Source organism: Amblyraja radiata, chromosome 25 (assembly GCF_010909765.2).
Source record: "Amblyraja radiata isolate CabotCenter1 chromosome 25, sAmbRad1.1.pri, whole genome shotgun sequence".
NCBI classification, from domain to species: Eukaryota; Metazoa; Chordata; class Chondrichthyes; order Rajiformes; family Rajidae; genus Amblyraja; species Amblyraja radiata.
In genome coordinates, this window is record NC_045980.1 from 20,102,998 (window position 1) to 20,173,431 (window position 70,434).

At 46.1% G+C, this 70,434-nt stretch overlaps 1 long non-coding RNA gene across 1 annotated transcript; it reads right to left on the reverse strand.

Annotated features, from left to right (window-relative positions):
- Positions 1 to 38,941: 38,941 nt before the first annotated feature.
- On the reverse strand, positions 38,942 to 57,033 carry LOC116987202. The gene is made up of 3 exons (XR_004415665.1): positions 57,023 to 57,033; positions 49,548 to 49,552; positions 38,942 to 38,976 (listed from the first exon to the last, which is right to left on the reverse strand). It is a non-coding gene; the product is annotated as an uncharacterized LOC116987202 (long non-coding RNA).
- Positions 57,034 to 70,434: the final 13,401 nt, after the last annotated feature.

Here is a 70,434-nt window from a genome sequence, read left to right on the forward strand (position 1 = left end):
TTTTACTTCGGAGTCACGTGAGTGACTACGTGAAGAACCCCGCCACGACGCATGCGTGTCATATCGCTTTCAGCCGGGCGGAAAGGCTAGACACAAAAACAAACAAGGTCGTGGACACAGAGGAGTCCGACTTTGAACAACCGCGGGCGGCCAGCGACCGAGAGCGCTGGAGCCGGATGGAGCGGTGTGTGGAGCATTTGCTCCAATGTGACAGACTCCGGGAGATGGAGTCGGGTCACTGTGGGCCCTATGATAAACCCACAGCAGTACCTCTTGAAGGGCTGCACAGTGCTTCTACCTCATCAGAGGGGAGCACTGCGGGTCAGTTCTGGGCTGACCTGGAAGAGGGGTCCGCAGAAGGAAAGACAAGTGTGCAAGGGGTGCAGGAACAAGAGAACCTACTGAACTAATAAAATGGACTCCAACAAACACTACAGCCAAAGACAGCACCCCTACGCACCCAGCAGAACTGGTGAAAGGTCGAAGGCCCGGTATTCAAAACATGAGTCTTTTTAGGCCATGGCCCAGGCCGGCCTTCTTGGAAGATGTGGGGACCTCCAATGCCAGCCAAACCGAAAATCCAGACACCAGCGCAACAACAGCAGCGAAGAACCTACAAAAAGAAGTAAACCTGCCACTGGTAACTATGGAGGTAGGTGGGTCTGATTCCCTACAAAATACAGGGAGCATGGAGGTTGGGGGGAGACTACACTCTTTTCTGAATGCATGGAGCATGTTAACAACCGATACTTACATCTTAAGCAGTATCCAGGGATATACAATAGAGTTTATACACAAGTACAGCCCTCCAGTTCAACATATACCGAACCGAATGTTCGTGTCTTCTGATAAAGAAAAATCAAAAGCGCAAGCTGAACTGGAGCGGCTTTACATAAAAGGTGTAATTGAGAAAACTCAACACGAACCATTAGAATTCGTGTCCAATATATTTATCAAAAACAAAAAAGATGGTGGTTATCGCATCACCATAGATCTGACAAAATGGATACCTTTGTTACTGCTAAACAATTAATTTCCAAAGGTTACTTCATGGCCAGCATCGAGTTAAAAGATGCTTACTATTCAGTGCCTATACGAGGTGACCACAGATGTTACTTAAAATTCAACTGGATGGGCAACTCTGGCAGTATAATGCACTGCCAAATGGGTCATCAGCCCCAGGCTGTTCACAAAAATTTTGAAACCAGCCCTAGCGCTTCTACGGAAACATAAACACATGGTCATGGCATATTTAGATGACATACTCATTGTGGGCAAAACTTTGGAATTGGTCAAACAAACTGTAACAGCCACAAAACAGTTATTTGAAAAACTGGGATTTATTATCCATCCAGTTAAATCTAAACTAACGCCTTCCACTACTATGGACTATTTGGGGGTTTCACCATTGACTCAGTTCACATATCGGTGACTCTGCCTAAGGGAAAGGTTAGAGAATTAATAGAGGCTTGCATAACCTCATTGACATCAGCAAACCATTCATCAGATTGGTAGCAAAAGTAATTGGCAAATGGTGGCTGCCTTTCCAGCCACACAATTTAGACCTCTACATTACCAAAACTTACAGAGAGCAAAAATACAAGCACTCTAAATTAATGCAGGTCACTATGACAGACCTATGAAACTACCAATCAAGCTAAAATGGAATAAAATGGTGGATAGATAACATCTGGCTTTGTTCCAATCCAATCATTGTCAGTAACCCTTCCATGGCACTACAAACTGATGCCAGTGCACTTGGGTGGGGAGCCACCAATACCATCACCAGCTGTGGAGGTAGATGGACTGCTCAGGAGGCATCATTATTACTCACACTGGGCATAAACTACCTGGAAATGTTGGGTGCATTCCATGGCCTAAAGTCATATTGTACTGGATCATATCACCAGCATGTTAGACTACAGATAGACAATACCACTGTGGTAGCATACATTAACCACATGGGTGAAAACAAATCGACATCATGTGACAATCTGGCTAATACAATTTGGCAATGGTGTATCCAGAGAGATATTTGGATATCAGCCACTTACCTACCAGGAAGACTAAATTTAGTGGTAGACACCAGGTCACGCAAATTTAATGAAAACACCGAATGGATGTTGAATAAAAAAGTATTTGCTGATATTACAGCAAAATATGGAACACCAGATATCGATCTATTCGCATCCAGACTTAACCACCAGTTATCAAATTATGTTTCATGGGACCCAGACCCTGGGGCAGCGGCGACAGATGCATTTTCGCTGCATTGGGGGGGGGGGGAATTGTTTATTTACGCATTCCCTCCTTCCTGCCTCATCAGTCGGGTATTAAGGAAAATACAACAAGACTCTGCGTCTGGTATTGGTAGTACCCGATTGGTCTACTCAACCATGGTTCCCAGTGGTATTAAACATGATATTAGAACCATGTATCACCATCCCACATAGACCAGATTTATTGCTACATCCCGTAACAAGGGATAGCCACCCATGCCATTAACATTTGAACTTATTAATTTGTAGAGTTTTAAAAACACCTCTACTACAACTGGGACTGACGGACCGAACAGTGAACATGATCTCGGCGGCCCAAAGACAGTCAACCAAAAAACAGTATCTGGTCTATATCAGGAAGTGGGCGATGCACTGCCATAAAAACAACATCATCTACAGAGACATGAACATCCCGTCTGTTCTGGAATATCTGGCAGGCCTCCACTATGATGAGGGGCTCAGTTACAGTGCCATCAACTGCGCCAGAAGTGCCCTATCGACTTACATATGGCAGGGGACAGAGCGTTACTCTGTTGGGACTCACCCACTGGTAACAAAACTTATGAGGGAAACACAATTCCTCCTACAGTCATCAAGGCAGACGTGATGCATGGACTCGTTTCCACGGCATGAAATCACAGAGCTTTAAAATCTTCATGTAGTCACTCACGTGACTCCGAAGTAAAATAGTAAGATTAAACGAGAACTTACCAGTTTGAAGTTTGATCTGTATTTTATGAGGAGTTACGATGAGGGATTACGTGCCCTGCGCTCCCACCCTTGATCATATACTTAACTGGTATCTCTTCTCTAATCTTACTATGTTTAGTCATTACAGTTATCTGTGATTTCACACCGCTACTTTGAAGAATGACACGCATGCGTCGTGGTGGGGTTCTTCACGTAATCCCTCATCGTAACTCCTCATAAAATACAGATCAAACTTCAAACTGGTAAGTTCTCGTTTAATCTTACTATTTATGAGTGCAGGGGCATGGTTCCTTGAAGGTGGAGTCGCAGAGTGGTCAAAAAGGTATTTGGCACATTGGCCTCCGTCAGTCAGTATTGAGTATAGAAGTTGGGAAGGTCATGTTGCAGTTGTATGTGACGTTGGTGAGGCCACATTTCGAATATTATGTTCAGTTCTGGGCACCATGCTTTAGGAAACTTGTTGTCAAGCTGAAAAGGGTACAAAGAAGATTTATGAGGATGTTGCCAGGACTAGAGAGACTGAGCAGCAGGGAGAAGTTGAGCAGGCTGGGTCTCTGAAGAAGGGTTTCGGCCCGAAACATTGCCTATTTCCTTCGCTCCATAGATGCTGCTGCACCCGCTGAGTTTCTCCAGCACTTTTGTCTACCTTCGATTTTCCAGCATCTGCAGTTCCTTCTTAAACACTGGGTCTCTATTCCTTGGAGCATAGGAGGATGAGGGGCGATCTTACAGAGATGTATAAAATATTGAGAGGAATAGATCGGGTCTATGCACAGAGTCTCTTTCCCAGAGTAGGTGAATCAAGGACCAAAGAACATAGGCTTACGGTGAAGGGTAAAACATTTAATAGGAATCTGAGGGGCCACATTTTCACACTAAGGGGGTGGGTGTATGGAATAAGCTGCCAGAGGAGGCAATTGAGGCAGGAACTATCCCAACATTTAAGAAACAGTTAGGCAGGGACATTTATAGGACAGGTTTGGAGAGATATGGACCAAACGCGGGCAGGTGGGACTAGTGTAGCTGGGACATATTGGACGGTGGGGGTAAGTTTGGCTGAAGGGCCTGTTTCCACTCTGTATCACTCTATGACTCTATCCATGACTCTATATCACGCAACAAAAAGCTTTTCACTGTACCTCGGTACACGTGGCAGTAAACTAAACTAATATACCCTGACACACTCCATGAGTCACCGTCCAGTGCACACCTGGCTTATATTTTTGCAGAGATATTGTACCGAGGTAGGGATAATCACCTTGTTATTTTAATCTTTCCTTTTATCCCAGGATTGTGTAAACAAACAGAAATATAGAACGGCTCTGGCCAGCCCTGTTTAGCTGGTCTCAGAGAGAATGGAGAGAGAGAGAGAGAGAGAGGAAAAACAGAGACCAGAAGGAGCAGTAATTAGCTATGTAAATAGTGTGACATTCCAGGTCGTAATTAGACGAGGGAAAGAGAAATTCACGCATGTCGCGGTACTAATTTTCGTATGCAAATTACCAATCAGGATTATAAATGGTAATAATGTGGGTTTGGTAGAGTGAGCGTTTGTGACTCATTAACTGAGGTGTGAGCTGAGATGCATTTTTGCCTGACATTTGCGGAGAGAACGCCGCGATAGAAACGGAGAGGCATTCAAAGGACGAGGTGTGCTAGAGGAGAGAGGGAGAGAAAGAGAGAAAGAGAGCGGGCCTGTCACCTGTCTCAATCCCATTTCACAGAAAAAAAGGCATACGAAAAAAAAATCCCACTGATCTAAAACCCACGGGAGCAAATTAGAGAGAAGAGGTGAGCGCAGGAGTGCTGTGCTCCTTCAGAATTATTGTTAAGGAGTGCCAATTATTTCAGTAACACAGCCTTGATATCATTTAGCTTTAAACAAATTCTCATCATCACAAGCCGGGTGCGCACTAAGAATAACTCTTCCAAGAAGGATTTGCATTTATATAGTGCCTACGACCAGTTCAGAATGGGACCATAATGACAAAGAAGTTCTTTAATTCATGGACACTGAGTTTAGTTTATTGTCACGTGTACCGAGGTACAGTGAAAAGCTTTTGTTGTGTGCTAACCAGTTAGTTAGCTGCTGATTGAAATTCAAAGGTGACTGTAACTTAGATTCTTAAAATATATGACATTTGATGGTGAGAAGTCTCTCTGCGATAAAACATGTTTTATTTTCAACATGTTAACAAAGTCTGCAGAGTTAGGGTGGAAAAAAGCTTTTGCCAGATGAGGCTGAATTTGGAGTATTGTGTTCAGTTTTGGTCACCCAGCTATAGGGAGGATGTCCATGGAGAAACAGGGAAATTGCAGGTGCTGATTCACAAAAATAAGACACAAAGTGCTCAGCATGTCAGGCAGCATCCCTGGTGAACATGGATAGCTGACGTTTTGGGTTGGGACTGAAATGTCACCTACCCATGTTCTCCAGACATGCTGCCTGACCCGCTGAGTTACTCCAGCACGTGGTGTCTTTTAAGAAGGAGATCATGAAGCTGGAAAGGGTGCAGAGAAGATATACGAGAATGTTGCCAGGACTCGAGGAGATGAGCTATAGGGAAAGGTTGGCTGATCTATTTTTCCCTCTTGGCCCCTTTCTCCTGCCTTATTCACTGTTACCTTTGAAGCCCCTCGCTGAAAGACGGCAGCCAAGGTCAGGTTTAAACCTGGCTATCCGGTGCTGTGAAGCAGCAGCTCTTACCAGCTGCACCACTCTGCCACTTGTGTAGGAAGGAATTGCAGATGCTGGATTTAACCAAAGATAGACACAAAATGCTGGAGTAACTCAGTGGTACAGGCAGTACCTCTGGATGGAAGGGATGGGTGACATTTCGGGCCGAGAGTCTGAAGAAGGGTCTCAACCCGAAAGGTCACCCATTCCTTCTCTCCAGAAGTGCTGAGTTACTCCAGCATTTTGTGTCGACCCACTCTGCCACTTGTTGTGCCATGGCACATCTGGGTCCCGCAAATGCCTTCGTCTGCCCTAGCAGCACGAGCCTATGGCTGGGCCCCCGTCGATAAAGATTCACCTTGTGCAACAATCATGGGAAAGTATAAGGTCAGAATTCCCCGCCAGTCCCAAGGTCCCATTCACTTCCTCGTGACAGCTGAACCAATAAAGATGTCCTGCTATCTTTATAACAGCACCTGTTTATCTCATTTTATTTTGACAATGAAACGTGATATTGAGCTCCTTGTTTAAAGGATGATGAAAATCACAGCAGTTCTCTGAGATGCTTGGAGCTTTATGTCAGAGGGTGGGCATTGTTATGCCCTGAAAATATGTATCCCACACGAAAGATTTATTTTGTTCTAAACGTTTGGATTAAGTCCGAAAAAAATTGTAAAAGTCCCATTTTAACTGGGATCCCTCTTTCTGCAACTTGTTGTAAACAGTGAAATGACAGGTTTGTAGGTTTGTAGTATACAACGTGGAAACAGGCCCTTCGGCCAAACTAGCCCACACCGACCAATATCTCATCTACACTAGTCGACCCTACTGAGGAAGGGTCTCGACCCGAAACGTCGCTCATTCCTTCTATCCAGAGATGCTGCCTGTTCTGCTGAGTTACTCCAGCATTTTGTGTCTTTCTCCCTTCTATACTAGACCCACCAGCGTGCGTTTGACCCATATCCCGCTAGACCTATCCTATCCATGTACATGTCTTTTTGTTTCTTAAACATTGCAATAATCCCTGCCTGAGCTACCTCGTCTGGCAGCTCACTCCATACACGCACCACCCTTTGTGTGAAAAAGTTCCTCAGATTCCTATTACATATTTCCCCCTTCATCTTAAACCTAAGGTCTTCAATTCCCCTACTCTGGGCAAGAGACTCTGTGCATCTACCTTCTTAAACAAACTGTGCATCTACCTGATCTAATCCTCTCATGATTTTATACACCTCCATTAGATCACCCCTCATCCTCCTGCATTCCAAGGAATAGAGACCCAGCCTGCTCAACCTCTCCCAATAGCGCAGACCCTTGGGTCCTGGCAACATCCTCGTAAATCTTTTCTGTACCCTTTCCAACTTGACGGCATCTTTCCTGTAACATGGTGCCCAGAACTGAACACAATGCTTGAAATGCGACCCCACCAACATCTTATATAACTGCAACATGACATCCCAGTACATCAGTAATTTCCTATAACTTTTATAACCTCTGTAAATTTGCACTGGTGTGTAGAGAGTTGATGCGAAAGTGGGATAACATAGAACTAGTGTGAATGGATGACCGATGGCCAGCGTGGACTCAATGGGCCGAAGGGCCTGTTTCCATGCTGAATCTTTCAATCCATCAAAACGCAAACTTAACTTTTTGATGAAGCACTGAGCAAACTCCACACTACGTCTCGTCAGGTCTGGCTGGTACTTTAAAAAGCCTTAACAGATTTATGTGCTTCTATTAAAGTTTGATTACTTTGCATTACATTAATAATAATGCACAAGGGAGACATTCCCTTCATATGTTGTGTGTAAGAAAGTCATCAACTTATTCTTTATGAACAAAAAAAAAGTTTCTAGTTTGATATCCAGAACACACACACCAGTTGTAACTCCGTCCCAGCCAGCCCACCGCCCCTGTGGTCACACGGTGGGATATCCCCCTGTGTATATTTCGCACAACATACGTTGCTTTAGTGTTCGTAATATTCCCGCACATCTACATAATAAATTTACCTTTCTTGAACTGCAGTGTGCTCCTGTTGTTGCACCTATTTCCTGTATCGTGACTTTATCATTATTTGTATCATTCTTTTCCCTGTAACGGTAGCTGCAATTCAGAACTACTGAGTTGGATCTGAATGGCTTTGGGACATCCTGAAGATACTACTGGTGCGATAGCAATGTATTATTGGACGTAACGCCCAAATTGTACTACTTTGAGTGAGAACATCTGTTGAAATTACTAGCAACCATAATTTTAACCAACACCGAACGTACTAACTGCGACACTATCGGTGGCCATTTGGCCCATCCGATCCATGCTGGTTTCCAGCAGAGCAATTCCACAAGTTCCACTGGGTTCAAGATCAGCTTCCTAAACCTGGTGGAACTTGGTTGTAACCCAATGTAACAGTGGTACATCTTCGTTACCGAACGTCCAACTCTGAAAGCATCCAATAAATCTTCCCTCAGCTCTTTTTAATCCAATGAGTTTTACCCTAATCATTTATAAAATTGTTTCCTTTGCTGGCATCAGCCCGGTGAATCCCCAAATTAAATTTTTTTTAATGGAAAAAAGTATGTATACCAACTTCAGAAACTTCTGTACTTCCTAAATCTCTACAATTTTGCTTGTACTTAAAATAATAAGATAATTTCAAAATATACTGTTATACAGAGTGACGATAGTGAGGTGAATCACATCTAAATCTCCTGCTGTACCTGAATACAATGTTGGACCAAAACCTCTCATGTACAACACGATAGAACATTGAACACATTTATTTCACGTCAAGTCGAGTTCATGTCAATACCGAATACAGACACAAAATGCTGGGCCTGTCCCACTTGGACGACCTAATCCACGAGTTTAGAAGACCCTAGACAAGTTGAAAAAAATGTCAAGGTCGTGTTGACTCGCCAAAGTAAAAGACCTCCTACGACTATGTCTACGACCTCCTACGACCCTCCTTGACCTCAGTCTTCCACACCTAAGACCAACTACAACTAGTTACGAGTGGAAAATGATCACATGATAAAATTATGTCATGTTGCATTTTTTTCTTGGGCCAATTGCCGACCTACGCCTACCATCACGACCTACTACGACCTACCTACGATTAAAAAGTATCAATTTTTTCCATGCCAACCTTTTTTTTATTCGTGGACATTTTTTATCAGGCTGGAAATGTACCTACTTGAGGCCACGGGTACGCGGAGGCCACGGGTACACGGAGACCACTCACGAGCATGAGGATGAGTTACGAAGACCTCCTACGACCTTGTGGCAACCATGGTGCGAGTATGAGTCAAGGGCAAACTCGGCAGTGGTCGCCAATTAGGTTGTGAAAGTGGGACAGGGGCTTTATTGCGTCCGGCAGCATCTCTAGAGAAAAAGAATAGGTGACCTTTCGGGTCGGAACCCTTCTTCAGACTAAATCTTTGAGATGGGGAAGAAAACTGAAGCCCCCAGTCTTCGGTCTGAAGAAGGGTTCTGACCCGAAATATTACTTATTCTTTTTCTTGACCCGTTGCGTTACCCCAGCATTTTGTGTCTATCTTTGGTATAAACCAGCATCTGCAGTTCCTTCCGACACATAGGAGTTTATTGTCCCATATTCACAAGTCTGGTGAGGTACAGATACAACGACAATCTTGTTTGCATCAGCATCACAAACATATAGACTGGCCAATTACACATAAACATAAATTCTACACAAATTATATATATGTTGTACAAACATTAAACACACATTACCCAAATGACACATGTATTACATGTGGGTTTCCTTCAGATGCTCCAGTTTCCTCCCACATCCCAAAGTCAAGCAGGTTTATAGGCTAAATTGCCTCTGCAAATTGTCTCTTGTTTGCAGAGCATTGTTGAGAAAGTGGGATAGCATAGAACTAATCATCAACGGTTGCCGTGGACTTGGTGGGCCAAAGGGCCTGTATCCAATCTGTATCTCTAAAATAATCTAAGTAAACTAAAACCATTGGATATCACTGAATTCACAGAGTTCTTGATTAGAACGGGTGTGAAGGGTTACGAAGAGAAGGCAGGAAAATGGGATTAGGTGGTAGAGGTCAGCCATGATTGAATGGCAGAGTAGACTCGATGGGCCAAATGGCCTAATTCTACTCCTATAACGTGTGAACACATTTGCCATGACTACAATCATCTCCAATTGAAACTGATGCCACGACCAAAATTCTCTGTAATTCGGGAGCTGAAATTAGCTTCACAGGGAAGAAGACTTGTACGATTTGTCTAAGCCAGGCACCTACCAAAAGAGTGATCTGTTTCCAGAACAATGAAGTATCCAGTTCCCTCAGATAGCAGAGGGGAAATAAAAGCGTGCTCGGAACAGGCCAGCATTTTGCCCCCATCTCATCAATAACAAGCCTTTCTTCTGAAGCAGAAAGACAAATAATACACACCAACACCGACATATCTCTCTCCCTGCACTCCCAGCCATGATGTGCCAAGTCTTTTTTTTTAGTCTGTTTTAAGAGGCTGGCATGGTGCCAGTGGGTGGCACTGAAACCTTAAGATAAAGAATCGCAGCAATAAACCTTATTGTCATTCAGGGCTCCGCCAACAATTTGCTTGTCAAAGCCCCCCTTGTAGCTGCTAATAGCTTCCTGTTGTGGCCCATTGTCCTGCCTTATCGGGGCCACCTGCTCCTCTCCGAAGTACAGGGGACAACATGGAAAAAAATAAACGGACCGGGTGTAAACACGGAACATCTATGGAAGCGGCAGCGATTTTTCTCGTCAAGCTCCTCCCGGCTCCAACAGGACAAAAACAAATATTACCAATCTCAGCCAAGGCAGATGATCACATGCAGGCACAGCATCCTGCGTTGCCATTCCAATCTGCCATTTTACCTCAACAGTTTAGTTTAGTTTAGTTTACAAAAGCTAAAATAAACTAGTACAGAAACAAGAAACTGCAGATGCTTCTTGGCACACAAAAGGACACAAAGTGCTGGAGTAACTCAGCAAGTCAGGCAGCATCTCTGGAGAACATGGATAGGTGATGTTTCGGGCCGAGACCCTTCTTCAGGCTGATAGTTCAACTGACCTAGTCTGAAGAAGGGTCCTGACCCGAAACATCACCTATCCATGTTCTTCAGAGATGCTGCCTGATCCGCTGAGTTACTCCAGCACTTTGTATTCGAATTTACCTCTCCCTTCAAATAAAACCACCCAATGGCTTTCCCCACCACGTTTGAGTTTGAGTTTATTTTATTGTCACTTGCACCTTTAGTTGCGATCTTACCTGTGGAAAGGCAACAGATGGTTATAATCGAGTCATCCACAATGTACAGACACATGATAAAGGGTATAACGTGATTAACATGTAGTGCAAGATAAAGACCAGTAAAGATCGATAGTCCGAGGGTCTCCAATGACATAGATAGGTAGCTCAGGACTGCTCTCTAGTTGTTGGTAGGATGGTTCAGTTGCCTGATAACCGCTGGGAAAATACTGTCCCTGAATCTGGAGGTGTGCGTTTTCACAATTCTGTACCTCTTGCCTTATGGGAGAGGGGGGAAGAGGGAGAGACCTGGGTGCAACATCCTTAATTATGCTGGTGGACTTGGCAAGGCAGTGAGGTGTGGATGGAGTCAATGGAGGGGAGGTTGGTTTTGTGTGATGGTCTGGGCAGCACCTACATCTCTACAATTTTTTGCGGTCTTGGATGGAGCTGTTCCCAAACCATTCTGTGATGCATCCTGATAAAATGCTTTCTACGACGCATCTGTAGAGGTTGGCGAGAGCTGTTGAGGATATGCCCGAACTTCCCAAGCCATCGAGGGAAGTAATCTGCCTCTGAGGTGCTCCCTGGGCCAACGCAATCTCCTGGTGAGATCGGTCAGCATGCCAAGATGTCCATCAGGGAATGTTGCCGACTGACCCGCTCCAGACTGCAGGTGTACGTGCTGAAGGACGCACTGAAGCTCGGTGCAGCCAACGGCAAGGCTCTGTGGGGGAGCACCACAGTCTAGGGAACTTCCGCTGCTGGTCATTGAGGGTCAGAATCCTGTGGGGGGGGGGAAGCCTCAAACCAGGGAAGTGTCCACCCCAGGAGTTGCAAGGGTGTTTTCCTTAAAAATAGGTGCAAAACCCTCTGAGTATGACACTATTGAATCAAGAATGTGTAGACAGTGAGAATGTTTAGTTTGGGTAACATTTCAATTTAGTTTAGATGTACAACGAGGAAACAGGGCCTTCAGCCCACCGAGTCCACGCCGACCAGTGACCCCCACAAACTAACGCTATCCTACACACACTAGAAATTTACAATTACAATTGTACCAAGCCAATTATCCTACAAACCCGTACGTCTTTGGAGTGTGGGAGGAAACCGGAGCACCCGGAGAAAACCGATGCAGGTTACCGGGAGAATGTACGAACTCCGTACAGCCAGCACCCGTACTCAGGGTTGAACCCAGGCCTCTTGGCACTGTGAGGCAGCAACTCTACCGCTGCGCCACTGTGCTGTCCCATCCACGTGTGAAGAGTTTTTTTGGCATGGCTTTTTGTTTTGCATAATTATTTATTATGAATAATATTTATTTTTGGAATAATTAAGCAATCCCATGCAGACCAACAGAACTCCACTGCTGTGCCACATCAGAATGCCGGCTCTCAGCTTCCTGACTGGGATGCAACTGGGCGTTGGAGGAGATGGATGGAGGTGTGGAGTAGGCGGCCAGATGCCAGGTAATATAAGTTGGTGATGAATTCTTTTACTGCAGTCTATACAGAGAACAAGGGACACAGTAGTGCAACTGGTAGAACCGCTGCCTCACAGCACACAGAGACCCTGATATGATCCTGACCTCACATGCTGTCTGCGAGGAGTTTGCACGTTCTCCCTGTGACCGCATGGGTATCCTCCGGTTGCTCCGATTTCCTCCCACATCCCACAGACGTGCGGGTTTGTAAGTTAATTGGCCCTCTGTAAATTGTCCCCAATATGTAGGGAGTGGATGAGGAAGTGAGATAACGGGGAATTAGTGGGAGCGGGTGATCGATGGTCGGCGTGGACTTGGTGGGCTGAAGGGCCTGTTTCCTTGCTGTGTCTTTCAAGCAAAACAGTACACCTTTGGACAACAATGATGGGTAGGAAAGGTTTAGAGACATATGGGCCAAATGCGGGCAAATGGGACTAGCTTAGATAGGGCATCTTGATCGTCACGGAGGGCTTTTTACGATGCTGTATGACTCTATGACTCTATGTTCATGCTGAACATGATGCCAAGGTTAACTAACATCCTCTGCCTGCACATGAACCTTATCCCTCCATACTCTGCATATCTATATGCCTTTCCACAAGTCTCTTAAATTTCACTATTGTACCTGCGTGCATAGCCACATCTTCAATGCCCGGAGTTTATAGGTTAGGAGTATAGAAGTTACATAAAACTGTATAGAAGTTCAGAAGTTATTTAAGACATTGGTGAAGCCACATTTAGTGTGTTGTGTTCAGTTTTGGTCACCATGTAGATAGATAGATAAATACTTTATTGTGATAGGGAAGCTGATGTCAAGCTTGAAAGGGGTTCGGAGAAGCTTTACGAGCATGTTGCCAGAACTCGAGGGCCTGAGCTATAGGAAGAGGTTGAGCAGACCAGGGCCTTAAACCTTGGAGTGCAGGAGGATGAGGGGTGATCATATAGAGGTGCATAAGATCATGAGAGCAATAGGTAAACACAGTATTTTGCTAAGAGTAGGGGAATCGAGAACCAGAAGTCATAGGTTTAAGGTGAAGGGGGAAAGATTTCATGGAAACCTGAGGGGTTATTTTTTTACATAAGAGGCGGTGGGTGTATGGAACGAGCTTCCGGAGGAGGTAGTCGAGGCAGGTACTATCACAACGTTTAAGAAACACATAGACTGGTACATGGACAGGAGAGGTTTGGAGGGACATGGGCCAAAAGTATGTGGGTGGGTCTAACATAGAAGGGGCATGTTGGTCGGTGTGGGCAAGTTGGGCTGAAGGGCCTGTTTCCAAACTGTGTGACTCTATGAATCGCAAACTGCAGAACATTGCAGCAACTTTCTGCACTAATTATACCACCAGCAAAATGTGCCTTTGTTTTTCTTCTTCTTCTGACTCCTGCCCTCGAAGGGGGCGAGTGCAGACTTTCACTCCCCCGTCTTCTCATCTGATTTTCCCGTACTGCCGTGCCTCCACAGAACCCGCTTAGATGTGAGCAGAGCCTTTGCAAATGAAGGGGAAAGGAAAATGAACGCTTTGAATTTCTATCGGAACGCACTAAGGCGAAGGAAGAAGGGGAAGGTTGGGGGGGGGGTTGTTGCTGAATTAGAAATGAGAAATCGTCAATTAGGCAGCCGAGGCTTTCAAACCTGGCCTCGCTGATACAGAACCTGAGGAGATAATGAAAGTCCACCCACATTACAAGGGACTGACTTTAGACAACATGCATAATGGAGTGAAGGAATCTGAGCAATCCTTGCCCTGAGAGCCCACCGTGGATGGGAAAGGTTTACTTGTCTGCCTCATTACTGACTGTTCAGCCACTTGATTTGAGACGCGGTGAATACTACAGCCATGCTTTCTTCCACTGCTCCGACACAGTTAGGAAGGGATACGTCTCGACAGATTCACAAGGAATATCCTGCGAAGGAGAGTTTAACGCACTGACCCTTCCCGATAAATATTAATAGCTTTGCTTCCGCTATTTAATACAATACTTTTATTTTTCTAATTAGGCCCATTTCATTCGCTTGGCAAACCAGGAATGCCCTCGACAATCAGCCTCACAGTGAGCCATCCGGACAATTAGCAAGAACAAGAAATGGGCTATTTTTCTTCGATATAACAATGGGTCAAATTGGTGATACAGCATCCTGAATTTTCGAGTTTCTTTTTTTATTAAACAGCCAGGGACAATCTGTTTTTTTTCCCTCTGCCTGTTCAATTATTTATTTGTTTTCCGCGTCTGCCTTAAACAAATCTCCGACAACTTTATGCTGACTGCAATTAGCGCACAGTATTTCATTTTTAATTGCTTTCTCTAAAAAAAAAAAAAAATCATACCTTTATTCAGTGAGCACCAGATGCATTCAGGAAACAGACAGCCTGCTTTACCATATTAAAGAGGGGGAGTTTTCTTTTTAATAAAGCACAAAAAAAGTGTTGCTCCTGACTCTGCTTCCCCAGCCAAGTCTTGAGTTTGTGTTCTCTTACTCCTCTGAGACTCTTCTCACCTTTAGGGGTTAGTTCACGGATCTACTCCTGAGGAAATTAATCTTTTTTGCAGCAACAATATGCGCAGAGGGATTATTAAGTATTTATTGCATAAAGTGCCCACACTTAATGATGCAACGTCGTTGTAATACAACCCAAGGCTCAGATATTGTGGCTTGCATTCTCCGCATTCAAAAGTGGAGTGTTGTTTCCTATTTGGAGACTGTCTGAGAAATATTTTTCCTTTGGTTTGCTCTTTGGGAAAAATACGTTTTATACTGAGGGCAAGTACTATTATTTTTTGCTTGCGGACATTCAAGCACATGAATTAAAAATAGGAGTGGGAGGAATCTCGCCGTGATAACCTTTATCCCACACACCCCCTTGCTTAGCAAGAGCCTTAAAAATATTCATCCCTTCATGAAAAGAGAATTCAACTGTGAGACCACACTTGTAGCATTGTGTGGAGTTTTAGATTTTTACTTTCGAGATATAGTGCGGAAACAAGTCTTTCGGCCCACCGTACACAAGCACTATCCCACACACTAGGGTTAATTTACAATTTTTTACTGAAGCCAATTGACTTACAAATCTGCTCGTCTTTGACGTGTGGGAGGAAACCGGGGCACCTGGAGAAAACCCACGCGATCACAGGGAGAACGTACAAACTCCTTGCAGACAACACCCTTAGCCAGGATCGAACCCGGGCCTTTGGCGCTGTAAGGCGGCAACACTGTGCAGATATAGGAAGGATGTTATTAAGTTAGAAAGGGTGCAGAAGAGATTCACCAGGCTGTTACCTGGGCTTGCAGGCTCGAGCTATAGGGAGAGGTTGGAGAGGCTGGAATTTTTTTCTCTGGAGTGTAGGAGGCTGAGGGGTGAATTTATTGAGTAGGAAGGAACTGCAGATGCTGGTTTATACCAAAGATGGACACAAAGTCCAGCATTTCTGGAGCTAAGGAATAGGTGATGTTTTGGGTCGAGACACTTCATCAGACTCATTGAAGAAGGGTTCTGACCCAAAAAGTCACCTATTTCTTTTCTCCGGAGATGCTGCCTGGCCCGCTGAGTTGCTCCTTTTGTGTCTATCTTTGGTGTAAACCAGCATCTTACACGAAAGGATAGGTGACTGAAGAAGCATTCCGACCCTAAATATCAGCTATCCATGCTCTCCAGAGGTGCTGCCTGGCCCGTAATTTGTGTCTACCTTGGGATCAGAGGGCCAAACACAGGTGAATGGGGCTGTCCCAATATGCTACCTTGGTTGGCATGGATGAGGTGGGCCGAAGGGCCAGTTTCCATGCTGTCCACCTCTATCTCCAAAGAGGCATTGTCAAAATAGCCAAACCACATCACACAGCAAGTGCTATTGGAGAGGGAATCTTGCAACGCTAGTGTTTACAGGGTCTCGGAGTGCCCATGATGGTCGGTACAACATCTCGCCACAAGCATACACTCCATAAATTACTGCTGCTGAGCCGTGAGAACATTAGAAGTGGATCCAAGATCAACAAATATAAAAGTGATTAAAGACTTGCTGATTTGAAGTGTAGCGTGGAACGCACCAGGTTCAACTCTTGAGATTTCCGCATTTGTTTTCATTTACTTGGGATGAGTGGAAATCTGACACAGGGATTGTTTTACTTTACTAACAAAGCTTATACTGGTAATGGCTGCAATTAATTACAGAAGGCACCGTCTACAAATCCCTGTTAAATAGTGATAATGTTTTTTTTGTTATTCAACTGGCAAACTCCCTTGCGCCTGGTTCTGGGTGCTGTTATTTTCTACTCCAAAGGAAACTGGTGGAAAACTAAATACACAAATTGAAGCGATGTCATTGAATTTAAAATCATGGTGAAATTAGTAGAAAATCATAGTAACAAATGGAGCAGTTGATTAGGGGTAAATTCTGTCTCTGAAACGTACCTTTTATAAGTTCACAGGAGCGGATGTAGGCCATTCAGCCCATCGAGTCGACTCCACCATTCAGTCATGGCTGATCTATTCTTTCCCTCTCAACCGCATTCTCCTGCCTTCTCCCCGTAACCCGTGACACCCTTACTAATCAAGAACCTATCAATCTACGCCTTAAAAATACCCAACGACCTTGCCTCCACAGCTGTCTGTGGCAATGAATTCCACAGATTCACCACCCTCTGGCCAAAGAAATTCTTTGTCATTTCCTTTCAAAAGGTACGTTCTTTTAATCTGTTTAAGAAGGTGGAAAATCAACAGTAGACAAAAATGCTGGAGAAACTCAGCGGGTGAGGCAGCATCTATGGATCGAAGGAAATAGGCGAAGAAGGGTCTCGACCAGAAACGTTGCCTATTTCCTTCGCTCCATAGATGCTGCCTCACCCGCTGAGTTTCTCCAACATTTTTGTCTACCTCCTTTTATTCTGAGTGTGTATCGTTCGAAGGGTGCATGTGTTACCTTGAAAACCTGGAGAAAATTGCCGAATTATTATTAATCAGACACAAGAAATTGCAGATCTTGGAATCTGGAGCAAACTCTCTAGAAGCCACACTTGGAGTATTGTGCTCAGTTTTGGTCATCCTGCTATAGAAAGGATGTTAAGCTGGAAAGGGTGCAGAGAAGATTTACGAGGACTGTTCCAGGACCTGAGGGCCTGAGCTGTAGGGAGAGGTTGGAAAGGCTGGGCCTCTATTCATTGAAGCGCAGGAAGTTGGTGGGTGATATTTTAGAGGTGTTTAAGGCCATGAGGGGAATAGATAGGGTACAGGCACAATAATCCTTTACCCAAGGTAGAGGAATCGAGAACCAGGGGACATAGGTTTAAGGTGAGAGGGAAAAGTTTTAATAGGAACCTGAAGGGCAACTTTTTCACGAGCTGCCACAGGAGGCAGTTAAGGCAAGTACGATAACAACATTTAAATGACATTTAGGCAGGTACATGGATAGGAAAGGTTTGAAGGGATATGGGCCAAACGCGGGCACTAGTGTAGATGGGACATCTTGGTTGGCATGGACAAGTTGGGCCGAAGGGCTCTATGACTCTGTAACTCTCACTGAATGGGTCACACAGCATCAGTGGACTGCAAACTGTGTCTGCACACCTGTTGTGTTGCTGCAAGTCAGAATGTCAGTGTTCTGTTTTTCAGTATATAGGACAATTAAACACTTTTCACTCCTTACTGTTGACTTGAAATGGACAGGCGACGTGTCAGGTCGGGACCCTTCTCCTGAAGGACAGCCTAGAGAAGGGTCCTGACGCAAAATGACGTTTGTTATTTCCTCCTGTTCCTCCAGCACTTTGTTTTTTATTGTTAATCAGACATTGATGGCACAATCGATAAAAGGCATTAAGGGCGCAGCTATTGTGATGCAGTGGCTGGCCAACAGGGGGTGCTTGGTGCTGTCACCTTCTGGCCTATTTATTGGCCTAAATTGACACACAAGGCATTTCTCAAGACAATGAAACATAGTTAGTGCTGCTTCTGCCCCAGTGCTGTGAATGCCCCAGGGCTTGAAGTAAACTGGAGAGATTTAGAATCATGTCCTTTCTTGTGAGACTTGTCCTTTTCCAGCTAACATGCTCAATGCAGTTCCATCCCCCTGTTACTGCACCGCTGGAAAATAAAACTGTTGGTACATAACAGCGGCAAGATACAATATAGATCAACAAGCCTGCCATTAGCCAGGCTTCTTGTCAGTGGGAGCTCCCCTGTTGTGACAAGATGCCGATTTCACGGAGCCCTGAGGCACTCGGTCACAATTCTCAATCGAGGGGCAGCTCCCATAGACCCCAAACCTCAGGCTCCCAGACCTCTGTCTAATGTAAAATAAACGGAGTAAATTATCCTGGCAGATAGGTAATTAAATAATTATCAAGCACTTAATAACAGGAGTGAGCGAGCTGAATTACCATGTTCCACAGCCGCTCCGAGGTCTAATTGTTGCATTACACCAGAATTACTCATTCATTACTCTTGTCATTTTTGGTGATAATGTGCGCATTATCGCCAAAATGAGACAGCGACTATTTCAGTGAGTAATTAGGAGGGCGTCAGGTCTTTCACTGAACACCACCGCCACTGTGATGACTCCTTGGTTTAACATCGCTGCGCACGACGGGCGACTCGTCTACATGTGGGTTTTGGGATCCCAACAACGACTCGTGACAGGCGGTAGATGCACCTTATATGCGAGAGACCAGCGTCTCTTCCAGGTGTTGACGCTGGTTTAAAAAAGAGGACACAAAGTGGTGGACTAACTCAGCGGGTCTGGAGAACATGGATAGGTGACTTTTCGGGTCTGGACCTTTCTTCGGACTGAAGCACTGCTCATGTACTGCTCATTGTTGGATGACGATGAAAGAGTCCTCCAAAGTCTCTTCCAAGCCCATCTACACAAGTCAAGAATCCGCTGCTCATTGACACCTTAAAACAGGCTCGTTTCCAAGCATCATCTGCTCATCTCCAGGCAAAGGAACTCAATTAGAATTGGTATTGGTTTATTAATATCCCATCCAAGCTTATCTCCAAACTCGTGGAACTTGGAGCCAGCACTCATCTCTGCAACTGGATCCTCGATTTCCCGACCCTCAGACCCCAATCAGCGAGGACAGGTGATGACATCATCAACGGTAATCCTCAACACTGATGTTCCGCAAGGATGCATTCTTGGCCCCAGTGCCGGCTTTACGTATAAGATAAACAAGCTATAGCTTAGGGTCCCCACTTTCTAGGGGGCCCCCCGAAAAAATTGATGGGCCTCGAGGTCTAGGGGGGCCTCCGGCCAAGGCAGAACACCTACCGTTCAACTCTGGGCGCCCCCCCCCTCTATCTCTCTCTCTCCATCTCCCCCTGCTATCCGTGTCCAGGCCGCCGGGCTCCGCTCGCTCCACATCCGCCGGCACGGCAGGCCGCCTTGCACATGCGCACAACCACGGCCAGCACATCATCGGCCGCCCTGCGCATGCGCACTGCAACGGCAACTGGTCAGCGCTGGGCACTTTCTCCCTCGCTTTGAATTGTGGGAGATTTGGCCACCATGGCTGTCCGGTCGTTGGGGGCCTCACAAGTGGAACAGCTTAGGGCCTCTCTTCATCTAAATCCGGCACTGCTTGGCCCCCTTCTTTACTCCTTATACACCCAGGACTGTGCAGCCAAGTACAAACCCAACTATGGTGGGCCGGATATCAAATAATGACGAGCTGGAGTACAGGAAAGAGATTGAGAACCTCATAGCTTGGTGTCAAAATGACAACCTTTCCTTCAAGATGTGGGGATAATGATCGGCTTCAGGAAGTGAAGAAGTACACATTCCCCGATATACATTGGTGGTGCAGAAGTAGAAATGGTTGAAATCTTCAAGCTGCCAGTATCACCAGCAACTTGCACTGAACTAGCCATCTCGAAGCAGTGGCCAAGAAAGCATACCAATACTTTTACTTCGTAACAAGGCTTAGGAAGTTCAGTATGTCCCAACAACTCTCAATAACATCTTCGTATGCACTGTAGAAAGCATTTAATTGGGGTGCATCACAGCCTAGTTTGGGAACAGTTCCATCCAAGACTGCAATAAATTGCAGAGAATTGTGGAGGCAACCCAGACCATCATACAAACCACTGTCCCCATCCATTGACTCCATCTACACTTCATGTTGCCTCGGCAAGACCACCAGCACAATCAAGGACAAGTCAAGAGGCTGTCCCACTGCGGCGACCGAATCCGCGAGTTCAGAAGAGTGTCTTCGACCTTCAAGCTCGAAGGCACTCGCCTGAAAAACCTCGAGCTGGATCGACCGTCAGTGATGAAACTGCGAGCCGGATCGCCCGACCGCGCACACACACACACGCACACGCACACGCACACGCGCACGCGCACACACACACACACACACACACACACACACACACACACACACACACACACACACACACACACACACACACATCGCAAAGGCGGGGACCAGGGAAAGCGGGGGAGCGCTGTCTGAAATTCACACCCGCGATGAAGAGGAAGGTGAAAGACAGTTGCACAGTAACGGTAAGTCCTTAAGAGAGTGCGGAGCGGGGGGGGGGGGGGGAGAGAAGGGGGGAGAAGGGGAGAGAAGGGGAGAGAAGGGGAGAGAAGGGGGAGAGAAGGGGGGGAGAAGGGGTGGAGAAGGGGGGGAGAAGGGGGGGAGAAGGGGGGGAGAAGGGGGTGGAGAAGGAGTGGAGACACTTTTAAGAAGTCAGACAACGTTTAATAAAGTTTGGCGGGCATTTTATCTACCGGTCGGTTTTCCTTGGTCCTGAAAACTCCAATGAGCCAATTAAAATGCCCGGTCAGCGAAGGAGATTGCCTACGGCTGCCCTCGACTGCCTGTAACTAAATAGCAACCCCACTCCACTGTACTACGAGTTAAAAAGACCAAATCTTACTCGCAGAAAATTTTTCAACATGCTGACATTTTTTTCCGCGATCTAGCTGAGGCCGTGAGTGTGCGGGAACTTCCCTCAAGCATGAAGGTGAGTTCCAGTGACCTCATAGGACCTCCTAGGACCACGTGTCGACCATGCTGCGCATTTAAGTCGAGGGCAAACTCTTCTAAACTCGCAGATTAGGTCGCAGCATTGGGACAGCCCCTACACACCTTGACCACTCCCTCTTCTCCCTTTTCCCATCAGGCAAGAGGTACGGAAGAGTGAAAACACAAACATCCAGAATCTAGGACAATTTTTTCCACAGCTGTTATCAGGCAACTGAACCATCCTATCACCAACCAGAGAGCAGTCCTCGGCTACCATCTACCTCATTGGAGACACTCCGACTATCTTTAATCAGATTTGACTAGACTTTATCTTGCACTAAATGCTATTCACTTTATCTGCACTCCTGTAATTTTGTCCAGATTAAAGGGGTGTCGGGCCACCAGTTGCCAGAAAATTCAGGAGCTCCTCAGTAGATCAATATTATGGCTGAAGATAGACACAAAATGCTGGAGTAACTCAGCGGGACAGGCAGCATCTCAGGAGTGAAGGAATGGGTGACGTTTCAGGTAGAGACCCTTCTTCAGACTAGCCAGGGGTATAATTATGAGATGGCTGCATTGTTGTACTCTGTTTTATATTATTGGTCACTTTGAGAATTTAGTTTAGTTTAAGGATATAGCATGGAAACAGGCCATTTGGCCCTCCGAGTCCACGCCGACCATCGATCTCCCGATCACATTAGTTCTATGTTATACTACTCTCCCAAACCAGTCCCTACACGCCAACTAACCAACAAACTCACACGTAATTGAGTTGTGTGAGACAACTGGAGCAACCGGTGGAAACCCACACGTTCACGGGAGGAACTCACAAACTCCACACAGACAGCGCCTGAGGTTGGGATTGAACCCATTGGAATATTGTGAGCGATTTTGGCCATCATATCTGAGGAAGGATGTGCTGGCTCTGGAGAGGGTCCAGAGGAGGTTTACAAGAATGATCCCAGGAATGAGTAGGATATCATATGATGAGCATTTATCGACACAGGGCCTGTACTCGCTGGAGTTTGAATAAGGGGGGACTTCATTAAAACGTACAGAATAGTGAAAGGTTTGGATAGAGTGGATGTGGAGAGAATGTTTCCACTAGTGGGAGAGTCTAGGACTAGAGGTCATAGCCTCAGAATGAAAGGATGTTCTTTTAGGAAGGAGATGAAGAGGAAGGCCAATCTGTGGAATTCATTGCCACAGAAGGCCGTAGAGGCCAAGTCAGTGGATATTTTAAAGGCAGAGATAGATAGATTTTTGATTCGTACAGGTGTCAGAGGTTATGGGGAGAAGGTAGGAGAATGGGGTTAGGAGGGAGAGATAGATCAGCCATGATTGAATTGTGGAGTAGACATGTTTGGGCCGAATGGCCAAATACTCCTATCACTTATGACCTTATAACCCAGGTCTCTGGCGCCGTGTGGCAGCGGCTCTACCATCTGCGCCACTATGCCCCCCTGACCGCACTAACACAAGTACCACCTTCCCCTCCCAGCACCACAGTGAAAAGGTTCTGCTGACTTTGGCCACTGACAGACATTGTCCATCACGAGCAAGTCAACGGAAAACGATCAATACTAATTTTCTTTTTCTGCCTGAGCAAGTGGTGCTGAGGCAAATTATATCATCCTTCCCACTGCCCTTACTTTCAAGGACAACTTTGTCTTTTCGTCCTTGCTCACAGATTACTGAGTGTCTGCTGCGTTATGAGTCGGCATGCTGCCAGCTGTTCTGTGAAGGAGCACACCACTTTCTCTTGTGAGCTGACACCCTCCCATAGTCAATAATAACCAGCAATCATCCCCTTGAATCGCACCTCTCTCATATTAAGCAACTTCATGGAGCAAGTACAATGGAGACACGAGGAACAGCAGATGCTGGTTGACAAAAATAGACACAACGTGCTGGAGTAACTCAGCAGGTCAGGCAGCATCTCTGGAGAACTTGGATAGGCGACATTTTGGATTGAAAGAGCATCTATCCATGTTCTCCACAGATGCTGCCGGGCCTGCTGAGCTACCTCGGCAATCAACGACCAGTCTCACCCCAGTCACTCCCTCTTCTCCCCTCTTCCATCGAGCGGGAGGTACAGAAGTTTGAAAACACATACCTTCCAATTCAGAGACAGATAATGCCCAGCTGTTATCAGGCAATTATATGGTCCTCTCATCAGCTGGAGAGTGGTCCTGATATTCCTGTGACCTCGTGGGTTTTCCCCGGGTGCTCTGGTTTCCTCCCACATCCCAAAGACGTAGAGGTTTGTAGGTTAATTGGCTTTGGTTAAAGTTACAAATCGTCCCTTGTGCGTAGGATAATGTTAGTGTACGGGGATCGATGGTCGGCATGGACTCGGTGGGCCGAAGGGCCTGTTTCCGGAATATATCTCTGAACTAAACTAAACTTTAAGGCGTAGCTTGCACTGGTTAAAACTGATGTATAGATGGATACATAGAGCCACAGCTACCTCCCACCCCCTTTTTGAATCAGTAGGAATGGATGAATCATGCAGACATCTTTGTGAAACATTGCCTGCACTTTGTTCTAAACTGCAAGAGGAATTGATTTTACCATCTTGACTGACTCTCAAAATTGCCAACAGCTGATTCTGCAGCAAGGGGAAATTCACAAAGTTACAATAGAGCTCATCTGTAACCAATGCATATCAAATACAACAGAGGCCAGCTGTAATCGATGGAGGCAAACCCAGCGAGCTGCAATATAACCAGGCTGAAAACATATTTGAAACAACCGAGCCTAACATTAGTAGAAATAACCAGCCCATCCACAGTCGACACAGCTGGACTTAGCGATCACCAAAGCATTTTCAATACAGCGGACTAAACCATAATACATAATCAACGTCAATATAGTTCACTTCTAAAACCAGCAAAGCACAACTCTGTTTTAATTAATTAAAAAAAGTCCAGCGATAATCAATGCCCTAGATCAATTATTTTCTCGCTGATAATTAACACAAAAGGTGTTCACTTGTAATCAATGTGAAATTGATCATTTATATAATCCAGTGCCTGAATATAAATCACCACAGCAGTTTTAACAGATCGATAATAAAACTCTTCTCTTAGAACCTGCCTGTAGGTTGAAGGTTGGGCAGGGGGGGGGGGGGGGGGAGATAGTGAGGGTGGGGGGGGGGGGGGAGGGCGTGGTTTGGGGAAGGGTGCAACCCCCTCCGGAAGGGGCAAGTTAGGAAGATGGCTGTAATGATGACAACTGAATGGGAACTTCGTGGTCTCAGTGGACTCTGAAGGGAGTGTATGATTCTATGATTCCATAACCTGGAGCAGTTATTATTAATTGTCTTGCTAAATGGGAACAAGGGTAAGAAAATATCTCAGGAAGTGAAACCGATTAATAACAGTTTGGCAACACCTGATACTGCATCAATACAAAGATTGATGTGTTTAACATCAGTATCGTTCACTTCCAAACTATGTCACACGGGCACAATTCACAATAATTCGCACTTATCAATACATTAGCATTCACTTATAATCTACATAATCATATCCAACAATAATGAACTGTGTCATAATAATTAGTAGCATTCTTATAAGCATCTCAGGGTTTAAATATAATGAACACAATTACATTGATTTTCAATGACCACAAAAGTATGTTCCTTCCGATACAATATAATGCCTTCCTTTTAGTTTTAGAGAAACAAGCCCTTCGGCCCACCGAGTCCGCTCCAACCAGTGATCCCTGTACACTTACACTATCCCACACACAGCAGGGACAATTTACAATTATGTCAAGCCAGTTAACCAACAAACCTGGACTTCTTTGGAGTGTTGTAGGAAACCGGAGGTCCTGGAGAAAACCCACGGAGAGAACATGCAAATTCTGTACAGGCAAGCACCAATTGTCAGGATCGAACCCGGGTCTCTGGCGCTGTAAGGCAGCAACTCTAACGCTGCGCTGTAAGGCAGCAACACTCGTGCTACGCCACCGTGCCCCCCATTCCTCCAATTATAAAACTCCAACATTTAATCTGTAACCATTGAAATGACAATCAATGTATTCATTACAGTTGCCATCTGCGCTTGATGCAAGTGTTAAGGCATGATGGATTAAATCAATCATTTATACCCATACCACATTGTTCACCTGTACATCGACACTACAAGATGCTCAACCTGGTCATTTCAATTTGTGGAATAAATAATGCAGCAGAATATTGCTTATCGATACAACAATGTTTATTTACACATCAGTACAGGGCAATATTGTTTGCATTTTCATCTTTAACCATGCAACACGATTACCTATCTTTAAGTACTGAAACGGGGTCAAGGTAAGAGCGGTCACGTTGCGGCCCTATTTTCACCAGTACGCCATTGTATGCAGATGCCAAGAAGTGTGTTCAGCTCTGGCAGAAAATTTTCTAATCTTGTGATGTGGACTCGATGAGAAGAAGTACTGAAACAATGTTCCCCTCCAACGAGTAGTTTGGAGTTCAACCAGAACCACAATGCCTGTGGTTATCTGTGATAGTGGAACATAATCAATGCACTATTATTGATCTCTCATCAATGTTTCTCATGAATGGAACAGTGTTCTTCAAAGTACACAAAGGACTTTGGCGATAATCATTGCAAAAGAGATTATTCTTAATCTTTGGATCAGTCTGAAGAAGGGTCTCGACCCGAAAAGTCAAATTTTCTCCATAGATGCTGCCTCACCCACTGAGTTTCTCCAGCATTTTTTGTCTCCTTTTATTCTTAATCAATGCAATAAGTGGCACAGTGACACAGCTGTAGAGTTGCTGCCTTACAGCGGCAGAGACCCGAGTTCGATCCTGACTATGGGTGCTGTCTGTACGGAGTTTGTACGTTCTCCCTGTGACCGCGTAGGTTTTCTCTGGGTCCAGAGATGTGTAGGTTTGTAAGTTAATTGGCTCGAATGAAAATTGTAAATTGTAAATTGTCCCTAGTGTGCAGGATAGTGCTATTGTACAGGGTGATCACTGATCGGCACAGACTCGATGGGCCGAAGGGCCCGTTTTCCATGTTGTATCCGTAAGCTAAACTAAACTGAACAAAATGTTCTCTAGCCATAGGCACTTTCTTGCACAAGTGCAGTAGTTACAGTTCCCTCAGTTACATTGATCATTGATTAATGCTGCATTAGAGACTAAACTTTAATCATCTCAGCTCATTGCCGTACTGTTCATAATCTGCATGATCAATCTTCACCTGGAACCAGTTCAAAATTTCAACCTAGGATCAAAGTGGAGGAGGAATGGAGGAGGACTCCTCCACTTTGAAAATGGAGGAGGACTGGCCAAATTTGTGCCTTCCACCACAGTGACGAATGCTGTGGTGGATGTTTGTGTTACATTTTTATTGTGTTTTTGTGTGTTCTTTCTCTTTGTCCCACTGCTGTCAAATTCATTTCACTTGCACTTTATGTGCAATGTGACGAATAAAACCATATTGTATTGTATTGTATTGTAAGCCACCATGTTCGTGTACAATCAAAACAGCCGCATTTGCCAATAATCAACACAGCAGGTACACAAGACCAACCTATAATCAATTTGATGGAGTTCATTTAATGTCAGTATTATACAATGTGTAGAGAGCAACCATACAAGACAGTTCACTTCCAGCAAACTCTACAAATGTATTCATCTATAAATCGACACAATAATGTTCACACTGTAACCATACAAAGTTCATTCAACATCAATCTCACAATGCTCTAATCAATATAATACTATTAGTTATAATTAATATAACACAATTTATCTATAAGTTGGTATAGTTAACATGCAAATCAATACGGCTTCTGCATAGAATCAATTGGTCAGTGTTTGCATTTAATCAATAATAAGCTGTAAAAACACTCACAATCAATAATGACAGATTTCATCAATACACAGTACAATTATGCTCATTAATATATCAATTATTCCATAATTGATAAACTGTTCATCCTTAATGATACCCGTTTATGTAAAATCTGAAACATCTTGTTTTGGGCAGTACGATGGCACAGCGGTAGAGTTGCTGCCTTACAGCACTTGCAGCGCCAGAGACCCGGGTTCGATCGCGACTATGGGTGCTGTCTGTACGGAGTCTGTACGTTCTCCCCGTGACCGCGTGGGTTTTCTCAGAGATCTTCGGTTTCCTCCCACACTCCAAAAACATACGGGTTTGTAGGTCAATTCGCTTGGGTTAGTACACTTGGTATAAGAGTAAATTGGCCCTAGTGTGTGTAGGCTTGTGTTAGTGTGCGGGGATCGCTGGTCGGTGTGGACTCGGCGGGCCGAAGGGCCTGTTTCTGCGCTGTATCTCTAAACTAAACTAAACCTCGATTAGACTAATTTCTTCTCATGTGTTGAATACAAGAGTTCACATGTTATTGAATAAAATAACATTCAGCTATAATCAGCTATAATCTTTGTTATTGCCTCGTCCTTGATTCTGTGTGCCTTTTCAAGTTGTGAGAAGCACATTGTAGCTACAAAAGCAGTCTTTTAACTTTAGAATGGCACGGAGATGAATTCTTGTATTTTGGAAGGCGGGTGTCAGAGTGTAAAAGGGCTGGTCTCGTAGTGCTGGCAATTTAAGATGGGCTGCAGGAAGGTCTCTTGTTGGATCAGGGGGTTAAGTGTTGAAATGTCAGCCTTCTTGCCGCCTCTCCTTTGGCTAAATCCAGAGGTGAGCAGGGGTAATTGAGTTTGAACCAGCAGCTCCTGCAGCTTATTCAACCTTTCTGTGGCCCGATTGCTTCCATTGGCACGGCCCTCTCTTGATCTCCCTGCCCTGGATTCAATGTGCACTCAAAGCAATGGCAGTGTAGTCAGTAGACTGGGTGTTGTTCTTCTCCACATCGGCCCACCGAGTCCGCACTGACCAACGATCACCCTGCACACTAGCTGCATCCCACCCGCGCTAGGAATAATTCACAATTATTACCGAAGCCAATTAACCTACAAACATGTACGTCTTTGGAGTGTGGGAGGAAACCGGAGCACCCAGAGTAAACCCACACAGATCACGGGGAGAACGTACAAACTCCATAAGGTCAGCACCCGTGGTCTGGATCGAACCTGGGTGCCTGGTGCTCTATGCAGCAACTCTACCGCTGCTCTACTGTGCCACCAGCTCCTCCAGCACTTTGTGTTTAGCTCATAATTCCAGCATCTGCAGTTCCTTGTGTCTTTATAAAATCTGCCAAACTCCATTTCAAATGATCAACACTCGATGGCTTTTCAGGGAAGAATTCCTTTCTTTACAATTCCTCACCGGGAAAGCTAGTTTACATCACTCTCCCAAACAAATTCATCAGTTAATTTAAACACCACTTTTAGTCTACGACAACTGAGCGAATATGGTTTGAAGGTAGACAAAACGTTATGACATGGTTTGAAGTTAGACATGGTTTGAAGTATTCTGGAGTCTGAAGAAGGGTCCCGACCCAAAACGATACCTACCCATGTCCTCCAGAGATCGACACAAAGTTCTGGAGTAACTCAGCGGGTCTGGCAGCGCGCCTGGAGAAAAACAATGGGTGACGTTTAGGATCAGGACTCTTCTGCAGACTGCAAGTCGGGTTGGTGGGGACAGGTGGCGAGCTGGAGGCAACGAAAGACCAGGACCAGCTGCAAATGGCCTCAGGCTGGATGGTACCTGGTGGGTTAATTGTTGGCTAGGGAAGGAGTGATCTCAAGAGATCACCAGTGATGCTGCCTATCCCATTGAGTTACTCCATCCAACACTACATTCTAGGCAAGGTTCCAGCATCTTTTTGTCTCCAAACAAATATAAGATGAGTTTTGTCCTTTCAATTGAACCCTTTTAGATCTGGTTGTCTGAAGAAGGGTTTCGGCCCGAAACGTTGCCTAATTCCTTCGCTCCATAGATGCTGCTGCACCCGCTGAGTTTCTCCAGCATTTTTGTGTACCTTCGATTTTCCAGCATCTGCAGTTCCTTCTTAAACACTGTGTTCTGTGAGATCTAGATGTACAGAGTCTCTTGTCCAGAGTAGGTGAATCGAGGACCAGAGGACCATAGGTTTAAGGTGAAAGGGAAAATATTTAATAGGAATCTGAGGAGTAATTTATTCACAAAAAGGGTGGTGAATGTATGGAACAAGCTGCCAGAGGAGGTAGTTGAGGCAGGGACTATCCTAACATTTAAGAAGGGTCTCGACACGAAATGTCACACATTCCTTCTCTCCAGAGACGCTGTATGTCCCACTGAGCTACTCCAGCTTTTTGTGTCTATCTTCATAAGAAACAGGTACATGGATAGGACAGGTTTGGAGGAATATGGACCAAACGCAGGCAGGTGGGACTAGTGTAGCTGGGACATTGTTGGCCGGTGTGGGCAAGTTGGGCTGAAGGGTCCGTTTCCACACTGTATCACTCTATGACTCTACGACTCTCTATCTGCACCCCCACAGTCCCTTCCAATACCCCCAAACTGAATGATGTATCCCTGTTAATCTCAGAAATTATGGGTACTTGGGAAAATGGAGGATGCCTGTTTAAAAGATCTGTAAAACCTGTTTGACATATTTTGCAGAAAGCTGCAAGACCCTGTGATATGGGTGGCTGTAGAAAGTCTGAAGCCTGGGAAGGGGTTCTATAGAGATTGCTGTCCAGATGGCCTGCAAGTTTTGTATGATTTTGCAGAAGGAGCTAGGTCTTGTTGCAAAAGCATGCTTGGGATTGGTCGGGGAAATGTTGGGTTACAATGATGTTGCAGAGTTTTCCCACCACTAAGTCTGATTGATTCAAGAGAGTGGCCTCATCAAAGATGTTTCTATACTTAGTGAGAATGTTTCTTTACTTAATGGAAGTGTTTCCCCCTAAGTGCTTTGTGTTGAAACTACGTTATGTGCTATTGTATGATTGGGTTAGAGAACTATCATTCAATGTACTTTGCAGCCCATATCGGTAATTGGCTTGTAGGCGTGGCCCCCCAACCCCCCCTTTTTTTCGCGCCTTTGGACTGTAAGGGTATAAAAGAGTGGGGAGCATGTTGGGGTGTGCCGGTCGTCTGGGGTTTCTTCTATTTGCGCGAGGCTGTTGGGTTCGAATAAGTAGGGACAAGGATCGGTCCCGCGGTATTGGTTTTGGTTTTGTGTACAATAAAGGAGAGTTGTGTTTCCAGTGCTCGCTTTCGGTGTTTGACTGAACCAGACTAGGGGGGTAAGGTGCAGACCGGAATCTTCATCTCCAGGTGTTATTTCCTTTAATACCCACAGGAGCTTAGTGCTTCCATAACTGTTCCCTTCAGCCTCTCCTGGGGATACCTTCTTCTTCTTGTCGAGACCACACACAAGATTAGAAGTTGTTCAGCCACACGTAGACACACTTCTCGGCATCTGCATACAATGATGTCTGTCTTGTCGCTTTTTGTGCTTCTTATGCATGGTATCTGCAAATGATATCTAGAGCCAAACAAACGTATTCATGTCTATAATGTTGTGAGGTGCCTTGATGGGGTGGGAGACTGCAACCTTCACGTGGTCTGCCCTGTTTCGACGAATGCAATCAACCTGGTGTGCACAATCAAATAAGATCAAATAAAACAAGTTGTCCTACAACTTATGGCTGTGCACGCCATATGCAAGAAGAAGAAGGTGCCTTGATGAGATAGTTGGTGCTGAGATGGTTCTTCCCATGGGGGGGTATTTAGAACATGGGGGGAGTGGGGGTATCTTCAGTCTAATGAGGGACAATCAAAGGTGTAAATGGGGAGGTAATTATTTTCATCAGTGGATTGTGAATCAGAATTTTCTACCACAAGGAGCTGTCGGGGCGGAATCATGGAGTGAACGAGCCATAGTTCCACAGCGTGGAAACAGGCCCTTCGGCCCAACTTGCCCAGACCGACCATCATGTCCCATCTACACTAGTCCCACCTCCCGGCATTGGCAATCGTTGAAGATTTACGTGCCAAGGTGAGCAGATTTGTGGTCAGTTTTTTTGGGGGGCAGGTGAGCGAGGGGGTCTAGAATAAAAAGGAAAGAGCAGTAAAGTGAATCTGAGGTCATATTTCGATCAGGTATGATATTATTGAATGGCATGGAGGGACATTTCTCCTTTATCTGTCTGTCTATTCAATGTTCTTGTGCATTTATGTATCAGTTTTCTATGCCTCCATCCAACTATTTCATGCATGATGTTAATACAGGGTGTTCCATCACCATAGATGTGTGTACAGTGCAGCTGTAAGGTGTGTCGCTGACTGCTTGAGGTAGAATGTTTTAAATTCCTGCACTCTGACTTTCTGTGACAAAGCTTCTGGTTTTATCCCCCTGCTGATAGTCATAGACAGCTGCTTCTTGGCCAAGCTTGGAGAGGTCAAGAAGTGCAAGAGGACTTTTTTTTAACCAAAGAAAGGATATATTATCAAAGGAAGTACACAATGATTTTACAACTGCACTTAGAAAGTACCCTGACCTGTGGCATCCCGGCCTGGTTCAGCAATTCCAACGCACAGGAACGCAAGAGGCTGCAGAGCGTGGTGGACTCAGCCCGGTCTATCGTAGGCACACCCTTCCTTCCCCACCATCTAAAGTATCTACAGGAGAAGCTGCCTCAAGAAGACGGCATCTACCATCACAGATCAGGTCAGGTCGGGGGGAGTTCGCCCCGCCACAGGTACCATGTAATCCCGTGCAACCTGCTCCATGGTCGGATAGGCGGCGACTAAACCGTCTCCCCCGCCTGGTTTGCCAGGTGAGGAGGGGGCTGTGGACCCCCAGCAGGTTCAAAAATAAGACCTGCCAAAGGGCCGATGAGCTTCTAGCGAGCCGACAGCCATCCACACTTCAGTAGAAGTTGCGATCACTGTCGTACATAAGCATTGTAAGGAATGATGATGAAGCACACACAGCAAAATCCTATACTTCCAGCGGCGGAAGTCCGCAGGAACTGGAGGACAGCGATGTGTGGTGCGTCTGTCACCGTTCCCGTCGGAAACCAGCACCACTGCGTCACTAATGTTTTCAACGAAGATGAATGAATGAATGAATGAATGAATGAATGAATGAATGAATGAATGAATGAATGAATGAATGAACCATCACAAATCCCCACCATCCGGGCCTCTCACTGCTACTGTCACCAGGAGGTACAGAAGCCTGAAGTCCCACTCCGCCAGGTTGAGGAACACCTACTTTCCTAAAACCATCAGGTTCTTGAACTTACCTGCACAACCCTAATCCTACCTCGACACAGAACATTGCTGTGCACATCTTGCGCTACTGGGGACTTGCTTCTCTTATCACAAATGTCTTTTTTCTTTGAGTTTAGTTTAGTTTAGTTTGGAGATACGGCGCGGGAACAGGCCCTTCGGCCCACCGGGTCCACGCAGACCAGCGATACCCGCATATTAACACTATCCTACACACACTGGGGACAATTTTACCAAGCAAATTTACCTACATATCTGTGGGTCTTTGGAGTGTGGGTGGAAACCGAAGATCTCGGAGAAAACCCACGCAGGTCACGGGGAGAACGTACAAACTCCGCACAGACAGCACCCGTAGTTGGGAACAAACTATCCAGCCAGCTCTGGAAGGCAGCAACTCTACCGCTACGCAAACGTGCACTCACCGTTTGCAGCCTTAATTCTGTTCGAATTTGTTATGTAGTTTATATATAATTTATGTTGCTGTGCATTGTCGGAGTCTACATGCCTGTGATGCTGCTGCAAGCTATATATTTCACCGTACCTGTTCAAATAACAATACACTTACACTTGAACTTGCAAACTTGAAGGTTCACCAAATTCCTAGATGGCAGGACTGCATGGGAGGAGTGATTAGAATGACCAGATTTGTACTCACCAGGGTTTAGAGAGTGAAGAAAGAATTCAATTAAAATGAGCAAAATTCTGACAAGGCATTAGTTTACCTTGACATTCAGTCAAGACCTGATTCCATGTTTTTTTTTTCTGTGCCCTTTTAAGGTCATAAGGACTTAAGTGATCAGAACAGAATGAGGCCATTCGGCCCATCACGCCTACCCCGCCATTCAATCATCTCTCCCTCCTAACCCCGTTCACCTGCTTTCTCCCCATAACCGCTGACACCTTTACATTTTGGTCTTTAAAAATATGTCTTAAAATATGTCCAATTGTCTTAAAAGGCAGAACACAGTCACTTTAACACCTAATTCTCCTGTTGGTTTACAAAAAAAGACACAAACTGCTGGTGTAACTCATATGCTGCCTGATCCAGTGAGTTTAGTTTAGACTAGATACAGTGCGTAAACAGGCCCTTCGGTCCATGCTGACCAGCGATCCCCGTACACTAGCACTATTCTTAATACTAAGGGCAATTTACAAAATTTATCGAAACCAATTAACATACAAACGTATATGTCTTTGCAGTGTGGGTGGAAAACGAGCACTGGAGAAAAGCCACGTGGTCACGGGGAGAACGTACAAACTCCATACAGACACCACCTGTGGTCAGGATCGAACCTGGGTCTCTGGTGCTGTAATGTGGCAACTCTACCGCTGCCCGAGTTACATCAGCGCATTGAGTCTGTTAATGTTAGCCCTAGCTGACCTATGTTAAAAAGTTACTTCGTCTCTATATCTCCTTTATTTATTATGGCAATGATCTTAAATTGATACCCTCAACACAAGTTACACATCCATGGCCCAGTGGAAAGAAAGGTTGCCCTAGTTACCTTTTCTAAAGCAGTCTGGGCCATGTGGATTATTTCTGCACTAGAGGGACCCCGTCCAATCTATCATCGTTCCAAAGGTCTCAATTGGACTGAGTGGCCTCAATTGCTTTCATGTTCATTATTAGCGCTGCATTGGTATCTGTCAAACTGTTCATGAAATGATTAGTTGCTCCTTGATGCCACAGGGACTGGCATGGCAAGTTATACCGGTGGCCAGCAGGTGGCACAACCCACTTCAGAGTGGCGATGGTGTCTCCAACATGCTTTCAAAGACTTGTCTCAAAGATTTGTCCCCACCCCAGTCAATCCTTCATCTCTCTTCTCCCGTCGCCCAGAAGGTACAGAAGCTTAAAAGTGCACACCACCTGACTCAGGAATAGCTACTTCCCCTTTGTTTGAAGAAGGGTCCCAAACCGAAACGCCACCTATCTATGTTCTCCTGAGATGATGCCTGACCCGCTGAGCCACCCCAGCACTCTATGTCTCTTTCTAAACCAGCATTTGCATTCCTTATTTCTACTTATTCCCCTCTGTTATGCTTCTGAACGGTCCTTCCATAAGCTTGGCTACTGTCTGATTCACCTCCACCCCATTGCGGACATTGGACTTTGTCTCTGGAACTGTTGCACTCCAATGTCGAGAACTATATTCACTATTTTCTATCTAACACTCTGTTTTTTTTCTCTCTATTGAACTTCAGTTTGACCTGATTGTGTTAATGTATAGGATTATCTGATCTGTTTGGACAGCATACAAAACAAAACTTTTCACTGTGCCTCTGATCGAACCTGGTTCTCTGGTGCTGTAAGGCAGCAACTCTACCGCTGCACCACTGTGCCAGCCAATGCGGTTCTAACATGTTTGGCTGCAGCTCCGATGTTGTGAGTCCCATTTGGAGTTATAGACACTGAAAATGGTGATTAAGATCTGCTCCTCAGGCTGTGGGCAAACCTCCATGGACACTTGAGCCCAAAAACCCGCACATCTTTCGGATGTGGCGGGAAACCGGAGCACCCGGAGGAAACCCACGAGGTCACAATCTCCACACTGCCAGCGCCCGATGTCAGGATTGAACCGGGATCTCTGGTGCTGTGAGGCAGCGGCTCTACCATCTGCGCCACTGTGTTATGTAGGATGTAACGGTGGAGTGGTTTGGAAGGGGAGGTTTGGATTTTCCTTCTTGGGGCCCACAGGAAAGTCCTTTGGACACGACTGATTTGCTTCAACCCAGAAGGACTGGAAGAAAAAGCTGCAGATGATCAAAAAAGTTGCAAACACTCAGGAGGCCATGCCGCATCTGCAGAGAGAGAGAGAGAGAGAGAAATAAGGGCCCTGGCCCTGAAACACTGAGTCCATTATGACCTCCCTGATCAGGCTCTGTTGAACTAGCTTGGGTTTGAAAGATGTTTCATGTGCAGATGAAATCCTGCAGATTGATGGTCAGAATCAGAACATAATAATAATAACTCATCCACTTTAAATTGCTTTTCTACCTGGCTTCAACCTCACATGGAGATTAGATCATTTCACCGATCAAATAATTTACTTCAGGCTCCCAGGAGGTTGGTGTTCAGGTCTATCTATTCTTATGTTCACTGGCTGTTGCTCAGCACCTGCCAGCGCACAGAATCCCCATCAATAGTCCCGACAAATTAGAGACTGAATTACTTAGCAGCATATATTTATGGTGAGAGGGGAAAGATTTAATAGGAACCCAACGGGCAATATTTCCCCACAGAGGGGGGAGGGTATATGGAACGAGCTGCCAGAGGAGGTAGTTGAGGCAGGTACTGTAACACCATTTAAAAGACACTTGGACATCGACATGGGCAGGGGAGGTTTAGAGGGAAATGTGTCAAATGCGGGCAAAAGGGATTATCTTAAAGGGGCATGTTGGTCGGCATGGATAAACATAGAAACATAGAAAATAGGTGCAGGAGTAGGCCATTCGGCCCTTCGAGCCTGCACCGCCATTCAATATGATCATGGCTGATCATCCAACTCAGTATCCTGTACCTGCCTTCTCTCCATACCCCCTGATCCCACAAGGGCCACATCTAACTCCCTCTTAAATATAGCCAATGAACTGGCCTCAACTACCTTCTGTGGCAGAGAATTCCACAGATTCACCACTCTCTGTGTAAAAAATGATTTTCTCATCTCGGTCCTAAAAGACTTCCCTCTTATCCTTAAACTGTGACCCCTAGTTCTGGACAGTTGGACTGAAGGCTATTATAGCCAACTATAAGTTGGACCGAAGGCTGTTCTCATGCTGTGTGACGACACCATGACTCTAATAAGCTGCCAGACGAAGCCTTAGAGGCAGGCACAATTAAAATGCTGACAGGACATTTGGACATGTACACAGAGAGGAAAGGTTTAGATGGATGAGCCAAATGCAGGCAAATGGGACTAGCTAAGATGGAGCACCTTGGTTTGTATGGACGAGTTGGGCTGAAGTGCCAGTTTCCTTGTTGTCTGACTCTATGACTTCCAGCTAAATGGACAGTCCCATTTGACTATTACCAAACCCCAGGGGAAAACAGCAGTCCTTAGAGGCAAATATTTAACATGGCGGAGGTACATTATGCCCCTGTCCCACTTAGGAAACCTCTGGAGACTTTGCGCCCCACCCAAGATTTCCGTGCGGTTCCCGGAGGTTGCAGGTGGTTGCCAGAGGTTGCAGGTAGTGGAAGCAGGTAGGGAGACTGACAAAAACTACCGGGAACCACATGGAAACCTTGGGTGGGGCGCAAAGTCTCCAGAGGTTTCCATTCCGGTTTCCTAAGTGGGACAGGGGCATCACTCTCCTATCCGTCAGGCACCATCCTGGTGTTTAATACATTGCCAGCCCTTCCTTGTTGCTGGGTTTAAATCCCAGAACAGCCTCAGTGGAAGGACTGGTGGTTCAAAGTGAAGGCTCGTCATCACCTTGTCAATGGACAGGTGATAAATGCTGGCATCAATGGACGGGTGATTAATGCTGGTCACAAGGGATGTGTTCTAGATTAGTTTAGTTTAGAAATACAGCGTGGAAGCAGGCCCTTTGGCCAGACCGAGTCTGTGCCAACCAACGATCACTCCGAACACTGGTTCTATCCCTCACATTTAGGGACAATTTACAGAAGCCAATTAACCTACAAACCTGTCCGTCTTTTGAGTGTGGGTAGCACCTGGAGAAAACCCACGCTGGTCACAGGGAGAACGTACAGACTCCACACAGACAGCAACCCTAGTCAGGTTCAAACCCGGGTCTCTGGCGTCGTGAGGCAGCAACTGCATCAACTGGGCCACCATTGCCGCCCTCAAGGACAGGCGGTAAATGCTGAACTCACCAGCAGTGCCTACCTAGATCCTGAAAAATGAATAAACAAGAAAAAAAAAAGAAACTAAATATAGAAACCTGCGCCTGAGCGTTGAAGGGAAACATGACAGCTTTAAGAAAGCTCACTGATCCTTCCACACTCACAGGGAAAACGTGAATGATCCATTCATTCAGCCCCGCTCTTGTCTCTTGTGAGAAAGTTCAACACTTTATTTGTGAGGAGGAAAGAGAAAGATAGCGAGGGCTGGCCCTGGAAGAGACAGCGTTTCCACCTCTTTCACTTTGCACCTTTCCACTCACTCTCAAGTCACATCTTGATTCAAGATGTTGTTAGAAAATTATTGATCTGAACTGAGCAGCAAGCAGAAAAAAAAAAAGTTGTAATTGCCTCTGCTACTGGAGTGTAGGACACCAGCCTGAGGGGAAATTTAGCTTTGTAGCTAAATAGTTTCTGTGATACTTCAACCTTTGAAGTATTGGATTTCTGCTGGAGCTGCAGATTGCCCAGACATTTTCTGAAACAGAATTTTATTTCCTCAAATGTCACAATGAGAGCAGACGAACCAGCAATCGCATTCACATTTGGAATCACAGATTCATCGATGAATGCTGAGGGATTGAGTTTAATCTGATGACATCTGTTTTTAATCAGTTCAGTTTAGTTTATTGTCACGAGCACCGTGGCACAGTGAAAATCTTTTTGTTGTATGCTAACCAGCCAGCAGAAAGATAATACACAATTACAATAAATGCATTTACAGTATATAGTTTGATTAGAGATATAGCGTGGAAACGGGTCCTTCAGCCCACCGAGTCTACACCGACCAGTGATCCCCGCATATTAACACAAGCCTACAAATGCAAGGGACAATTTACACAAACCCAACCAATTAAACTACGAATCAGTACATCTTTGGAGCGTGGATCTCAGAAAAAACCCACGCAGTCGCAGGAAGAACATACAAACCCCGTACAGACAGCACCCATAGTCAGGATCGAACCCGGGTCTCCGGCACTGCAAGCATTGTAAGGCAGTAACTCTACCACTGCGTCACTGTGCCTGATAAGGGAATAACGTTTAGTGCAAGGTGAAGTCTGGGTGAAGTCTGATCAAGGATAGTCCAAGGGTCATCAAAGAGGTCAATAGCAGTTCAGCACTGCTCTCTGGTTGTGGTAGGATGATTCAGTTGCCTGATAACAGTCTTCAATATCTAATGGTAGCTGCAGTTGAGAGTCAAGAATGTTAAGGGTGATTAATTGTCATAAGCACCAGCAACGCAACAATGACTTACCTGCTTGCAGCAGCTTTACAGGCCTGTAAATGCAACAACACAACAAATAAATATAAAATGGATTGACTGAAAGATACAGCATGGTACCAGGCCCTTCAGCCCATCGAGTCCACGCCGACCATCGTTCACCCGTTCAGACTTGTTCTATGATATTCTACTCTCTCATTCACTCCCTACACAATTGGGGCAATTTACAGAAGTACAGTTAACCTATCAACCCGCACGTCTTTGGGATGCTTGATGAAACCGGACACATGGATGGGTGACGTTTCGAGTCAGCACCCTTCTCCAGACCTTGTGTCTACATGAATACATTTAGTTTATTGTCACATTAACACTATCCTAAACACACTAGGGACAATTTACACTTATACCAAACCAAGTAACCTACAAACCTGAACGCCTTTGGAGTGTGGGAGGAAACCGAAGATCTTGGAGAAAACCCGCGCAGTCAAAGTGTCCATGATGGAAAAGGGGAAAGCAGCATTTAAGAAAAATATCGGGTTAAATATCTTACTGGAAGGGGAGAATTGGTGGCCATGATGGCAGATCTCCCAAGAAGAGGCTATCCCATTGCACCTTGTTTGTGCTGATGCCAAGAGTTTTGGTTGAGGCAGACACGACAGTGGCATTTTAAGGTACTTTTAGATATGCACATGGATTTGTAGAGATTGGAGAGAAATGGATCACACACAGGCAGAGGAGATTAGTTTAACATGGCGTTTTGTTCACCATGGACACTGTGGGCCACAGGCCCTGTTCTTCTGCTGTGTCCTATTTAGAATCATGTTATTGAGAATAGGTGCACTACACTGGTGCAGAGGGAGATATCAACATTAATACACAGGATGAACAAGCATTGTCTTGGAAACCTCTTCCTGTTGCCTCCTGACAGATTTAGTTTAGGTTAGTTTCGAGATACAGTGCGGAAACAGGCTCTTCGCCTCGCCGAGTCCACGCCGACCAGCGATGGCCCCAAATGCGGGATAGTCCACTGCACAATTTGTGGTAGCTGGGGGACTGCGTTCGTGCTCTGGGCAGCACGGTGGCACCCTTGCCGCACTGACCCCTTGGCGCTAGCTTGCCGCAGTTTAGCAAACTTGTTAATGCAATACCGTACAAATATATAGACCACCATCAATAATGCAATAAATTAATAATACCTACACCAGGTGGCGCACCAGTAAAGTTGCTGCCTTTCGATCCAGGGTTCGATCCTGACTACGGGTGCGGTCTGCGTGGAGTTTGTATGTTCTCCCCGTGACTTGCTTGGGTTTTCTCCGGGTGCCCCGGTTTCCTACCACACTCCAAAGACGTGCGGGTTTGTAAGTTAATTGACTTTGGTAAAATTGTAAATTGTCCCTAGTGTGTGTAGGATGGTGTTATGCCCCTGTCCCACTTAGGAAACTTGAACGGATACCTCTGGAGACTTTGCGCCCCACCCAAGGTTTCCGTGCGGTTCCCGGAGGTTGCAGGTGGTTGCCGGAGGTTGCAGGTAGTGGAAGCAGGTAGGGAGACTGACAAAAACTTCCGGGAACCTCCGGGAACCACACGAAAATCTTGGGTGGGGCACAAAGTCTCCAGAGGTTTCCATTCAGGTTTCCTAAGTGTCCAGGGGCATAAGTGTGCATGGATCGCTGGTCGGCGCGGACTCGGTTGGTCGGAGAGCCTGTATCTGCACTGTATCTCTAATCTAACTAAATCTGTCAGGAGGCAACAGGAGGAGGTATCCAACATTTTTTCAGGCGCTGTTAACCCTTTAACAATGCTTGTGTTTTTACCTGACATCGGACACTAAATTTCAAAGGTTCAAAGGTTATTTATTGGTCACATACACCTAGGTGCAGTGAAATGCTTCTTGCCAATGCAGCACATAAAGAAAGAATACAGACATAACATTAATAAGAGATTTAAACATAAAGAACATCCCCCCACAATGGCTCCCACCATGAGGGAAGGCACAAAGTCCAGTCCCCAACCCCAGTTCACCCATAGTCGAGCCAATTGAGGCCTCCACAGTTGCCTCTACGGAGGCCCGATGTTCCTGGCCGTTCTCGCCGGGTGATGGTGCTCCGGCGTCGGGAGAGTCTTCACAGCGGCTTGGGACACCTGGAACGGCCGCTTCCGTACTGGAGGCCGCGGCTTCCAAAGCCAACAAGGCCGCGCCGGTTGGAGCTCCACCACTGGCGATCTCGTCGCGAGATCCCAGGCTCCCGGTGTACAGTTCACCGCAGCTGGTCGCTCCTCAGTCCCGCAGCTCCGCGATGTTGTTCCCGGCGGTCTTCGGCTCACCGGAGCTCCAGCGCGGCGACCCGGGCAAGGCATCGCCCGCTCCGCGATAGCGCTCCAGCGCTGTGCCGCTGCCGAAGCCGTGGTTCTGGGCGGCCCCCGACAGGAAACGCCGCTCCAGGCCCGCTGGTAGGCCGCGAGGACGGGTCGAAACTGCAGCCCGGAGAAAAGCTGCCTCTCCGACCAGGTAGGGACCCTGAAAGGTAGTTTCCCCCTTCCCCCCCCCCCCACCCCACCCCACCCCACATAAAAAAGTCTAGACCTCCAGAAACAAAAACACTAACTAACTAAAAATTAAAAAAAAGATGAAAAGACAGACAGCTGCTGGCTGGGCAGCCGCGCACAGGTCAGCGCCACCTTGCAATATATTTAAAGAATCAAATTGAAAAGGGACGAATTTAATTAATTTTAATCAGACAATAATGATCCAAGTATTGAGTGGCATTAATTTGATTTATCCATTTATTGTTCAGTAATAACAATGGTCGCTGGGCATTAAGTAACTCAACAGCTTGTATACCAAGATGTTGTGCACAACTATTCTAGTGAAAATGTTACCCTGTACCATATCAAGCGATAATGTGTACATGATTTAAAAGACAATAATGGTGATCGGCAAAAAGAATCTATCTAACATCTAGACAAACCTTCTTAATAGGTCAAGAAAATATGTTGTCAAGTTGGAAAGGGTACAGTGAAGATTTACAAGGATGTTGCCAAGGCTAGAGGGTCTGAGCTGTCGGGAGAGGTTGAGTAGGCTTGGACTCTATTCCTTGGAGCGCAGGCGGATGAGGGGTGATCTTATTGAGGTGTATAAAATCCTGAGAGGAATAGACCGGGTAGATGCACAGAGTCTCTTGCCCAGAGTAGGGGAATCGAGGACCAGAGGATATAGGTTTAAGATGAAGGGGAAAATATTTTATAGGAATCTAAGGGGTAATGTTTTCACACAAAGAGTGATGGGTGTATGGAACAAGTTGCCAGAGGAGGTAGTTGAGACAGGGACTATCCCATCATTTAAGAAACAGTTAGACAGGTACATGGATAGGACAGTTTTGGAGAGATATGGACCAAGTGCGGGCAGATGGGACTAGAGTAGCTGGGATATGTTGGCTGGTGTGGGCAAGTTGGGCCGAAGGGCTGTTTCTCCACTGTGTCACTCAGTGACTCTATGACTAAGTATTTAGGTTTGGAATGCATTGTAGTGAAGGCAGATTCAAATGTTGTGTTCAAAGGATAGTTAGGAATGCACTGATGCAAAAGGAGATATCAACATTAATACAGAGGATGAACAAGCATGCATGTAAGCTTTGCTTTGGATGCAGCTGTTCATGCCATGCAGCACGTTATTTTGTATGGATGATTTCCGAAAAGTCCTCGTCTATTTGTGTAATCTAATGGCACCACGAGCCCAGCACTTTTTGACAGGATCTGCAGAGAAATAGCGGCAAAATAATGGATCATTCCGAACTCCTGACATGTGAAGAGGAGACCGGAGTAAACGGCCACATCGGGAAAATGCCTCCAAAACTTCAGTGCTGTATCGAGGGAGTGCCAGTCATACAGTGAGAGAGTGGGAGTCATACAGAATCTTACAGCGTGGAATCAGGCCAACTTGCCCACACCAGCCAACGTGTCTCAGCTACACTCGTCCCACCTGCCTGCGTTTGGACCAAATTTCTCCAAACCTGTCCTATCCATGCACCTGTCTAAATATTTCTGAAATGTTGCGATAGTACCTGTCTCAACTATCTCCTCCAGCAGCTTGTTCCATTCACCCACCACTATTTGAGTGAAAAATATACCCCTCAGGATCCTATTAAATATTTCCCCCCTCACCTTAAACCTACTGTACGGCCTCTGGGCATTGATGCAAAAGGCTCTGTGCGTCTGCCCGATCTATTCCTCTCATGATTTTGTCCACCTCCATAAGATTACCCCTCATGCTTCTGTGCTTCATGGAATAGAGTCCCAGCCTGCTGAACTTCTCCCTATATCTCAAGCCTTCGCGTCCTGCCAACATCCATGTAAATCTTATCTGCACCCTTTCCAACTTAGCAGCATCTTTCCTATAACAGGGTGACTAACACTGAACACAATTGCCAATGTCTTGCACAACTGTAGCATGACATCCCAACTCAATACTCTGCCTGATGTAAGTCAACGTGCCAAAATCTTTCTCGACTATCCTATCTACCTGTGACGTCTCCCCCCAGGAACTATGTGACCTGCACTCCTAGATCTCTTTGTTCTACAACACTCTTCAGAGCTCTGATATTCACTGCGAAGGTCCTGCCCTGGTTTGACTTCCCAAAATCCAACGCTTCACACTTATTTGTATTAAACTATATTAAATCATTCCTCAGCCCACCTGCCGAACCACTCAAGGTCCTCCTGCAAATTCAGCAATTTTAGATAACAAAGCTACAAGCAACAGCCTGGGCTCCACTTGGATGTGCACCCATTTCTCCTCTATCTCCTCCCCCATTCCCTTCCACCTATATTCCTTTCCATGGCTTCACTATTTGTACTTCTTCAATCCTTATTTCTTGTTGTTTATTTCATCTCTGGCCTTTGTCCACCCATCAAGCAACACACCCCCCCCCCTTCCCCTCCTCACTTGTATCCACCTATCACTTGCCAGACGTTGCCCTTCCCCCGCCTCTCTTCCAGATTACTCCCCCTGCTCCCCCTCCCGAGCGCAATTAGTCTGAAGGAGAGTCCCGACCCGAAACGTCGCCTGTCCATGTTCTCCAGAGATGTTACCCGACCCGCTGAGTTACTCCAGCACTTTGTGTCTTTTTCAGGAATCTTATTCCTGGAATCCAGTCCACTGCTGAACTCAGACATGGGGAGAGAGTGAGCAGTTGGGCGAATCCACTTGGACAAGCTGAATTAAGCATGACTTGGTTCTTTGACAAGGGCACGGCAATGAGCCCACCGCAGTTGGAGAGGGTTTGCCCTCCGCAAAGATAATTACTGATTTATTGCTGGAAATCTATCCCCAAATTGTGTGACAGTTGCAGGTAAAATTGAACGTTAGGTTACGAAAATCATGGGCTTTGTCACGAGATTTCAAGCACAGTGACAAATCAGTCATCTTAATTATATGTAAGCAACTCTCTGGAATATCACCAATAAGTGGTGATTCTGTCTAAAAATAACTGGGCCGATTGTCGGCTCACAGACAGGAGAGATGTGTTCGACAGTTGGCAGATTGAAACATAGCTCGGCTGACAGCTTCTGGACTTATCATCTAAACTTGGGTTGGCTGCAACTCACACATTGACTTTAGACTTCAGATACAGCGCAGAAACAGGCCCTGCGGCCCACCGACTCCACTCCAACCAACCTTGTACACTAGCATTATCCTCCACTTCTTGATTATGTCTTGATTAGTGCAGGTGTCAGGGGTTATGGGGAGAAGGCAGGAGCATGGGGTTAGGAGGGAGAGATAGATCAGCCATGATTGAATGGCGGAGTAGACTTGATGAGCCGAATGGCCTAATTCTACTCCTATACCTTATGAGTATGACCTACACACAAGAGACAATTTTTACCAAAGCCAATTAACCTACAAACCTTTGGAGTGTGGGAGGAGGCCGGAGCACCCGGAGAAAGCTCACACGGTCACAGGGAGAATGTAGAAACTCCGTTCAGACAGCGCCCGTAGTCAGGATCGAATCTGGGTCTCTGGCGCTGTAAGGCAGCAACTCTACCGCTGTGCCAACATGCCGCCCCTCGATCAGCTTCAGCTTTGTGAGGTAGTCATCCACAGATACACCGCTAGCTTGAGATGCCGCTTGAAAAGTGGAGTGATGTTGCCGATGGTGCGTCTTTGGTTCCAGGTGTTGTTTCAAACTTATCTATGAGAATTTCCGTCTTCTCTCTCTCCGCCTCTGGCTCAAATGTCCAACTGTTGTTCAACTATAGTCCCTTCTCTCATGTCCATAGAGGCTTTCTCACTCTCACTGGCATCCTTTGACACACTGCTGAAGATCAGGCCACATTTCTGTCCAAATCTGATGAAGGCATTCACTGTATCAGCAGCTTCTCAGTCCATTAGTGGTGCTAGGCAGGCATGTTCAACGTGTCCATGTCATATGTTGATAGAATGGAGCGGGCTGGGCTTGAAAACTATGGAATTTAGAAGGATGAGAGGGTATCTTATTGAAACATATAAGATTATTAAGGGATGGGACACGCTGGAGGCAGGAAACATGTTCCCGATGTTGGGGGAGTCCAGAACCAGGGATCACAGTTTAAGAATAAGGGGTAGGCCATTTAGAACAGAGATGAGGAAAAACTTTTTTACCCAGAGAGTTGTGAATCTGTGGAATTCTCTGCCTCAGAAGGCAGTGGAGGCCAATTCTCTGGATGCTTTCGAAAGAGAGTTCGATAGAGCTCTTAAAGATTGCGGAGTCAGGGGGGGATATGTTGGGAAGGCAGGAACGGGGTACTGAATGTGGATGATCAGCCATGATCACAGTGAATGGCGGTGCTGGCTCGAAGGGCCGAATGGCCAACTCCTGCACCTATTGTCTATTAATCTGACACAGCATCACCATTCCAAACATAGGTGACTGAATAAAAGCTGACTCACTCGGTTAAGAAGGTTTAGGTTGGTTGTGTGGTTGCATACTCGCTTCACCAGCATCTAGGATCAAAACAAAATCAGTCTATTGTTGAACATTAAAATCCTTGGTAGTTTAGTTTAGTTTAGTTTGTGGGTCAAAAAGGTCCTATTTTCATAATATTATTCACCTCAACTAAGTATTTTCTTCACCTCCACTGCTGCAGAGAATACAATCTCAGTTATCAAATCTTTCTTCAAAGTGAAAAAAAAATTCCAGCCCTGCCAACATGGTCATAAATCGCCCCTGGATCTTCTCCAGAGCAATTCCACCCTTTCTACAATGTGTCATAGTCTTACATCATGGAAACAGGCCCTTCATCCCAACTTGTCCATGCAGATCAACATGCCCCATCTAAACTAGTCCCATCTACCACACGCGGTGCCTCAGGAAGGCCCTCAGCATCCATAAGGACTCATCACACCCCTGCCACGGTCTGTTTCAACTACTTCCCTCCGGCAGACGTTACAAGGCCTTCTACGCCCGAACCTCCAGACTCAGGAACAGTTTTATCCCAAGTGCTATAGCGGCTCTGAACCGGCCCTAATGAGTGCCCCCCCACCCACCCCCTTTGGACAGTCTCCCTCAGATGGTCACGTCAATCAATTCAGCTTGCTTATTTATGTATTGTATTTATTTACCTTTCTTGTACATCAGTGGAGCTGCACACTAAATCTCGTTGCACTGACGTGCAATGACAATAAAAGATATATTATTATTATTATTATTATTATTATTATTATTTTTATTATTATTATTATTATTATTATTATTATTATTATTATTATTATTATTATTATTATTATTTATCCGCATTTGGCCCATATCCCTTTAAACCTTGTGAGTGCCAGTGTGTGTGTAAGGGTGTGTGCCAGTGTGTGTCAGGTTGTGTTTGAGAGTGTGTGGCAGTGAAGCGGCGACAACACCCCGAGTGAGCGGACAATCGGAGACTTGGTGATGTCCGGGGAGCGTTTCCCTCTCCTCCCCTTCCCTGTCTCTTCCCCCCCCCCGGGAATGCGGGCCGGCCCAGGTGCTCTGTGCCCAGTTGGGGTCAGTGACCCGGGGGTCCGGGGGAGGTGAGGGTCAGTGACCCAGAGGTCGGGCATCGGAGTGGAGCCTTAGCCCGAGATTCACCTTATATATTCCCCTCATGGTTTTTACTCACCTCTAAAACAATTTTTGCTTTAATTTGAATTTCCAGCAGCTGAGTCAAATGGAATCATTAGAACTGCGGAATTTGCCATTTTAAATAATGTGCAATGGGCTTAAGCCAATCAAATTGTTCGTTATTTGCGGGCAACCAGCTGACAGAAAGCTATTCTCATTGGTGAGTGTGGGGAGGAGTGTGGAAGTCTTGGGTGAATTCAATTTTTCGTGACTTACTTAATTGTTTTTTTTAATGAGACCATGAGAAATTTGTGATCAGCGTGAGAGCGTGAGAATCAGATGAAATGCGTGATTCTCACTCTCAATGCGTGAGAGTTGGCAGCCCTGCCGTACACACACACAGAAACGAACACACACTCTATCGAACATATGGGCATTTGATCAAGAGCACAAATGCAATGATTCAATGACTATGCAATGATATTTTATTGTCACGTGTACCTAGATACAGTGAAATGCTGTGTGATGTGTGCGCATGTGCGGGGCTTTTCCAGAGTGTGCGCATGCGCGGGGTCTCAGGCCGGCGAGGCCTGTGGAATTAGCGATATTTTCCAGGCGCTTTGAAGTTATGTATTACAGAAATGAGTTGCTTAAAGCTTGAATAAAGTTTAAGTAAATTACGAGCTGCGTAAAAGTTTCATTTGCCTCGCAACACTGTGTTTTGCTTACAACCCGGTAAAATAATGTAGCAGTCACCTAGGCCGTACGCAAGTGTCGCCACATTTTGTGACACGTTTGGGAAACATAATCTCATTTTGCACTGTACAACTGTTGTTTTGCAAGATGACAATAAAGGTTGATTGATTGATTGATTGATTGATTGATTTTGGCGGCGACCAAGTCACAAGAGTTCACCGAACACCACATGTGGCAGCAGGCCTCAAAAACGGACGCAGGAATCAAGACAGCAGAGTTGCACTGGAGGCGTGCATCAGAGCGAGCACAAGGTGAGTGTGGCTGGCCCGCACACAGCCTCGGTAATTCCACATGATGATGTTACTCTCACTAATTATACCCCAGTGAATTGGCAGTTTGCAGCTCCACCCCACCGGCAAACAGGAGGGGAGGCCGGCAGGCACGGGGCTGAGAGCCGCACACCGCCATTGCTAGCCGCGCCGCATTGGCTGCGATCCCTCGTCTGCAAAATAGAAGGTGTGAGACATTTCCTTCTCCCATTTCACCAGACACGAGCCCCGGCTCTGATCCCTGTTGTGGGCGGCAGGCAATTTATATTGATGCACAGCAAGTAATTAAATCAATGTGAGATAATGAACACCAATTAGTGGTCCAGTTAGGCAGATCTTCTCGTGTAAATACTCTATCTTTCCCAACGGGTAACTCCTTTTTATTATCTGTTTATGTTTAATTTCCAACAGCCACAGACACTTTGTACGTTTGCCACCAGCTCCCACACGCAGCAATTTGAAAAAATGATTTGTGCCTCTGTTTAATTGTCCAAACTGCACTGTTGCAGGCAATAAACACCTCTCCTGGAGCTGGGGTGATTCATATCCAGTGCATTGCAGCGGTAAGGCAGGGTGATAGACAGAGAGAGGGAGAGAGAGGGGAGAGAGAGAAATAGGGGGTTAGGGGGAGGAGAGAGAGAGACAGTGAGAGAAAAAGGGGGAGAGAAAGAGAGATATAGAGAGGGGGAGAGAGAGAAAAAATAATGGAGGTTAAGAAAGAAGGGGGGGAGAAGCGAGCGCGCGCGCGACGCGGGGCGCGAGACGGCGGTCTCTGCACGCGCGCGGGTTGTGCGCGCGCGCCGCCTTGGGAGCTCGCTCTAGTGAGCCCCGACGCGCTCTCTCGAGGTCTGCAGCGCTCGATCTAGCGCGCTCTCTCGAGTCTCTCTCTCTCTCTCCTCTCTCTTCCGCTCTCGCTCTCTCTCTCTCGCCGCTCTCGTCTTCTCTCCTCTCTCTCTCTCTCTCTCTCTCTCGCTCTCTATCTCTCTCCTCTCTTCTCTCGCTCGCTCGCTCTCTCTCCTCCTCTCGCTCGGCGCTCTCCGCCTCCCTCTCTCTCTCTCTCTCGCTCTCTCTCTCTCTCGTCTCGCGCTCGCTCGAGCCGTCTCTGTTTTGTGTTAGGTCTGGTGTTGTGTGGTGTTTGAGACCATATAGGCCCTTGTCGTTTGCCTCGTGCCCCTGGGGGATATTGCCCATTGGCAAATGACCCTAATGGCTCTTCCAGGAAAAAAAAGTATACATTAGGAATTGACATTATTTAGAAGTGACCGCAGTCTGTAAACAGATTGTTCTCCTGTATTGAGATAATGGGACAGTTAGCTGCATGCATCTGTACTCTGATAACAAACATTCTACAGGCCCAATGGGAAAGCTGTGATGGTCACTGTAGGAAGCAGCCAAGTGTAAACTTCCATTCTTTTGAAGCCTCTGAAAGGGTCTACACGATAAACAGCGTTAACCTGTCATCAGGACTCATTCTGTAACACCCCTCCTCACTTACAACATCCCCTCCCTGACAAGTTATTCCTTTGCAAGTCTTGGAGAATCAGTTTCACCGGGGTTGGAACTCAAACACTGTTTTGTTAGTTACTGCACATTGATTTAAGCTTGCATATTCTACAGGCATCTCCAAAGGATGTAAGAGAGGCAACATGACATAGCTGTGTACCAAAGGCCAAAACATGGCTATTAGTCATTGAGCCATGGAGCTATACAGCGTGGAATCTGGCCCTTCGGCCCAACTGGACCATAACGGCCCACAAGTCCCATCTACATTAGCTCCACCTGCCCGCGTTTGGCCCATATCCCTCTAAACCTGTCCTACCCATGTACCTGTCTACATGTTTATTAAACATTGCGATAGTACCTGCCTCAACTACCTCCTGCGGCAGCTCGTTCCATACACCTACCACCTTTTGTGTGTAAAACTTAAATCTTTCCCCCATCACCTTAACTCTATGTCAAAGGTTATTCAAAGGTTATTTATTAGTCACATACACCTAGGTGTAGTGAAATGCTTCTTGCCAGTGCAGCACATAGAGAAAGAATACAGACATAACATTAATAAGAGATTAAACATAAAGAACATCCCCCCACAATGGCTCCCACCATGAGGGAAGGCACAAAGTCCAGTCCCCAACCCCAGTTCACCCATAGTCGGGCCCATTGTCCTCTGGTTCTCTAGGTAATAGACTCTGTGCATCCATCCGATCTAATCCTCTCATGATTCTACACACGTCTATAAGATCACCCCTCATCCTCCTGCGCTCGAAGGAATCGAGTCCTAGCCTGCTCAACCTCTCCCTATAGCTCAAGCCCTCAAGTCCTGGCAACATCCTCATATAGTATCTTCTCTGCACCCTTAGTATTATTCCTATTATATAATTATTCCTAAAAGTGGTGTATCTGTCTCAGACCATAGCGTTTTCTGTCTTAGTATCTCCCAATCTGCTACATTTCCCTTCAAATATTAAAGATAAAATGAAATTTATTTATATCCAACCCTGACAAATTGATAGTGACCTGTGTCCTTTCCCTCTGCTCAGTCCAACTGAACCAAGCTGATCTCCCGGTGGCCCAGCACTTCAACTCCACCTCCCATTCCCAATCTGATCTTTCTGTCCTGGGCCTCCTCCATTGTCAGAGTGAGGCCCAGTGCAAATTGGAGGAACAGCACCTCAAATTTTGCTTGGGTAGTTTACATCCCAGCGGTATGAACTTTGACTTCTCTAACTTCAGGTAGTCCTTGCTTTCTCTCTCCTTCCCCTCCCCTTTCCCAGTCCTCCCACTAGCCCCACTGTCTCTGCCCACTTTCTTTATTTGTCCTACCCCCTCCCCTGACATCAGTCTGAAGAAGGGTCTCGACCTGAAACGTCGCCAATTCCTTCCCTCCATAGATGCTGCCTCACCCGCTGAGTTTCTCCAGCATTTTGTGTCTACCTCCTGTTGCCTTTCCCTTATTGATTGATTGAAAGATGTAGCATGGAAACAGGCCCTTCGGCCCACCGAGCCCACGCCGACCATCGATCACCCGTTCTATGTTATCCGACATAAAATAAAACAAAATAACATAATCATTTTTTTTTAATACAAAAATATATAAAAAGATAATGCAGGAGGAACTCTGGGTCAGGCAGCATCTGTGGAGGGAATGAACATGTGGTTTCAGGTTGAAGGTATTGAAGGTGAACCCAACACTTAATTCATCCCATGGAGACACAAGAGACTCTGGAATCTTGAGCAAAAATCAAGCTGGAGTGGCTCAGTCGGCCAGGCAGCATCTGTGGAGGGAATAACCAGACTGGATTGGAGTCACGACCTGAAACGTTGTCTGGTCCGTTCCCTCCTCAGATGCTGCCTGGCCACTGAGTTCCCCCAGCAATTTGTGTTTGGCTAATTAATGGCAATGTTGTTTGTGGGATCGGGCTGTATGGAAAGTGGCTGCTAAATCAGTCTATGCAGCTTCAAGGACATGAAAGCGATGCACACTGAGGCTTCTTTGATGCTCAGATGGTATTTCATGCAGATATTATAAATCGTGCCACTATATATAAAATTCTTTTTGAAAGAATGGTCCCTCTTTAAGAAATACTTTATTTGCAGTTTATAAATGATACAAGTATACAAGACTTTGCAGTACTTTTATTGATTTTTAAACCACTAACCCTTTGTCAAGAACTGCGGTGGTAAATGCGCAAACGTTTGTTTCTGATTCCACAACCAGCGCACTCCTAATTTGTGGCCAGTTGTTAAACAATTCCCTGCAGGTAGAAGAATAAATCTCTTGGATTGATGGTTCTGTTAAATCTATAGTTCCTATAGTTCTGACGGAGCCCTTTTATGGCCTATTTAGATGTTAGCATCACCCTACTTCAAACATCAACAACTTGTGTTTATGCAGCAACTTTTACACCTCTCGTGAACAAACAGCAGACTGCTGGAGGAACTCAGCAGGTCAGGCAGCATCTGTGGAGCAACGGACAAAAAAAGTGCTGGAGTAACTCACCGCATCAGGCAGCGTCTCTGGAGAAAATGGATGGGCGACCTTTTTGGGTCAATAGACAATAGGCAATAGACAATAGGTGCGGGAGTAGGCCATTTGGCCCTTCGAGCCAGCACTGCCATTCAATGAGAACATGGCTGACCATCCACCGTCCTCTGCCTGTTCCACCATCGAGGTCTTCTTTAGTTTAGCTGAGTTTAGTTTAGAGATACTGCACGCAAATAGGCCCTTCGGCCCACTGAGTCCACGCCGACCAGTGATCTCGGCACATTAACACGATCCTACACACACTAGGGACAATTTACATTTATACAAAGCCAATCAACCTACAAGCCTGTACGTCTTTGGAGGAATCCGAAGATCTCGGAGAAAATCCACGGGGTCATTGGAAGAACGTACATTCTACGCACAGACAGCACCCGTTGTCGGGATGAAACCCAGGTCTCTGGCACTGTAAGGCAGCAGCTCTTCCGCTGCGCCACCGTGCTGCCCTGGCCGCGCTTTGTCAGGAACCTCCTGCCTCGACCTACCCACCGTGGGTGACCCTGCCAGGGGCGCAGCTCCACACAGTTTAGCTCTCAGGATCTCAGGCACGAGCAAGCTTCTCCAGCCCAACAAGGGGTGACTCCTTGGAGAAATGTCTGGAGATGGACCTAACACACAGTGAAACAGGACTTGCTTCTTGCTCTGCTCAATGAATGTGTGCCTGGCATTTATTGTGCAACCCTAATGGTCCCACAACTGAGGAGATGGTTTATAGCCAACCACATAGGAAACATTTGAACAAGCATATGGACAGGAAGGAACAGACTGAAACAAGTTTCTCCCACCCCCCCCCCACACACACACATACACAACTAAAATAAACTGAAACAAACTGTGACAACGGGACGAGAAAATAAAAATTAAAAAAAACAAAGGGACTGCAGGCGAGCCGCAGCTGCTAGGACAGCGCCCCCACTTCTGGATCCTGAAGATCAGTCTGAAGAAGGGTCCTGACCCAAAATGTCATTTGTTATTTCCTCCACAGACACTGCCAGACGTTACAGTTCCTCCAGCACTTATTCGGACATTGATGGCACAACCGATAAAAGGCTGAAGGGTGCAGCGACTGTGATGCAGTGTAGATGGGACATGTTGGTCAACATGGGCAAGTTGGGCTGAAGGGCCTGTCTCTACATTGTGTGGTTCTGTGGCAAATTGGAGGATTTGGACAGACCAGGTTTGACTCGCAGGTTAATGAACCAGATGGGTTTTTACAACAATCTTGGCTCCTATTACTGAGACCAGCTTTTTATTAATTGCAAATGTATTTAACTCTTTCAATATAAACTTCCCAGCTGCTGCGGTGGGAGTCAAACTGATGTCTCTAAATCAACTGTTCAGAACTCATTTTGCTAGCTCAGAACTTAATCACTATGGCCCTGCAACCCACGGTTCCAAACAGCCGGCTTCAGTCTAATTGCCAGGGAGAGGGATGTCCAGTGGCAGGGAAACAGTCTGTGGAAATTGTCTCTAACGTGTAGGATAGTGCTAGTGTACGGGGTGATCACTGGTTGGCACCGACTCGGTGGACCGAAGGGCCTGTTTCCGCGTTCAACCTCCAAAAAAAAAGATGCTGTCAGACTCACTGAGTTCCTCTTTGACACTTTGGTTTTTTCTCAAGATTGCAGCATCTGCAGGTCCTTGTGTCTTCCTTATACTGGCCTCTGGGCACAGAGACTGGTTGTTTACATTCTCAAACCCAGGTGTACCCAGAGGCAGGGCCAAGCACTAGGCACCGGTGGATCTCAAATAGTTTCTGTGATTCCTAGGCTTCCGGAATTACAGGGCAGAAAGCAAGTCCTGAATCACTGGTGTCCCAAAGGGTTATTCTACTATAACACACCTGCAGCACGAAGGGACTCAGCAAGGGCTGGGTTCTGAGGGCTACACTAATCCAACAAAAGACAATTAAAAGGCATTTGTGTAGGAACTGCAGATGCTGGTTTATACCCAAGATAGGTACAAAAAGCTGGAGTTGCACAGATGCTGCATTTCTGGAGAAAATAAATAGGTGATGTTTCAGATCGGAACCCTTCTTCACTCTGAATGGGTCTGAAGAAGGGTTCCGACCCAAACGGTCACCTATTCCTTTTCTTAAAATACATTTGGGCAGGTACGACGATAGGAATGGCTTAGAGGGATATGGGCAAATGCAGACAAACTAGTAGATGGTGCATCTTCGTCAGCATGGGCAAATTGAGCCAAAGGGCATGTTTCCATTCTATGACTTTATGACTCTAATTCCACAGCTCTGGCACTACTGGAGATGTAACTAAACAAGCGCAGTGGAGCTGGAGAGAAATGTCAACAATCCCCGTCCAGATTATCACAACAGCATTCAGCTTTACTCATCCCATGCAAGAGCTCGGTGCCAGACCCACCAGTTATATTTTCCTGGCACTGGGACTCGAATCCTGTGTCTAAAACAAACACATGCAGATTCATGGACTTAACCTATCACCCTCCACAAGATCGGTACAATCTCCTCACAACGCACAAGGAACATTTAGACAGGTACATGGATAGGACAGATTTTGAGGGATAAGGGCCAAATGTAATTCTGTCGGTGCCCTTTATGTGACGACTATTTGCATACCTTTGGTTTGCAAGTAAAATATTTCACTGTGACCATATGGCATGGATTCAGTTCAACGAGTTGCCTGTTGCATCTCTGAACACCACCCCGCTAGTCTCCGGTGCCCCTGCCCAGCTCACATGTGGTTTGTCCTTTCAGGTTGCATCTCACTCCTGGCATACACCATGGCGGCACAGTGGCACAGCTGGTAGAGTTGCTAGAGACAGCGGCAGAGGCTCGGGTTCGATCCTGACTACGGATGCTGTCTGCACGGAGTTTGCACGCTCTCCCTGTGACCATGTGGGTTTTCGACGGGTGTTTAGTTTAGTTTAGTTTAGTTTAGTTTAGTTTAGTTTAGTTTAGAGACACAGCATGGAAACAGGCCCTTCTGCCCACTGAGTCCCGAGTCCTTACTGATCAGCGATTCCCGCACACTAACACTTTCCTACACACACTAGGGAGAATTTTCAATTTTACCAAGCCAAGTAGCCGATAAATCTGTATGTCTTTGGAGCGTGGGAGATAACTGGGACCCTATCGGAGAAAACCCTCGTAAGTCACGGGGAGAACGTACAAACTCCACACAGACAGCACTCGTAGTCGGGATCGAACCCGGGTCTCTGGCGCAGTAAGGCAGCAGCTCTACCGCTGCGCCACCGCCCCACATTCCAGAGACGGGCGGGTTGGTACGTTATTTGGCTCCTGTAAATTGGTCCCAGTGTGGAGAACTAGTGTATGGGTGATCGTTGGTCGGTGCGGACTTGGTGGGCCAGAGGGTCTGTTTCCATGCTAAACCCTAAACTGTAAATTCTAAACACGTTCCCTTCCAACTGACAGTGCACTGAAGGCAGCTGCAAACCGTGGCTAGTTCAGCTGAACACATCAAAGATAAAACCGAGAGAAGGACATGCAGGGGCCCATCCATGGTTCTGTTCAAATTGTAATCCTATGACATACAATAAATCACCTTGCTGCCCATTGTGAACATGAAGAAGCCTCAGAAACACACAGAGGCTGCAGAACAGTTGAGTTTTGTTTCGTGAGGAAACATTGGCATGTTTATTGATTTTTCTTTTCAACATTAAACCAGAAATTGGGACAGTAATTCGCCTCAAGCTGGATGGCATCTTGATCAGAGTCATGGAGTCATACAGCATGGAAACAGGCCCTTCGGCCCAACTTGTTCATGCTGACCAAAATGCCCCATCCAAGCTAATCCCATTTGTCCACATTTGGCACATATCCCTCTAAACCTTTCCTATCCATGTACCTATCCAAATGTCGTTTAGATGTTGTTGTGGTACCTGCCTCAACTAATTAGTCCACAAGCATGGAGTCTCCACACAACAGACTTATTACGGCCGTGTCGGCCCCAGTTTGGGTTACCTAGATTCCATATCAAAGCTTATCGAGATCCTGTGATTTTCATAAAACTCCAGAGACATCATGTCCAACCTAAAGGGTCCTCAGGAGTTCCTCAACGCCTGGAGGGACTGGCCTGTGGCTCTAGCGAGTAACTATTGACAGGTCTCACCTACGGAAGCCTAATTCCAGGCAACCACACGATGTGAAGACAGGGCCCAGAGGCCGGTGACCACCCTTACAATGTGGTGAAAGGAGCAGAAGAGGGAAGAGCTTAGAATGAGCGAAGGGGAAGAAGAATGCATAAAAACCCAAAGTGGAGAGATGTGTTCCAAAAAACATTGGTCATATGTCAAGTGCGAGAAGAGTCAAGAGTGTTTAATTATTCAGAGTGTTGCGCCTCGCTGAGGGGGCGCTGTAAACAGTTTATGTGTGTATCATTAGGTCTGTCTGCCGTTGTATGTATCAAATTTAGTACCTGCACTGATGTGAAGCACTTTGGTCAACGTGAGTTGTTTTTAAACGTGCTATACAAATACATTTATTATTATTATTATTATTATTATTATTATTATTATTATTATTATTATTATTATTATTATTATTATTATTATTATTATTATTATTATTATTATAATTAAATATAATTATTATTATTATTATTATTATTATTTGCACCAGCAATAGAACAATGAAATTAATTCATGCAATTCCATACAAATAAATAGACTAATCAGAATGCAATAAATGAATAATACCAATACCAGGTAAGCAGACCTGCACAGTGGTGCAGCGGTAGAGTTACTGCCTTACAGCGCCAGTGACCCAGGTTCGATCCCTACTACGGATGCTGTCTGTACGGAGTTTGTACGTTCTCCCCGTGGCCGCGTGGGTTTTCTCCGGGTGCTCCGGTTTCCTCCCACGCTCCAAAGACACGCAGATCTGTAGGTTAATTGACTTTGGTAAAATTGTACATTTTCCCTAATGTGTGCGTAGGATGGTGCCAGTATACAGGGTTCGCTGGTCAGTGCAGACTCAGTGCGCCGATGGGCCTGTGTCCACTCTGTATCTCTAAATCATACAAAATAAACTAAACTAAACTAAACTAAGTTAAACTAAACGGTGCAAACACAAAGTCTTGAGTGCAACCAAAACAAAGTCCATAGCCAATCATAGTTACTGAGGCAGGCTTGTGGGTTAGTGTTGTGCACTGTTCAAAAGCCTGATGGTTGCTTGGATAAATATTGCCCTGGACATCATATAGTCATAGAGTCATACAGCGTAGAAACAGGCCCTTCGGCCCAACTTGCCCACACCGGTCGACATGTCCCAGCTATACTAGTCCCACCTGCTCGCGTTTGGCCTATATCCCACCTAATCTGTCCTATCCATGTACCTGTCTAACTGTTTCTTAAATGTTGCGATGGTCCCTGCCTCAAAAACCTACTCCGGAAGCTTGTTCCATTCACCCACCACCCTTTGTGTGAACGTTACCCCTCAGATTCCTCTTAAATCTTTTCCCCTTCACCTTAAACCTATGAAAGTAGCGTAAAAACCCAAAGTAAAACTCCTGCACTCTTCATGTGGAAATGTCGGCAGCTCACTTTCCCTTGGACCGAAATTGCCTTCACTTGGAATGGTTCAGCAAGCACAGATGCCAGTGGAGCTTTTGGCCCCTGTAGCAGGAGAAGCTGCTGGTTAATGCAGCCACTCCGTATACCAGTGGATAGCAGGAGAACACATCAGCCAGCTGTTCCCAGCCTCATCGGCACGAGGGGCTGGCAACGCTTTGCGGAGGGGATGGTTGGCACTCCTGTGTTTCTAACTTAGCAACTGGTTTTAAACACTTTACTGCATCCCAGACTCTGCAGAATGAAGATGATGTGTAGGACAGAACTGCAGATGCTGGTTTACACCAAGAGCAGACACAAACGTCTGGAGTAACTCAGCAGGTCAGGCAGCATCTGTGGAGAATAGGAATTGGTGGTGTTTCGCGTCGAGACCCTTCTTCAGACTGAGAGTCTGAGGGAAACTAGTGGAATGAAAAGGTGCAGAACAAATCCGAGCTGGCACTGATGGCCAAGGAGCCCAGAGGACATAGTTTTATCGAGAGATGGGCAAAATTGAAAAGAGGTGAAGGGCACGTATTTTTTTAGTTTAAAGGAGATGCGAAGGGCAAGGGGAGATTAGAGATATGTAAATGGATAGAACAAATCAGAGCCGGCAACGATGAGCAGGGAAAGGTGGAGCTCACAATGGGCCATTGTTAGCTGTGGAAGAGGTGATAACAAAGGGATATGAACAGTGAAACTAGCAGGATAACAATGAAATTAACAACACGATAGGTGGGGAGGGACGGAGAGAGAGGGAATGCAAGGGTTACTTGAAATTAGAGAAATCAGTGTTCATACTCTCTGGGCTGTAAGCATTATTAAGAGTTTATTGGGTTGTCTTCTGACCTGCCCACTGGAGCCATGGCTCTGGCCAACTGGTCCAGGATCATCATACATTCAGAGGAATACAATACCAAGAAGAGCTCACAATACCAAAAAAGCTGGAGATACTCAGCGGGTCAGACAGCATCACTGGAGAAAATGAATAGGTGATGTTTCTTCAGTCTGAAGAAGGGTCTCGACCCAAAACGTCATCTATTCCTTTTCTCCAGAGATGCTTTCTGACCTGCTGAGTTACTCCAGCTTTTTGTGTCTATCTTTGGCATAAACCGGCATCTGCAGTTCCTTCCTGCAGTGTAATTTGATGGGATAACATGCAGAACAAGCTTTTCACTAAAGCTTGGAACTAAACTGAAACACCTTTCACGCTAACATTATTATTTCACAGTCCTGACTCTAATACTCTGATTTCTCCCACACCCTTCATTCTAACAGACCAACAGATCACATACCTTTCACCAACTTTAATATCTCCCACCATCACTCTTGTATTCCACACCCTCACTGAATTATTCTCTAAGATATCCGATTCTCCCAAGCTCACACTTTCTGATATATTCATTAACTTCATCAACATTAACTTTGCCAATACTCTCTGATGTATTTCTGATCTTTGCTCTGGCAGTCTTTGATATTTTTACTCCCTCTGTGCAGGCAGAGATTAGTTTAGCTTGGCATCATATTCGGCACGGACATTGTGGGCCAAAAGGCCTGGTTCTGTGCTGTTGATATATTGATATATAGTGTCAGCACAGTGGCACAGCTGGTAGAGCAGCTGCCTCACAGCGTCAGAGACCCGGGTTCCATCCTGACCTCGCGGGTGCTGTCTGTGCGGAGTTTGCATGTTCTCCCCGTGACCGCGTGCTCCGGTTTCCTCCCACGTCCCAGAGACGTGCGGGTTTGTAGGTTAACTGGCCTCTGTACATCGCCACTGGTGTGCAGGCAGTGGATGCGAGTGGGATAGTATAAAACTGGTGTTGACGGGTGATCGATGGGCTGAAGGGCCTGTTTCCATGCTGTGTCTTTCAGACAATTCAATCAATCAGTCCCATAAACCTCACTCTAACGGACTAACACATCCCCAGTCGCTAACTGTAACATCCTCAGACACAGTACACTCTAGTCTCTGCCAAACTCCTTTGCACACCCCTGCCTCATTCACACTGGCTTATTCGGATATACTGCATCCTACACATTTTATCTTAACGTTCTTCAATTTGCTCTCGCTGTGAAACACCTTGTGCATGGTGCATCCTGCTCAAGGGATAGTTGGATTGGACTCTTCTGATATCCATACAATCAGGTGATTATCTCTGCAAGACCTCGTGTTACAGAGTTGTTGGTTTACTGCATTATGCCCGATGCACTCACCCTAATAACTGGAAGCTACCGCAATAAAATGAGTAAACTATTGATCGGTTAATAAGATTAGTCCATTGCTCTGATGAGATGCATCCTAAGCAGCTATTTACTGTGCCAGCTCTCTTATGCAGCATCTCTCAGACATGGAGTCTCATTTCAACAAGTTCATAATAACAGGCCATTCACCCTCTCTATCCCCCTCATGTTTTTATGATCACTCCTCGGCCTCCTGTGCTCCCAAGAAATCAAGTCCTAGCCAGCTCAATCTCTCCCTATAGCTCAGGCCCTCGAATCCTGGCAATATCACATGGATATGCAGTGAATGAAGAGGGGATAAGGATCACGTGAGGCAGATAAGATTTGGGGCGGCACGGTGGTGCGGTGGTAAAGTTGCAGCTTTACAGTGCTGGGTTCGATCCTGACTATGGGTGGTGTCTGTACGCAGTTTGTACGTTCTCCCTGTGACCCCATGGTTTTTCTCAGGGTGCTCCGGTTTCCTCCCACACTCCAAAGACATACAGGTTTGTAGATTAATTCGCTTTGGTGAAATAGTCAATTGGTGTTGGCTCGAAGGGCCGAATGGCCTCCTCCTGCACCTATTTTCTATGTTTTACCCCAGTGTGTAGGATAGTGCTAGTGTTTGGGGTCGGCGCCCAGGGATACGGGTGATGTGCAAGTAGATAAGTGATAGTCTTGGCATCGTGTTCACGCTCACATTGTGGGCCGAAGGGCCTGTTCCTGTGCTGTACTGTTCTATGTTCCATGTTATGAGGAAAAAAAATTGTGTGAGGATGAGCAAGCAGTCTAATGGGCCAAATGGCCACCTGCTGTGCTGTTCTGATCTTTGCATCTTTAATTGGTTAACTTGGAAATCTGAGGGCAGATATCGGGCTTCTGAGACCAGTAAATATTTCATAAATTGGTTATTACTAAATTCAGGTATTGGTAACCAGGAAGGTTTAAATCTCATTAAATCTGCCTTTAATCCCAAATAATGTGTGTTTGCGGTGTTCAGTAGGAGGGTAATGAGCAGTCAGTGCTTCTAACCATCACTAATAGATTTCTAATAGACCTTTACTGTTAAGTACACAGCAGACAGCGTGTTTAATGTTTAATACATAACCCGATTAGTTCACGGTTCTGCTTTATTTAGTATCTGTTGCCACAGAAGATAGAAGGTTCATTTTTATTCCCTTAATGAAGTCATAGAGCTAGAAAGTGAAAAGCCGGAACAAGAGCAATGGACATTGAGGGGAAGGCAGCGAGAACATGCTTTCTGTCTGTTGCAAGGACAGTCTCAGGTAAGCTCTGTTTGACGTGTTCAAGAAGGAACTGCAGATGCTGGAAGATCGAAGGTACACAAAAATGCTGGAGAAACTCAGCGGGTGCAGCAGCATCTATGGAGCGAAGGAAATAGGTGACGTTTCGGGCCGAAACCCTTCTTCAGACTGAAGTCTGTCTGAAGAAGGGTTTCGGCCCGAAACGTCACCTATTTCCTTCGCTCCATAGATGCTGCTGCACCCGCTGAGTTTCTCCAGCATTTTTGTGTACCTAAGCTCTGTTTGACTCCAGTTATACGCCTGCTGGAATCAGACCCAGATGATCAGACCCAGGCAGCACGGTGACACAGTGGAAGAGTTGCTGCCTTGCAGCGCCAGAGACCCGGGTTCGATCCCGACTACGGGTGCTGTCTGTACGAAGTTTGTTCCTTCACCCCGTGACCTGCATCACCCCGTTTTCTCCGGGATCTCCGGTTTCCTCCCGCGCTCCGAAGACGTACAGGTTTGTAGGTTAATTGGCTGGGTATAATTGTAAATTGTCCCTAGTGTGTGCAGGGTAGTGTTAGTGTGCGAGGATCGCTGGTCAGCGTGGACTCGGTGGGCCGAAGGGCCTGTTTCTGGGCTGTATCTCTAAACTAAACTAAACTGAAGATGAAGCTCAGCTGTTGGGGGAATCGACAGGGTGAATGCACAGAGTCTTTTAGTCAGAGTAGAGGAATCAAGAAACAGAGGTGTGAAGAAGGGTCCTGACCCGAAACATCACCTATCACCTTCCACCCGGTGGGCCAAAGGGCCTGTTTCTGCGCTGTATCTCTAATCTATCCATGTTCTCCAGAAATGCCTAGTTACTCCAGCACTTTGTGACCAGAGATCATAGGTTTAAGTTGAGAGGGGAAAGATTTAATAGGAATGCGAGGGTCAACTTTTTCACTCAGAGGGTGGTGGGTATATGGAACGAGCTGCCAGAGGAGGTTTTTGATGCTTTTACTATAACACCACTTAAAAGACATCTGGACAGGTACATGGATAGGAAAGAATTAGAACAATGTGGACTCAATGCAGGAAAGTGGGACTAGTGTAGTTTGGGCGTCTTGGTCGGCACGGCAAACCTCATTCTGTACGTCTCTCTGACTCTACTGCTTGTGTTGGGTAAGATGCACCATCACAGAACTGAGGCCCACATTTATAGTGGTGTAGGCATGATCACAATGGCCTGTTGCCTGATAACAGCTTGGAAGAAACTGTCCCTGAATCTGAAGGTATCCATTTTCATGCCACTATACCTTTTGCCTGATGGGAGAGGGTGGAAGACGGAGTTGCCAGGGTGCGACTGACTGATGTTGGAAGACCAAACAGCCCCAAAGTCTATGTTGAGCTGCCTAAAATGGAAAGGCGCACCTTGTAGAATCCTTTTATCTCCCCCATTGCTCTACCTATAGTACTTGTGTTAGTCTAGATTGTATTTATGTATAATATTATCCGGCTTATTTGGATTGCATGCAAAACCAAGCTTTTCACTGGACCTCAGTACAGCTGGCACTGACAGGCAAGAGAGACTGAGGGGGAGAAGGGCTGAAGAGTGTGGATGAGCAGCTCATATCCCTCGGTAAATCGCCAAATGCCGAATCGGATAGCTGTTCTAACATGGGTGGCACGGTGGCGCAGCTGAAGAGTTGCTGCCATACATCGCCAGAGACCCGGGTTTGATCCTGACTACGGGTGCTATCTGTACGGAGTTTGTACGTTCTCTCTGTGACCTGCGTGGGTTTTCTCTGCATGCTCCAGTTTCCTCCCATGCTCCAACGATGTGCAGGTTTACAGGCTAATTGGCTTCTGTAAATTGTCCCCTCGTGTGTAGTGTGAATTAGTGTGCAGGCAGGGGAGGAAAACCCGGGGGGGGGTCAGAGGGGACATGTCCCCCCCATGTTTTGATAGTGAGTTCCGCTCTTGTGTGCAGGGACCACTGGTCGGCACGGACTTGGTAGTCTGAAGGGCCTGTTTCTGCGCTGCATCTACAAACTAAACACCAAGATGAAGAGGGGAAACATAGAGCCTTGTTCAAAACACAAATTGCTGGGGGAACCCAGTAGGCCAGACAGCATCAGTGGAAGGAAATGAGCAGATTATATTTTGCTTAAGAAGGAACTGCAGATGCTGGAAAATCTAAGGAAAACAAAAATGCTGGAGAAACTCAGCGGGTGCAGCAGCATCTATGGAGCGGAGGAAATGTGCAAAGTTTCGGCCCGAAACGTTGCCTATTTCCTCCGCTCCATAAATTATATTTTGCATCAGGACCCTTCTTCAGACTGAGGAAGGGTCCCAACCTGAAATGACGCCTGTCCATTCGCTCCACAGGTGACCTGCTGAGTTCCTCCAGCACTTTGTTTTTTTGCTCAAGATTCTCGCATCTGCTGGCTGCTGTGTCTCCAAAATGCAACGCCTTGGTGGGTGAACTCAAAGGCAGAAATGAGAGCTTGCCCCGGGTTGTGGGAGAGAGTTATCCTCAACTGTAGACTCAACACCCAACACGGGTCAACAAATGAATCGGGAATGATACAGAAAGAGAGCAAGCAGAAATACGCGCATGAGGAAATCAGCAGGCCAGGCAGTGTCTGTGTAGAACATGGATAGGTAACGTTTCCGGTTGGGATCCTTCTTCAGACCCCCTTCAGAACCCCTTCAAGTAGGATCCTGACCTGAAACGTCACCTATCCATGTTCTCCAGACATTGCCTGACCCACAGAGTTACTCCAGCACTTTGTGTCCTTTTGTGTAATCGAGCATCTGCAGTTAGGCACAAAGGTCTGGGGTAACTCAGCGGGTCAGACAGCATCTCTGGAGAAAAGGAATAGGTTACATTTTGGGGTCGAGACCCTTCCCCAGACTGCATCTGCAGTTCCTTGTTTCTGGTATCTGTGGACGGAGTGGACTGATGGCGTTTAGGGTCGGGACCCTTCCTCGGTCCGATGAAAGATGCGAAGCAAGAAGGCGTTACTCCATTCTCATGGAGATAATGGATTCAGCACAGAACTCTCTCTGCAATCTGCTCGGGCCCCATCAATCAGATCTCCCTACAGTTCCTTCATACTCTCAACTGTGGAGCTGTAGTGGCCGATATCCGTTGGGGGTGGGGTGGGGGAGCTGAAATTCATTGTCACTTATGCTGCATGATCCCAAGACCAAATTGAAACTCATCGCAGTGTGGGATTAGACACATTTTAATAATCGTTACATCTGAATCAATGAAATCGGATTCACTTACGGGCTGCAGTTTAATTTCCATTATCATCTATTTCCCATTCCTTTTCACTTTAACCCTCCCCCCTCTAAGCAATAAAGTGAGATAAAAAAGAATCAGTTAACAAAATAGGGAGAGAGAAAAAGAAAGAGGGTAAAGAGCATGGGGCTACGATGACAGCAAAATTAATTTAGCACAGAATCAAATGTAAATTGTGCTCTCGATGTGAAATCGGATAGTAATGGTATTTGAGCAACGTGTTCTAGCTCAGATCATCAGCAGGATTGCTCCCTCATTCTCATTGCCTTCGCTGACAGGCAGGAGATTGTCTTGTTATAATACACTGCCGTTCTGCATGTGCTGTGCTGGCAGCTTATACCTTCAATGAGCCAGCTGCTCCCTCAAGTGAAAAAAAATCTACATTATAAGAATCAACAAGGGCCATTGCAGAGAAGCCCGAGCAGGAACTAACAGGCCTCTCCTGCCGCTAATGGGACTGATCAATTATTATCCGCACCCATATTTCTTCGGTGGCTGATTGTTTCATGGGCTCTGACATCTAATGCAGCCTTAAATTACTCACACCCAATGCGCCTCTACAAGATGGCAGTAAAATCGGGAGAGAGGATCAGGGGAAGGTAATTACAGTATGGAAATGATGCTGATCAGTCATGCAGGGAGTAGACCTTGAAGCTAACCCGATAGCTTCCTCCACAGGGCACTCAGCAGAGACTGGTACCATTGCCAACATCTTCCTGACAGCCTGTTTCTCCGACGCTTTTCCCTACCCATTTTAATTTCCTTTCCTCCCTTTATCTTGTTCCCGGACACTGTTCGATTTAGGGTTCGGTTTATTAGTGTCACGTGTACAAAAGTACAGGACAAAGCTTTGTTTTACAGTGGGCGGCATCGTGGCGTAGCGGTAGAGTTACTGCTTGCAGTGCCAGAGACCCGGGTTCAATCCCGACTACGGGTGCTGTTTGGACTGAGTTTGCACATTCTCCCCGTGACCACGTGGGTTTTCCCCGAGATGTTCGGTTCCCTTCCATACTCCAAAGACCTATAGATTCATTGTATACTTGGTATAAGTGTAAAGTGTCCCTTGTGTGTGTTAATGTGCGCTGGTTGGACTGTGGGCCGAAGGGCCTGTTTCTGTGCTGTAGTAATGCCCCTGTCCCACTAAGGAAACCTGAACGGTTCCCGGAGGTTGCAGGTGGTTGCCGGAGGTTGCAGGTAGTGGAAGCAGGTAGGGAGACTGGCAAAAACCTCCGGGAACCGCACGGAAACCTTGGGTGGGACGCAATCTCTCCAGAGGTTTCCGTTCAGGTTTCCTAAGTGGGACAGGGACTTAACTCTACACTACATGCTACTGGTGAGATCAGATAATTGGTGTACACGGACCTCCCCAACATTGAAGGGATCTACTGGACGTACTTCCCAAAAAAGGCAGCCAGCATCATCAGAGACCCACACCACCCTGGCCACACTCTTGTTTCATTCCTGCCATCGGGAAGAAGGTACAAGACTGAAAACCATGACCTCCACGTTCAAGAACAACTTCTTTCCAACAACTATCAGGCTCTTGAACACTGCACAACACTAACTAAACTTTGAACTACAAACTGTCTTGGTTGCACTAGAGACATTGGGCTTTGTTTTGTTTTGCATTATTTATTGTTTTTTTATTTATTTTACTTTTTTTGTTTGTTTTATGATGTTATCTATTGAGTACTCAGATTCAGATTCAGATTCAATTTTAATTGTCATTGTCAGTGTACCAGTACAGAGACAGCGAAATGCATTTAGCATCTCCCTGGAAGAGCGACATAGCAAATGATTTGAATAAATAATAATAAGTGTCGGGGGGGGGGGGGGGGGTGATTGGCAGTCACCGAGGTACGTTGTTGAGTAGAGTGACAGCCGCCGGGAAGAAGCTGTTCCTGGACCTGCTGGTTCGGCAACGGAGAGACCTGTAGCGCCTCCCGGATGGTAGGAGGGTAAACAGTCCACGGTTGGGGTGAGAGCAGTCCTTGGCGATGCTGAGCGCCCTCAGCAGACAACGCTTGCTTTGGACAGACTCAATGGAGGGGAGCGAGGAACCGGTGATGCGTTGGGCAATTTTCACCACCCTCTGCAATGCCTTCCGGTCGGAGACAGAGCAGTTGCCATACCATACTGTGATGCAGTTGGTAAGGATGCTCTCGATGGTGCAGCGGTAGAAGTTCACCAGGATCTGAGGAGACAGATGGACCTTCTTCAGTCTCCTCAGGAAGAAGAGACGCTGGTGAGCCTTCTTGATCAGAGTTGAGGTATTGTGGGTCCAAGAGAGGTCATCGGAGATGTTGACTCCCAGGAACCTGAAGCTAGAAACACGTTCCACCTCCGTCCCGTTAATGTGGATGGGGGTGTGCGTGCCACCCCTGGACTTCCTGAAGTCTACAATGAGTTCGTTGGTCTTCTTGGAGTTAAGGGCCAGGTTTGTGTTTGTGTAAACTGTGTTTACAGACGTGTTACGCTGCTGCAAGTAAGAATTTCATTCCGTTTCACTGGGGCAGATTTAACAAGCACAGTACGATGGCATGGTGGCGCAGCGGTAGAGCTCCTGCTTTACAGTTGCAGAGACCCGGGTTCGATCTTGACCACGGGTGCTGTCTGTACGGAGTTTGTACGTTCTCCCCGTGACCTGCGTGGGTTTTTTTGTCCCAGATCTTCGGTTTCCTCTCACACTCCAAAGACGTACAGGCTTGTAGGTTAATCGGCTTGGTTATAAATGTAAAATTGTCCCCAGTGTGTGTAGGGTAGTGTTAATGTGCGGGGATCGCTGGGCCGAAGGGCCAGTCGAAGGGCCTGTTTCCGCGCCGTATCTCTAAAACTAAACTAAAGTACAACAGTTGCAAGATTAATGTATTGGAAGACACTTTTCATGAATTTACAGAAATATAGTCAGAGTCACACAGCACGTTGTCCATGCCGACCAAGATGCCCCATCCAAGCTCGTCGTATTTTCCCATTTGCCCAATGTATTGACTTCCAATACATTAATCTTTGACACTGTTGTATTGCGATTGTTTAACTCTGCCCCAGAGAAGCCTGAACTTCACCAGTTCAACCACCGCTGTAGCCCTTGAAATTCAGAAGGTTCGGGGAGGAATTTTGCAAGATATTAAGGGAACCATTCAAACAGAAAAGGAGAAGCTGTCTGCTGCTGCTGGAGTATAGATCTGATATAGACTTGTCGATATCAATCTAAGACTTCCATATACATGTACCTGCCTCAACTAGAGACAGAGACACAGACACAGAGAGAGAGGGTGAAAGAGAGAGAGAGAGAGTTTTAGCATCTTAATTTCACCCCCCCCCCCCTGAAAACTACAACAAGCGAGACAGCAAGAGAGATAGAGGAGGAGACAGAGAGAAAGAGGGAGAGAAACAGAGAGAGAGTTTTGTCATCCTATTTTTTTTCTCCCATGATATTTCTCAGTGTATCAAGGGAGGGAAAAAAAGTGTCTTCTCTGTCTGAGTGGCCACACATCACATCAATAGGTCTTGCCCTGTGCTAGAGGAAGTGAATTTACAATTTCATATGGACAATATTAGACAGCAAAGGCGAATTACATGCAATAGAACTGCCTCTCCATTCTGGCTGAGGAGGAACTGAGCAGCAGTGAATGATGAAACAGTGTGGACACTGAAAGACCTGGATAGAGTGGATGTGGAGAGGATGTTTCTACTAGTGGGAGAGTCTAGGATTGGAGGTCACAGCCTCAGAATTAAAGGACGTTCCTTTAGGAAGGAGATGAGGAGGAATTTCTTTAGTCTGAGGGTGGTGAATGTGTGGAATTCATTGCCACAGAAGATTGTGGAGACCGTCAATGGATATTTTAAAGGCAGAAATAGGTAGATTCTTGATTAGTACAGGTGTCAGGGGCTATGGGGTGAAGGCAGGATGGGCCGAATGGTCTAATTCTGCTGTTCTATGTTCACAGCACTAGGGGCAGTTTACAGAACCTCCAACGCTACAAATTACATGCATGTAATACCTACACCCTAACGCCTACAAACCCACATGTCTCTGGGATGTGAGAGGAAATCAGAGCACCTGGAGGAAACCCACACGGTCACAGGAAGAACGTGCAAACTCCGCGCAGACAACAGCCGAGGACGGGATCGAACCCGGGTCTCTGGCGCAGAGCTGCACCACTGTGCCGCCCCCACATTCACAGCCTGTGCCTATCTCTGGACTCGTGGATACAGAGTGAAGAGTCTGGATGAGGGATTGCACATAAAACGAGGCAGCTGCTCCTGCAATGGGGGAATGGGGGCTGTGAGAATCGAGACAATCACGGCACCAGCCTCCATTACAGAGAGGACGGCTGGTTCCAGGGGAATTGAATCATTTTTTGGCATCACCGTCCGTCGCTCCTGGACAAATGGTGCGATAAAGAGACAGCGAGCTGTGGTGGACGTCTAGCAGCAAGGTGAAGAACAAAAGGGCAAAATCTCACCAAATCAGAAATATATCACAGGATGTGACTCATGGTTTAGAAGGGGAAAAAAACCGCGGTTACAGATTTTAGAAAGATTTATAAAAAACAACGAATTTCACTGTGACTTGTCACATGTGAAAATAAAGTATTCAATTCAATTTTAAAAAAGAACAGGACAGAAAAGGTGCATGTTTAGTGTCATGAAACAGTGGCTCTGTCTGATGTGTGTTTTGTGTATTTTGACAGCAGGAAGACACTGGGGTTGATGAGGAGTGAAGGTGACTTGGTAGAGGTGTCTCTCACTTGTAGACCTTGGTGGTGAATCTGTGGAATTCTTTGCCACAGAAGGCAGTGGAGGCCAAGTCAGTGGATATTTTTAAGGCGGAGATATATAGATTCTTCATTAGTACAGGTGTCAGAGGTTATGGGGAGATGGCAGGAGAATGGGGTTAGGAGGGAGAGATAGATCTGCCGTGACAGAATGACAGAATGATGGAGTAGACTTGATGGGCCGAATGGCATATATCTACTCCTATCGCTTATGACCTTATGATCTATGGAAGTCCACACTAGTGCCAACCATGACTGCCGAGTAGATTGCATGCCAATGAAGCAAAGGCTTAGAAAGTTCAGCTTGTCCCCAAAAACTCTCACCAACTTCTACAGGTGCACCATAGAAAACATTTTATTGGGCTACATCACAGCAGGGTTTGTGAACAGCTCCATCCGAGACCGCAAGATATTGCAGAAAATTGTGGAAGCAGCCCGGACCACTGCACAAACCAAACTCCCTTCCATTGACTCCAACATCACTTCACGCTGCCTCGGCAAGGCCACCAGCTGAAGCAAGGTCGAGTCTCACCCCGGTCTCTCCCATCAGGCAAGAGGTACAGAAGTGTGAAAATGCACGGCTCCAGGTTCAGGGACAGTTTCTTCCCAGCTGTTATTAGGCAGCTGAACCATCCTAGCAACAACCAGTGGGTGGTCCTGAGCTACCATCTGCCTCACTGGAGACCCTTGGACTATCTTTAATCGGCCTTTACTGGACTTTATCTTGCATTAAACATTATTCAAGTTATCATGATTTCTCCCCACAAAGCCATTTTGTTTTCATGTCAAGAGTCAGGAATGTTTGTCATATACTGACAAAGGAAAATGAAATTCTTACTTGCAGTGACATAAGTAGCCTGTGAACACAATACACATAGATAATATATAATCAATCAATTGATAAGCACAATACTAGTGCAAAAAAAAAAGCCCCAAAGGATTTAGTGCAACCAAAGACAGTCCAGAGAAGTTCATAGCTGTGGTTAGTGTTGTGCAGTGTTCAAGAGCCTAATGGTTGTTAGGAAGAAACTGTTCTTAAACTTGGAGGTCACGGTTTTCAGATCCAGTACCTTCTTCCCAATGGTAGGAGTGAGATGAGAGCATGGCCAGGGTGGTGTGGGTCTTTGATAATATTGGCTGCCTTTTTGAGGCAGCAACTCCTGTAGACCCCTTGGATGGTGGGGAGGTCAGTTACCGTCAGTGCACGTGATGGACCTTGGATGGTGGGGAGGTCAGTTACCGTCAGTGTATGTGATGGACCTTCGATGGTGGGGGGGTCAGTGCACGTGATGGACATGAAGGATCTTTGCAATGACATTTGTTCCTGGACGTTTGAGTTGGTGAGGAGGTCAGTACCTGTGACGGATCGGGATCGGGAGCAAGTTAAATAATAACTTTGCAACAAACTCTTAAACTTTCAAATAGTAAACTAATATAAACAGTACAATGAAAAAACAAAACGGACCCACCACCATTACACACGACAAATGATAAGCTATTATACAACTATCGTACAATCCTTGTCAAGGATGCATTCAACCCCCCGCGGTGCCCAGCGGTCCCGGAAA